The sequence below is a fragment of the Vigna unguiculata genome, chromosome 9 (assembly GCF_037176805.1).
Source record: "Vigna unguiculata cultivar grain cowpea cultivar isolate G323 ecotype 2 chromosome 9, ASM3717680v1, whole genome shotgun sequence".
In the NCBI taxonomy this organism is placed as follows: Eukaryota; Viridiplantae; Streptophyta; class Magnoliopsida; order Fabales; family Fabaceae; genus Vigna; species Vigna unguiculata.
Genome location: NC_140800.1, coordinates 12291760 through 12363848, shown reverse-complemented (window position 1 = coordinate 12363848; position 72089 = coordinate 12291760). Strand labels below are relative to the sequence as shown.

At 32.1% G+C, this 72089-nt stretch overlaps 4 protein-coding genes and 1 pseudogene across 5 annotated transcripts; 2 read left to right on the top strand and 3 right to left on the bottom strand.

Moving 5' to 3' along the window:
- The first annotated feature begins 6389 nt into the window (after positions 1 to 6389).
- On the top strand, positions 6390 to 18478 carry LOC146883539 (uncharacterized; annotated as a pseudogene).
- Positions 18479 to 41082: 22604 nt separating this feature from the next.
- On the bottom strand, positions 41083 to 41832 carry LOC114163454 (protein FAR1-RELATED SEQUENCE 5-like). Its single transcript, XM_028047764.1, has one exon. The coding sequence runs from the start codon at positions 41830 to 41832 to the stop codon at positions 41083 to 41085; it is 750 nt and encodes a 249-aa protein (XP_027903565.1).
- Positions 41833 to 45319: 3487 nt separating this feature from the next.
- Positions 45320 to 46828, bottom strand: LOC146883538 (uncharacterized). The gene is made up of 2 exons (XM_085666611.1): positions 45874 to 46828; positions 45320 to 45793 (listed from the first exon to the last, which is right to left on the bottom strand). The coding sequence occupies exons 1-2, from the start codon at positions 45919 to 45921 to the stop codon at positions 45320 to 45322; spliced, it is 522 nt and encodes a 173-aa protein (XP_085522737.1). The 5' UTR covers positions 45922 to 46828.
- A 6562-nt stretch (positions 46829 to 53390) lies between these two features.
- LOC114163251 (short-chain dehydrogenase TIC 32 B, chloroplastic-like) lies at positions 53391 to 56677 on the top strand. Its single transcript, XM_028047437.2, has 8 exons — positions 53391 to 53586; positions 54408 to 54639; positions 54758 to 54837; positions 55492 to 55645; positions 55738 to 55816; positions 55933 to 56020; positions 56102 to 56148; positions 56294 to 56677. Exons 1-8 carry the CDS (start codon positions 53457 to 53459, stop codon positions 56474 to 56476), a joined length of 993 nt encoding a protein of 330 aa, XP_027903238.1. The 5' UTR covers positions 53391 to 53456; the 3' UTR covers positions 56477 to 56677.
- Positions 56678 to 56703: 26 nt separating this feature from the next.
- LOC114163252 (kinetochore protein) lies at positions 56704 to 64062 on the bottom strand. Of its 2 annotated transcripts, none has more exons than XM_028047440.2 (8): positions 63797 to 64051; positions 63628 to 63693; positions 63397 to 63543; positions 62209 to 62322; positions 62044 to 62133; positions 61834 to 61956; positions 60759 to 60979; positions 56704 to 57108 (listed from the first exon to the last, which is right to left on the bottom strand). In XM_028047440.2, exons 1-8 carry the CDS (start codon positions 63918 to 63920, stop codon positions 57097 to 57099), a joined length of 897 nt encoding a protein of 298 aa, XP_027903241.1. In that variant the 5' UTR covers positions 63921 to 64051; the 3' UTR covers positions 56704 to 57096. The 2 variants fall into 2 exon arrangements, with proteins under 2 accessions (XP_027903241.1, XP_027903242.1); XM_028047441.2 differs by lacking the exon at positions 56704 to 57108 and adding an exon at positions 61571 to 61670 and having other exon boundaries at positions 60841 to 60979; positions 63797 to 64062.
- Between the last annotated feature and the right edge of the window lie 8027 nt (positions 64063 to 72089).

The window sequence follows — 72089 nt, the reverse complement described above, 5'->3', positions numbered from 1 at the left end:
TTATGTTGGATGGTAATAAAAAAATATTAATGACAATTACATTAAATTTTTATATTGTAGTAAATAAAAGTTATTTATATAATTATAGTGAAAAAATTACAGTATGATTGATAATGAGTTAAAAAATAAAAAATAATTAAATAAAATATATCGAAATAGTATTATACATAATGAAAATAAACAAGAAATAAAAATATTAAAAAGTTAACAAATGTTTACAAACAATTTAAGAGACTATTGAAAAAAATCGCACAAAAGAAAACAAATGTATAATTAAGGGTATGATAAGTTAAAAAATATCTTATAGATCTAAGAAAACTTTTCAAATATCAACATATATATACTCAATAGTTGAGAAATAACAAAAAATGTTTTAGTGAAATAAAAAAGTTATTCAAATGAAACAAAAACTAATAATAAGAATAATAAGTAAATGATTTTTTTTATATTACCTAGTAAACGAAATGTTTGTGCTATTAAATACTTAATTGAGAGTATTAAACATTTTCATGTGAAAGAAAAATATACATTAAATAAAAATATTAAAAAGTAATAGAAATATTCAAATGTGAGACATAACATTTTTTAATTAACATACATATTTTGAACATAATTACATAAAGATTATGATAAGATGAAAAATATAATTGAAATGCAAATGAGTTTCATGACAACCCAAATAATTAGAATAAATAAAAAATAATATATATATATATATATATGTGGTTATTTAATTAATTAGTAATATTTTAATAATTTAAACGGGGACGGGTAATATGGCGGAGATATGTACATCCCCATACCCATCCCCATACCCAATTGAAAAAGTCAGGGATTCCCCATACCCATACCCATACCCAGTCAATGCGGGGATTCCCCGTCAAAACGGAGACGGGTTCGGGCAATACCTACGGGGACGGGTTTATTTGCCATCTCTAATTTTAGCGTATATTAGTTTAAGAAATAATATCTTATAGTTAATGTGTGTGTGTATGAAAGTATAATTAAAGGAAGGAAAGTTAACATTAGACGTGAACCATTTCCACGTCTTCTGTGATTGGCTCATTTTATATGATTTTTCTATTTTGGATGACACGTGTCAACATGTTATTGGCATATGGCACGTGGGTCAAACCCAAATAAAAATTTTATTCTTTTTTTGTTTTATTTTTTTTGTGTGTGTTTGTGATCTTTAATTAGTGCTAAGGATAATGCAAATTAATTAGGGTAGATGATTGATCATAATAAATAAATTAGGGATTGTGGGCTAGATTTTAGACCCATTGAATGCATAATCAATTCAGCTACAAAGATATGAGGACTACATAAGGGAACATTGTTATGACACTAGGGCCCAAATGTCTCTTAACGGTCACTTTTATAGTTCTTCACCTCAAAAGCAAAATTGCACATTACTTGGAAACTTTATCATTCTTTAGAAAAAAGAAGAAGAAATAGCATTTATATTGGAGGTGCATTATCATACCTTTCTTACCATTGCAACAATTCATGTTAAGATAGATGTGTTTATCATTACTAGAAAAAAATGCAATTTAACAACTGATATTAGTCATTGAAATAATTTAGTCATAAATTGTGACTAAAATAGTCATTGAATCATAATAATAACAAATAGTCACCTATAGCGACCGAAATTTTTAGTCTCTAAATATTACGTTTAGCCTCCAATTTAGAGACCAAAATAAATCTTATTCTGTAAAATATATTTTATATGTTAATCAGCCACCGAATATTTTTGGTCACTAAATATTATTTAATATGTAATATTTTAGCAACCGATTTAACCAAAATAAATCTTATTCTATAAAATATATTTAATATGGTAATTTTCCACCAAATATTTTCGGTCACTAAACATTATTTAATATATAATGTTTTAATCATCGATTTAACAACCAAAATAATTCTTATTCTGTCAAATATATTTAATATGGTAATTAGCCATCGAATATTTTTGGTCGCTAAACATTATTTAATATGTAATGTTTTAGCCACTGATTTAGTGACCGAAATAAATTTTATTTTATAAAATATATTTAATATGATATTTAGCCATCAAATTTTTTGGCTTAAATACCTTTTTGGTCCTCATTTTGGTAGTGTTTGTTGCGGATGGTCCTCATTTTGACAGAATGTTTAAAATGGTCCTTATTTTGATCGAATGTTTAAAATGGTCCTCATTTTCGCAATTCGTGTTTTATTTGGTCCTTTCCTGTAACGCCGTTTAAATCATTGATGGACCATTGTACAAGTGACACATTTTATATTAGGGTGTGTTACGGGTACTGTAGAGGTGTGGTAATTAGATATTTGGGGATAAATAAGTGAGCTAGGGTTTTGGTAAGGAATGATGAATATCCCTTGCTGCCATGCTATTGCAGCAATGAATTTCATCAATATCAATGCTGAGGAATTCATACCAATCTGTTTCAAGAGATCCATCTATGAAGAAATATATCAATCCATCATCTTTCCAGTCAATGGTGAAGTCTTGTGGGAAAGAACTCCTACCCTGACGTTCATCCACCACATAAGAGGATCTTACCAGGAAGACCCAAGAAAAAAAGAAGGTTGGAAGAGTGGGAGTTGAGAAAGGATAACACACAAATCAGCAAAGGAGGTCATAGAAAAATGTAGCATATGCCGTCAGATTGGACATAACAGGAACAATTGCCCCAAATAAGTCTGTGGATGATCAGACTGCAACACCGACTGAGACTGCATCGGATGCCCAAATTGTTAAGAATGCACCAACTGCTGAAACTGCTGAGAATGCACAAACTGTTGAAACTCAAACAACTCAACCACCAAGGAATGAAATGGAGAGTCAAGCAGCACCCCTACATATACCAGAAGAACCATCTCAGTAGTTTAGGATGAAATTATAGATTAGGAGGAGGCCATGATAGCAGCTACAAACCTCTTAGTTATATTTTGGAATTTCTGATGCAGAATTTTTTATTGATGTACTGCATTTTGATTTTCCTTAAACTTCGTTCAATTTCACTTTTGTCAAACATTGATGTAGTGCATTTTGATGAGGATGAATTAACGTTATGAATTTAACTTCTTCCAGACTTAGATCAATTTAATTTCTCCCAAGCTTAGATCAATATCACTTACTTCAATGCTCAGATTAAGATGTCATTTTGAACATGTTGGGACTAATATCAACATAATCAAACTAATTCATTTCTTCATTTAACAATAGTACAAAACATATTGGACTTTAAAAGATTACACATAATAACAATTCGAATAATACAATAACAACACAAGTGAACCCTATTACTAATTGCAACCTCTTCTCAGCAACCTTCAATGACTTATCCTTTTCATCAACACCACCATTTGAAAAAGTTGCAGCCCACATTATTGGAACCACCACTCTGTAAATCAATAAACCAAAAATTAAAACCAATCTATTATTAACACAAAAATAAAAAGAAATTGTACCCAAAATTTTCTACCAATATTCTTTGGAGTTCTTGCCATCATCAAAGCTGACATCTCTCAACTACAAATTGGGTTAATCCATTTCTTGTTGAACCACCAACAGTGCACGAAGTGATACAACACGGTTGCCTCCAACGATTACAACCAGAGGTAAAGGAAGAATATTGGGATCGTAACATACCTATATAATGAGATTGCAGGAAGAAAAAGATTGCAGCAACACCAATTGAGAATGGAGAAACAAGATTGCCAAAACTCACCAACTGTTCAAACATTCCCTACCAAAACCCTAGCCCACTTATTTATCCTCAAATATCTAATTACCACACTTGTACAGTACACGTAACACACTCTAATCCGTGCCACCTGTACAATGCTACAATGCTCCGTTAATGATTTAAACGGCGTTACAGAAAATGACCAAATAAAACACGAATTGCGAAAATGAGAACCATTTTAAACATTTGGTAAACATGAGGACCATTTTAAACATTCTGTCAAAATGAGGACCATCTGCAACAAACACTACGAAAATGAGGACCAAACAGGTATTTAAGCCAATTTTTTTAGTCTGTAAATCATACACATATTTTTTTCATAAAATTATTTAATTAGATTAACTAACATGATAAAAGTTTTAAATTAATATTTAATATAAATTACAAAATAACTAAATTATTTACTTTTACAATTTGTTGCTACTCATAAGTTTTTTGCCTCCCACCTCCACCATCACCACCACCACCTTCGCCACCACAACCACCACCAACATCACCACCACCATTACCACAACCTCCACCACCACCATAACCAACATCACCACCACCACAACCACCACCAACACCACCATCACCACCACATCCACAACCACCACCATCACCACCACATGCCTCACCACCACATGCCTCACCACCACCACTACAACAACATCCACCATCACCATAACCAACATCACAACCACCACCATCAACACCACCTTCACCACCACCACAATCACCATCACCACCACCACCACCATCACCATCACCATCACCATCACCATCACCATCACCATCACCATCACCATCACCACTACCACCACCACCACTACTACCACCACTACCACCACCAACACTACTACCACCACTACCACCACCACCTTTATCACCAACATCACCACCACCAACATCACCAGTGGCAGACCTTGGTCAAAAAGTTTGAAGGGGCCAAAATAATATATTCAAATTTTATATATTTAATTATTATTACTAATATAACAAAAGTATATATAATTTAGTATTAAAATTTTTGTATGTTTTTTCCTTATAAAAATTATAGTTTTGAAATTGTATTTGATATGAAACTATTTTAAATTAGTTTTTCTAATTTCATCTCTTTCCCTTGATATTCTCATATTTAAGCACGTTTTCTTATACTAAATTCCAAATAATTAATATGAAACATTCTGCCTATAATTTAAAAGAATCAATATGAAACTTCCCACTTATAATTCTTTGAATTTTAAGAAATGGTTATCTAATTCAACAATATTGAATTCCTAATATCATGCTTGAAAATAGGTGAACAAGTAAATTTGTATTATTTTTTATCTTCAAGGGTATCTTCCCTTTTATCACCTTAAAAAAAATTAATCTATTATTTTATTTTTCATCAGTGTACCTATTTAAAAGCAAATTAAGACTAAAATATAATTTATCAAAATCTAATAAAAAAAATTGAGACATAATTACTTAAAAGAATATGATAATCAAGCCACATTTAAGAAATGGTTATGAAAAAACATATGGTACATAACTTTTCTTTTTATATTCATAAAAAAAATATACAAAACACTCATAAGATGAAAAAAAAACTAAATATCAAACTAATATTTTTCTATCAAGAGAAGGGAGAGAGTTACCTTTTTTATCTTAAAAGAGGACGGATGAGATCTAAGAACGAGAGAATGAATTTATATATAACTTTCTATTTCTTTTTTAAAACAAAAAACAAAAGAAGAGATACAAGAGTAATAAATAAATACAATACGTGAAAAACTTAAAATGGGGAAGAAGAAAAAAAATCTCAATAAATGTTATTATTCTTTATTATGTTTAATTTTTAATTTTATTATTTTCTAAAAAAATTAAAAAATATTGGGGGGGGGGGGGGCATGGCCCTCCTGCGGACCTTCTATGGTCTGCCACTAACCACCACCACCAATTAGGAAAAGTTGACAATTACGTGTAAAAATATTTTAAATCTAAGTCTTATGAAAAATATATTGAGACTCAATTTATTTGTGTTAACAAATTTAATATGAATTTAATATATTTTAGTTTCCTACATCTATGTCATTATCCTCCATCTAGGTCTAATATAAACTAATTTAGTGACCATGAAAAATATTTACTATTACAACATTCTTTCATAAATATGTATTTATTATATTATGATTTTTTTTTTCAATTTCTGACTAAAATATTTTTATTTTAAATTTTATTAGTGGACTAATGACAATAAATAAATTGGTGATTTTTTATTTAAAAAGTAAAAGTTAATATCTAATTAGATTAAATTCATAAGAAGTAAATTTTATATTAATATATTGTAGTTAAATAAATTATTTAGTTTCAAAATAATTTAACTTATTCACCATACACATATTTCAGTCTTAGTACTTTTTGACATTCAACTTTCCCCTCTTCTTCGACTTTCCCCCTTTTCTTTGACAGCGAGCTCGACTTATTTTCCCCATTTCTTTATCGACCATGAGTGAAAAGCCTTAATTATGGAAGTTTCGGGAAAGCGATTTCCACATTTGTTTTTTTCCCCATCATCACATAACACTCACATAGAGATGAGAGGGACAAAGAGACCATGAGGAGACGAAACAAGAAAGCCACAACGAAGAACGCAAGAATGAGAACAACATGAGCACTCATAGCGCCGACGACGAGCTCACTAACAACGACGACAATTACCCGCGGGCCACGGTGGTTATCGAGCCAGGTTCGTTCTCGTTGTAGAATTATTTTTTTCTTTTCTCATTGTCGTTTACCCTAATCGTTGATGTTTTGTCTCCTAACAGTTGTGAAGGTAACTATGTGGCGACAGTCACCCACGGCGGCGTCGGTCTCCCACAACAACAACATAATAAGTGCGCTTCCTTCCCTTCCCAATTAATTTTATGTTTCTTCATTTTTCTTTGCTGCTTAATTGTGTTTATAGATAATTATTGAACTCAAATGAAATGCAATTTGATTGTTATAGTTTAGGAACACCATATTTTGCTTACTCTCTTGCCTTTTTAGCTTTTCCTTATGTTCATACAGGAATTTAATATTCTTTGTTTGATAGAATTGGCATTGTTTATTTTTATGAGTATTTAATTTGGCTGAATTCCAACTCCAATTGTTGTAGTCGTGGAAGTTAATTATTTTATTTGAGGACTCCAATATTTTATTAGTGGTGTTGTTGTTATTGTTGTGAAGTGTTTGTTGTGTGATAAGCTTATTTACAGGCAGTAACATAGGGTGCTTTCTAAGTTGATAATGGAGGTGGGTTATACATAGTAGCCTGTGTGTTATTTCTTACTGCATTTTGTATCAATGTCATGTTAATTATATTAATTTACTAATGGGGAAAATAGTTTAATAGGAACAATGTTATTCTAAGTGTATCGTAAAGAAAAGAGACCTCAAATGTTCTTAAAAGTCCTCCAAACTCCAAAACTTATTTTTCCTTGTCACTGATGAACACAATAAATAAGCCCAAGTCCATTATAAGTGACCATGTTCGGTGTGTGAGTGAATGTCTTGAGCCTAATAATGTTTAAATATAAAAAGATATTGAGGATAACCACCCTTTGTAACTCTCGATTCCTTTGATGACGTTGCTAGCAAACAATGGTTTTCCTCTCTAAAAGGCAGTTGAATCAGTTGCAAACAAGTGTCTATTCACATACTTCTTTTAAAGTTGATGTTAAACTCACTAAGAAATAAGTGAAATATTTGACTAATTGAGAGGTAGATCACACAATGTACTTGTGATGAGATACGAGCCATCGTAGACCTCTTGGCGTCTTAAAGTATTAAATATACTTATTAGTTGAAAGGCAACTTGTGAGGGAAAAGAGTTGAAAAATGTTCCAAATGTTTAAGATAGCCCTTGCATAGCCATGGTGTATGTGTTAGAAAAACTCTAAGAAATTAAAAAAGAATTGTCTGTTACATATTACCATACATTAGTTTCTTTACTTACTTGTAGGTTAGTGGATGGATTGGAAATATGATTGCTTGTACCTCCCAAAGTAAGAATGCTTAATGCTACTAAATTGTTGAGGAAAGTGAAACCATAGCATCTACCAACAGTGTTGCTATTGTTCCAGCATTGATAAAAGAGTACAAGGCAATGTATATTGTAGGGGAGGAATCTAAAAATATAATAGTAGAGTTTGAGTAAAAAACATAGCGAAAAATATAAGCCCCATTTTTTTCAGTTCTAAAGCGTTTTGGGTCTGGCCTTTTCATGGGCCTAAGGCCAGCCCATTTGAGGACCCCCAATACCCCTTTCCAGCCCCCTAATCCTCACTTGTCTCATTTTTGAAAAACAGTTTCTCCCCCTCCTTTGTAGCATTTGAGAGCTCTGCTAGGGCACATGAAACCTTCCATTTTTGAGCTAGCTAAATCAGTTATGCCTCCAAGTAAATGGACCTTAGAACTTTCTTGCTCTTTCTTCTCTTTTTCCTGTTCGAGTATGTAGGTTTGGATTAGGGTTCATCCTTATGCCCATGTTCTGTGTTTATATACACGTTTCAGCTCACTGTTTGATTCCTGGAGCTACGGTGTTCCTCGGCTAAGAGTTTGCCTTTGTTTTCTAGCGTTATCGAGGTAAGGGAAGCTAGGGTTTCACGTTATTTCTATTTTATGTGATTAGTGTTTTGTTGAATATGAGACAAGATTGGGGAAAACGTTAATTTTTGGTATATTTCCATGTTAGGGGTTCAAATATTCATGAAAGTGTGATATTTGACGTTATTTTTCGTATTCTGGAAGTGTCGCGTGGTCGCTAGGCGAGTGCCCTGGGTAGCTGGGCGACTATGTCTTTTTCTCATATGCACAGTTTTAGTAAAATTGATTTTCCCGACTCATTAATCATTTGATTGAGCTCAAATTTGGACATTTGGTTCATAACATGCTATTTTGTGATTTGACTAGTTCGATCGTCGATTAGATGTCTGTACCTTGAGAAATGTGTCACGCATTATTACAGTAATTTTGGTTTTGTGATAATAAATTTTCTTAGGAATTTTGGTGTAAGAATTAGGTTGTGTGTTGTGCTTGATTGTATGGAATTGCAGGTACTTAAATGTTGGCACTCACTTATTTAGGATAAACACTATTTCATGATATATGTATGTCATGGTATGCATTTATAAAGTATGAGATTAAATGAAATCTTGTTATGTTGAGTATGAAATGGAAAACATGACTTGTTTGGTTGGTGGTGGATTGGCATGAGACTTGAATGATTGAGATGGCATGTGGAAATTGTTGGTAAAAAAGTTTCAAGGGAAACTCTTGCTGATGGTGGTTAGTGTATACCTTGATATAGGAGATGTCTAGATAAAGGAAGGTATCATGAACTTTAATAATTGTTCATGCTCACATAGAGCAGAATGATTTATGTGGTGAGAGTGGCAGGAGGTCCTAGTCTTGGGACATATTGGGTCCAAGACATTAGAGGATTAACCCTGTGTATGGTTGGGTGATAACCCCTTGCGTCTAGACTCTACAGAGTTTAGAAACCAGCACAGGTGCATACTTCCTTTAGAATTTTATATCAAGAGTATGATCCGAATATTGAGTTAGAAAGTCCTTTAATTATTTGCTTTCACATGTATTGGGTGCTTACTGTTTTGCTTGTTATAACATGTTTTATAATCTGCTTGCTCAATAACATGTTAAATATTTTACTCTAGCTTACCCTTTCTCTTTGTGTATGTTCTCTTCTTTGACTTTTTCCTTTTGCGATGATCACCAAATCCTTGGTGGGAGCAGATGTGGAGACTCTTGGTGATCGTGATGTTGGCGGGGAGGCTGTGTTAGGATTACAGAGGGGGTTTCACTGGGGAGAACAACACCAATGAGATCTGAGCCTAACCACATAAGACACTGACACCACTCTCAACCCAAAACCTTAAGGCAATGGGTTTATGGGTCTTGATTCTTATATAGTGGTCAATGTGGGACTTAGACTCACACTTGGATTCCTAACAATCTCCCCTTCAATGGTGAGTCCCTTCAACCACATTGGTACAGTCCCCCTCCAGTGGAAGCTGCCCAACCACGAGTACTCATTTTCTGCCCTTTTCTGTACCGCCGTTCTTTTTAACGGGACACGCTTTACCTGACCAACACTGTTAGGAAGACTTTCGATACTAGGACCATACTGCACTCGTCTAAGCCGGTATTAACCATCGGCTCTGATACCACTTGTTAGGATTACAGAGGGGGTTTCACTGGGGAGAACAACACCAATGAGATCTGAGCCTAACCACATAAGACACTGACACCACTCTCAACCCAAAACCTTAAGGCAATGGGTTTATGGGCCTTGATCCTTATATGGTGCTCTACTTTCTTAATTCTGGTCAATGTGGGACTTAGACTCACACTTGGATTCCTAACAGGCTGCGATGTAGTTAGGCTTCCTAGATCCTTTATTGCTTATTATTGAACATTTCTTCTTGTGTATTGTTATCTTGTAGTTTCTTGCTCTTTGGAAAATTTCAAATTTAATCTAATCTGTGTTTAGATTATTTTCATGGCATTATGTTGTGTCTTTGGGCTTCTATTCCAGTATAATTTGGGATAACTGAAAAAGGTTAATTTTAATATACTTTATGTCGGTGCTCTATTTTATACTATAAACATGAGGCGTTCTATAAATTATAATTATTCTACTAAATTGGGACGTTACAAAAAAGCATAAGTTTATGCACTATCACTAATAATATTCTAAAATTCTGCTTTATTATCACATTTTTCATGTTTAAATTTTGTCAGTGGAAAAGAAGGAAAATAGGGGGAAAGTTGAATAATATATGATCTGATTATGAGATGTGTATTAGATTCAAACAAATAGCATGTATTTTTGTTATTAACTTAGTTAAATACAAATTTTACTTAAGTTTTGAATTGATTCTCGCTGGCTTTGAATTTAGTAAATATTTTGGTTTAAATGGGCTAGACAAGTGATAGTTCACTGATTCTCAATATCATTCATTGATGCTTGGTAAACAATTCACATTCACTAATTTTTTTTCCAATGACGAAGATATAACAAAGCATATTATCCATTCATATTTACACAACAAGTAAATCAATTTTATTACACAAAATATCTAAAGGGACACCAAGGTTGGTTGGGAATAATTAAGACAAAAGCTCGTAGTAGAATTGTTGATAATATAGTAAGTCAAGTTGAGCATGAGACTCCATACCAAGATGACGAGCTTATTCAACTTCAAGTAGTGTTATATGTTGATTCAGACTTCATTCAAGATTCTCTTGCTCATGTTAGTGGTGAGGGAGAAGAAATCGATATACACTTACTAAATGATACAAACAAAGAAGAAGAAAGTGAGGAAGAATATATTTCAAGTGAGAGTGACATCAATAGTGATGACACAAATACCTCTTTGGTAATTCATGAATTAAAAGTGATTTTATAACTTGTGTTAATTATGTTTTACATTAATATGATTGTGATTTCTAATATTTGTAGTGAATGAGGGGCAAGATAACTCACACATTTGCATGTAGGAAACATGATCAGGTTTGATTCTTTTATCATAATTAGCTAATTTTTTATTGAAAATTAATGATTCCAACATGATTACTCTATTAAATGTTATATGTGCAATAAGTTTCACTTGTAGATGACACTAAGAGGGAGAGGTGGTCGCACACCACCTAATTGTGGTGGGCATATACCACCTAATTGTGTTGGTCAAGGTGTTCATGTTCTTGAGAGAGCTTCACCCAACACCGACTCTCCCATTTCTTCTACTCATCCAACAACTATGAAATCTACACGTCCTACCTGTGAAGGACCCCCACTTCCTATAGTGCAGGAGCATCATGGTGATCATTTTGTAGGAGAATCATCTCCTATTGCCTTTTCTACAGAGGCTACTATGAATCAACCTTCACCGATACAGGGGTCAGTTGCAACTGAGTATGAATCTGACAATGTTGTTGTTCAAAGGTCGTGGCTTCATGCTGAAAAAGGAGAGTAAGTAAATTTTAATTTATTTGTTATTCTTCGATGTCATTATTTACATCTACCATTTTGAAAACATGTTTGAACATAGATTTACACTAGCAAATGGTCCTTCTACTATAATCTCATACATCATCAAGCAACAATTTGATGAACCTAGTCCCAATTGGAAGAAAATTTGAATTAAACTTTGAGACAGATGGTTTGGAGAATTTAAGGTAATTTCAAATATGTTTACTTTTAAAATGAAATTTTATTATTCTACTATGTTTGTTTCCTAACTTATTTTCATGTAGAAAGAGTATAAGTGGGATCTTGAACAAGAGCGAGTCATAAGATCAATTTTTGACACAAAAGGCTCACGTATTCTGAAAAATATAATGAACAAAGTTAGGACTGGTCAGGATAAAGGGACCTGGATTCCAACAACTGTTCGAGCAGCCTTAGACCTATATTAGAGTTCTATAGAATTCCAAAATAAAATCGTCGTTGCCAAGGCAAATCGGGCTATTGAGAAGGGAGCCTCTACATATTGTGGTAGTTCCATATCTACAGCAGCTCACTTTGAGAAAATGGTAATCTTATTATCTATTTATATTTTATATTTAATTTAAATCAATATATTAGACTTACATATTCAATTTATGTTGTGCTTATAGTCTTTTCCATTGCATTTATAGTCTTTTCCATATTATAGAGTTTCAAATATCAAAGTTCACCTTCTACTATTTTATGCAATATTTACTTTCTTGCATAAAAACCCAAATTATGGATTCATTCATTAGTTTAAATTAGTTATTAATTACACAATTATTTAGTATACATGAATCTTTTGGGAAATGATATCTCGGTCTTACCGATTACTACTTGAACGACTTGGTACACTTGCCCAAGTCTTAACAACTTTACTATAGTTGGAGGTTGAAATAAAAAGGCTAATGTGTATGGACTTGGTGCATTGAATAAAAGGTTTCCTACTTCTACAAGTGCATACTCTAGTACCATCCAAACAACAATAGTTCATCAAATAGAAGAAATGTGTGAAACTATTAAAAAATTAAATGTTAAACTAATGGCAAAGGATGCCAAGGAGAGGACACTTGAAGAAAAGATGGAGCACTTGATGAAACATCACGAGCAACAAAGGGAATGCATGCGCCAACAAGATAAGTAGATGCGCCAACAAAATGAGTAAATGAAACTTATTTAACAGTACATCAAATTGAAAAGTCTTATGCCATCTCCTCCTTCTGATCCTTCTAGTAGTGATGATATAGTAGACCAATCTTGTGATGGTAAACCATAGGACCATTAGTTATAATTTTAATTGTATGATGACTTCATATTTGCTTACAACTATATCCATTTTTCTTTTTGGAAATAGCTAGATTTCTTTCTAGTATATGGTTACAGTATATTTGGTTGCATAAAGTGAGAGAAATATATGATAAAAAGGATATGGTTCTTGTGACTAGAATATGTTAGATCATGCAATATACATTATATTAGTCTTTAATACATTATATATTTGTCTTCATTATTGTTTAGCATAATGAAATGTTTAAATATTGTGTATAAGCAGGTAAAATTATGTATACAAATGTAGATGTAAAATATATTATTGTCCATTTTTTTTGCCATTGATTTAGCCATTGAAACATATTTGTACCTATATATTTCTAGTTTTTGCCACTGATTTAGTGACCAAAAAGTATTTTAATTAGAAAAAACACCGTTCATTATTAATGACCAAAAAAGAAATGGTCGTTATTTTATCACATTTGTGACCGAATTAGAAACCAAAGTAGTTTAAAATCATATATATATATATATATATATATATATATATATATATATATATATATATATATATATATATATATAATGTCGTTAGCGACAAAAAAAGTGTCGCTAAATTTTTAATACTAGCCACTGAATTAGCTACGAAATTTTTGGTGACTAAATTGGTCTCTAAGAGTTAGACGTGACCAATTAACGACTATAATTTCGGTGGCTATTTAGCGACCAATTTCAGTCGCTAAGTGGTTTACGACTATGATTTTCACCACTACTTCTATTTAGTCTCTATTTCAGTCGCTAAACGATTTGTGACCTATTTTTGGTCATTTAGCGACCAAAATAGGTGGTAACTAAAACACACTTTTTTGTGGTGTATTGATATGTGTAACTCATTAATTTAAAAGAACCAAACTAACTCAAATACATTTTATTTAATTCTATACTTTTTTTTATATAATAATTCAATTCATCTTGTACCAATTTAGGCAATGATCTTTTTCTATATAAAAAATTAGAGGGATCCAATTCATTAGTGTAAGATTTTATTTTAATAAGTTATTATCTATATATTTATCTTTTTTTCATTAAAAGGAAAAATATACATATATAGAATGTGATATTAGAAATGGGGAATATATAATACTAGATAGAGATAAAAAGAATAAGAATTAAAAAAAGATGATTATAAAGACACTCCAAACTAGATAATAAATAATATGACATCACACTTAAGGAACCCACAACGAGCTTCCAATGCTATTTGAGATAAAAGAATACTATTGATGAGATCAAGGGTTTGTTCACTTTAGAAGATGGATTTGGAGGAGAGGGAAAGGAAGAGTTGTAGTGGATTAGATGGTGAATTGTGTATTGTTTTTTTTAAGGGATTTAAAGGTGAAAGTGACTCAATTTAGAGGTAAAGTTTGTGAAAATTTGTGAATGATTTGAATGATGAGATAGATAAAAGGAAATTTTAATAAATTAAATGTAAGATTACAACTTTGCCCTTATAGTTAAAATTAATATTAATATTAATATTAATTATTATTATTAATTATTATTTATTATTATCATTATTATTTATTATTATCATTATTATTAATTATTCTTATTATTATTATTATTATTATTATTATAAACTATTATAATTTTAAAAGAATTTTTTTTGTGTGTAAGTGAGTAGCTTTTATATGAAAAATAAAATAAAATAGGTTAAATTGGTTTCCATTTTCGTTCGAAAATATCGATTTGGTCCCTCTATTTTTATAAGTCTCAATTAGGTCCCCATCTTCGAAAAATGGTATCAATTATATCTTTTTTATTAAATTGGGTTAAACGACATTAAGAACACAATGACTAGGCAAGTTTTTGTACAAATAAATAATGACTAGGAAAAATAAAAAATAATGATGTGGATTATTATTTTTAATAATTAAACTATTAAAATCAGTCTTCCAATAGGATTTTTTGTAATGAACAGAGATTGAAATTGGATTGTGCTGCCATATTAGGGTTTTCTTATTCAAGAAAAATGGGGATTGAACACAGATAGAAGATTGAGGAGTCGCAAGGAAAATTTGATAGAAGATTGGTTTTGGTTGACAGTTTTAAACGAACTTAAACCAGTGATCTTTAGAAAATAAAATTGATAACCATGGTGACGTTCCTCGTTTGTTCTTTAGAAATGAGTGTGGCTATATTTGCGTGAAGGATGTTGGTGGGCATACCTCTGAACTGCAGTAAGGCTCTGCCAAAATGGATCATTACTATGGTAAAAAACACCTTAGGCATCCCAATAAAATCACCAGCTATATACCTACATTGGATGGATCCGTTGTGCTAAAAAAGACATAATGCTTTATCCTCTTTCTCCCACTACTTTCAGAATCACCACTCTCACTCTTGTTACTCTCATCTACTGTGTTGTATCTTCTCTTCTTGCTGCTCCTATTACTTTTTTTCTTCTATTCCTCTTACTCTTCCTTCATATATGATACTCTTCTTCTGATATTGACTCTGACACTCTCGCTATATGATCTCCTCCTCGACGAACCAGTAGAACTTTCTTTCTTCTTTTCTTCCTAGAACGCGAATACATGGTAGATCGAAATCACCTTCACCGAACAACTTAATCTTCTATCAATCTTCAATTCCCATTTCCCTTCAAATACAAAACTCCAATTTCGCATACAAAACCCCAATTTTGCATAATCCCCAAGTTATTATAAATTATGTTTTAATTATTAAAAAACAAGTTTCCATGTCAGTAATTTATTTGAATTTAATTTTCCTTGTCACTGTTTAAGCAGACATCACCATGCCAAGTCACTATTCCCTTCATGCCGACCCAATTTAACAGAAAAGGCATGATTAAATATCATTTTTTCGAAAATGGAGACCTAATTGAGACTTCTAAAAATAGAGGGATCAAATCAATATTTTTGAACGAAAATAGGGACCAAAAACATAATTTAACCAATAAAATAAATTAAAATAATGTTAGAAATATAGGTTAAGTTCTTTCTTTCTCCATAACCAATTCTTATTCCATCACCTTGCTTGTACCCTCCTTCCCCATAATTTGTTTCTTTTTTTCTCCTAATCAATTCCTCCACCATGAAATATCCCAGCATAGAGGGTAATTGTGTAAAATAAATATCCACATCTTCAAATCTTCTCCTTGTAGTGTGGATAGGTGAATGGTGGATCCTGCACATCCGTCATCACCAATATTTTTCAATCAAATCGTTCCCCCATCTACTTGCACAACAAATCCATCAAAGTGAACTCAGGGCAAGATCAAGTACACATAGCCTTGTCATTTCTTGATTAGGCTCGTGCTTGCAATGAATGTCTAACTTAGTTTGATTTAAGATAAAGAAGTTGAATTAATTTAATTTTAAAATTTAAAACACAAACAACATGATACTCAAAGATACTTTACACAAAAATTTAATCCATAAAGATTATATAAGTGTAAAAACTTTATCTCAAAGTATAATAAGAACGTGAACATTAGAATAGAATAAGAACACCACAAATGAAAAGATAGAACAAGAATTCTTGAAAGTTTACTATAAGACATGAATTTGATCCACATGATTATTCAAGTATAAAAATTTGTCTCTAAGAAGACTGTATGGACATACTCTTTAAACAAGATGTAAAATGAATAAGATAATGAAGAATAAGATACAACTCCGCTACTTAAAGGAAAGAAGAAAAAAATGGGACATGGAAACTTATAAGAGAATGAAGGTTATCATGCCACTTGAAGAAACTCCAAGCAAAGTATTGATGGAGTTGTCATTCGACCCAATGATTCAAGATAAGACTCATTTAAGAAGAGAACTCTCTACTTTTAAAAGTACTTTATAAAGTCTCAAAATCATACTCCCATCCAATGTATTAAAAATTTATTTATAATGAGAGAAGACAAATATTTATAACTTAAGACCATATGAAATTGCTTGTATATGACATTCTAATATGCAAAATTGACAACTAAATGAGAGGTATAAAATCATCTCATTTTGGATGAAAATTAAAGGTACAAATAAAGGAAAAGTTTAAATTGTAAAATTCAAAATCTAGATCTAGATCAATGGCTAAGATAAAGTCAATGCTTTCCATGTTTAAGTCACACTAAATGTCATGTCTAGTCCTCTCCCTTTATTTTGACTAGCTTTGGCATAACATTAATTAAACCCTAAATAGGATTGGTCGACTTAAGAATGATCAACACTTTCTTCTCTTACATTGTCCATAACCCTTAGCTATACGATGAGTGTATAGTTATGATTTAGCTGGATTTAGGATAAAAACTTAATTTGCATGATATTTTCATGAATTTTAGCATACCACAAACATGAAAGTAAAAAATGTTTACCATTAAACGCAACTTTTATCCATACAAATTATATAAGTGTGAAATTTCAGATCTAAGAATGAAATAACGACATGATCACAAGATCAATAACACAACGAAACAATGAAGGAGATAGAATAATGACTCTTACAAGCTCTATTGGACAAAACTTTGATCCATATGATTATTTCAGTGTGAAAGTATGCTTCTAAGCATAGAATATTCACACACAATTAAAATATGAATAAAAATAAAATAAGAAGGAGAAGGAATAAGAACATCTTGAAAGAACTTCAAGATAAGTGTCGAAAGAAGTCACAACTTCACCCTAGGATACAAGTTAAGACTTAAGCAAAAACATGGCTCTCTTCTTTCAAAGAACTCGAGAAATGTTCTAGAAAACTTCTCTCGATTCTCATATATTGAAAAGTTCTTTTACAAAAATGAAGAGTTATTTATAATCATTTTCCTAAATCAGATGAAATGTAAATACATCTAAAATTACATTTACATATGGAATATTTTCTCTTCTTCCTCACACAACACCATACATTGTCTTATCCACACGCTTAACCTCACACTTCCCACACAAAACCCTGTTCTTCTTTCATCTTATTAGGCACAAAATTAATTTGTGAAACCTTAAAAGCACATTAAATCAACAAACAAAAGAAGTAAGTTTATACTAAGACCTTTGCATTGATATATTCCTATGTTATAAAGATGGATGAACTATTTGGGACATGAACTTTGAGGTTGTACCTGAGGGAAGTTTGCGACGCACGGGCAAAGGTGAGAGGCATAGCGTATGAGAAAAAGAAGAGAAAGAAGGCTAAAATGAATGATGATGTGATGAGTATGGTGGGTTCCAGTAATGCCATTTATTGTGGTTATGGTGCTACCTTCCTTCCTCAACAGGTGTTATCTGAATCAAATGGCACAACTTCTTCTTCAATCCCTGACGGGGGAGGGTTGAAGCCTTTATCGCTCAGACCTGGAGAGCTTGGCCAAGTTGAGTTTGTCGGAGGAGAGTCAGGTGTTGACGAGCAAAACGTAGATTGTTAATGTGAACGCCTTTGAGGAGCATGCAACGAACAACGTAGGCACCCTGAAAGAGGTGATTGTGGCTGAGGGATGTAGAGTGAGAAGTTAGGGATTAAATGAAAATGATGAGAATTTTATTAAAATTTAGAGGGAATTGGAAAATTGGGAAGGGGTTTGGAAATTCAAATTTATTGAAAAATGACAATTATAAACGTCATATTTTACATGTAAAATATGTCAATTTAAAAAATAATAGTTAAAATTGACATATTTTACATGTAAAATATGGCAGTTCTCCGATTGTCGTATTATGTTGTGAAAAGTGACTGTTTTAAACAATCACCAAACAAAAATTGTCGTAATTTACATGATTTTTTGTAGTGTCGATCTAATGATTGAAAATTTATCCCTGTCTTAGGGAGTGAAATTTGAAATTCAAAATTTAAAAAGGAAATGATGAAATAGAAGAGGTTGGCCAAAAATATTGAAGCATGTCCCATGCTTGAGACATGCTTCATTCGCACTTGTCTTGCATAACTTTTTCTAATTTTCCTTGCCTTTAACGTCAATGCTTAGTATGACATTCTCCTTGGACTTACATGGACATTTTTAGCTTCAAAATGTTATGCTTCTTAGTCCTCCAATATTCACACCCTTTATCTTATTTGGGGCTTAATAGGTCTAATTATAGAAATCACTACTTACACATATTTTTACAACAAATGAATTTCTAATTTTAAAATATTTGCAAACAAAATATAATATAGTCTATACAAAATAAAATATTTTTTAAAATTTCATTTTTAAATATTGTCTTGAAAGTTTTTACTCTCAAAGGCTTCACATTTTTAAAGGAATATATTAAAACTTCACAAAAATTAAAATTAGTATTTTTTTTTGCTTAATTATGTTTTGAGTCTCCGGTAAATTTGAGAATTTTCAATTGAGTCCCTAATAAATTTTTGTTGTCTATCGAGTCCTTAAAGTTTTAAAATTTTTCAATTAAGTCCCTACAGTTAAATGTGACTATTAACTTTGTGAAGTGATAATTATTTTGCACTCTCACTTCCCGTAAATGTCACCATATAATATTTTGTTACAAGATACTTGACGAGATCTTTTCCAAATATTTATTGTATTTAACATAAATTACTTTCAAATTTAATTAAATAAAATTATAAAATAAAAAATAAAAAAATTTACCAAATTACAAAAATATAAAAAATGTAATTGTAAAATTATGAAAACAAAATTATAAAATTAAAAATTACAAAAACCAGCAAATTACAAAATTATATATATATATATATATATATAATTATAAAACTACTTGCAAAATTACAAAATTAAGAAATTACAAAATTGTGAAATTATTAAAATAAAAAAATTTTAAATTATCAAATTATCAAATTGTAATTTTTTTAACTTTTTTTTAATGTTATAATTTTATATTTCACAATTTTTTATTTTATAATTTTATAATTTTATAATTTTATAATTTTATAATTTTATAATTTTATAATTTTATAATTTTATAATTTTATAAATTTATAATTTTATAATTTTATAATTTTATAATTTTATAATTTTATAATTTTATAATTTTATAATTTTATCATTTTATAATTTTATAATTTTATAATTTTATAATTTTATAATTTTATAATTTTATAATTCTGTAATTTTATAGTTTTATAATTCTATAAATTTATAATTCTATAATTTTATAATTTCATAATTTTGATTTGTTTGTATTTTTGGTAAATTTTTTATTTTATATTTTGTAATTGTAAAATTTTGAAATACAAAATTTATAATTTTATAATTTCATAATTTCATAATTTTGTATTTTCATAATTTCATTATTTTGGTAACTATTTTTATAATTATATAATTATATAATTTTATATTTGTACATTTTTATAATATTTTACTTATAAAATCAAATATTTTTATAATTTATAATTTGTTATTATTTATAATTTTTTATTATTTTTTTTTTAAGTTTTTACGTTTTAATTTTATAATTTTGTTTTTGTAATTCCACAATCACATGCTTTATATTTTTTGTAAATTTGTATTTTTTATATTTTTATTTTGTAATTTTATAATTTAATTAACTTTAAAAAAATTATTAAATACCGTAAATATTTGGAAAAATTTTATCATCACAATCTTTTATAATAAAATATTATGTTTTGACATTTATAGAGAGGAGCCGCGTAAGATAACTTCCACATCAGAAAGTTATCTGTCACTCTTAACTATAAGAACTCAATTGAAAAAATTTAAGTTTTTTGAAGACTCGATAAACCACAAAAATTTATTAAGACTTAATTGAAAGTTCTCAAATTTATCAAAAATTCAAAATATAATTAAACTTTTTTTTTCTTTTTCATCATCTCAATATTATTATATTATTTTAAAATATCATGATGCTCCTTACGTAAGATACTTTAGCTCATCTCTTATTTAGTTGTTCTTTAATACCTACCCATAGACGCAAGAAAAAAACTTATCATTATCTCCATTACACATGATTTATTTAATACTATTTTTAGATTATGTAAAAATTAATTTTTTTTATCTTTTTGATATATTTTTCTTTAATACTTATAACAGATAATTAATCTTTAGAAGAAGTAGAAAATGATGAATATAAAGAAGAAGATCGTTCATGATCTACTTGTTCTTCTTTCAAGACTACAATTCTTTTGATAGGATAATTTAAAATAATATGTTCATAATCTAAACATGTAAAACACTTAATTTAACTAGGTTTAAGAGAAGCAGAAGTAAAAGTAGAAGTAGGGATGACAATGGAATTAGGGATGGCAACGGGACGGGATAGGGACGGGTTTCGCTATCTCATACCCATCCCTATAAAAAAAATTCATCCCCATCCCCATACCCAAACCCAACGGGTATCAAACTTTTGTCACATCCCCATCCCCACCGGGTAACGAGTATAATTTAATACCCATACCCATACCCGTTGTCTTACTACTTCAATGTTAATTTTAATTAATTTGTTATAAAATAATAAAAAATTATGGTAAAAGAAACATAATATTATCAAATATTTAGGACGATGGTTGTTTCTTCAATATCAAGTACTTTGAAATAAATTATAATTTTTTACATTTTAGATTAGAATATCAAATAAAATTTCATTAGAACAAAAATATTTATTGTTCCTGCAGAGAACAAATAAGATAAGTTAGGCACAAGCGTCACCTTATCATGTAGTCCGCTATCTCTTCAGTTGGCCTCTTCCCGATCGATACATGTCAGCTTGAACCCAGGAGGGGTTACCTGCAGAAGAGTCTCCGAAGCTCAAGTAAGTCAAAGCTCTCAGAGAGTCAAATTAGTGATTAATGAATACGTACCTTTAATTGCTGGGGTCTACATATATTTATAGAGCATTAATGATGTCTGACCATCTCATGGGCTGGGCTTTGACTTAGGCTCTAACTTGGGCTGTGAGTGGGCCTGGGCCCTAACCCAAGCCCTTAAGGTTTATTGAACGCGGGGGCTTCTATCATACTGAGTTCATTGGAGTAGTCGGCCTAGGCTCTAATCTTACCGGATATGCTGGCATAGTCGGTCTAGGCCGGCTACTTGTCTTGATGGCTTATGTTGGTGGTATGAGATGCAGGTTGTTCCTTTGGATGTTTAGTTTAGGTTAAAACCGGTACAAGTTTAGGCTAACTCGGCCAAGGCTGGAAACTTGGCTGCCTTGATATACACATTGTTTACTTATTTGGTATGAGTTTGGCTGCCTTGATATACACATTGTTTTCCTCCTTCCTTGACGATGACCTTGAAGTACCCATCCTTGAAATGCTTGAAAGATTGGGAGAAACCATCCAGTCTGCTGATACTGGGGTGACTAATCAAAGAGAGCCAAGTAGCCGGCCGCCGAGGTCTGGTGTCGTAAAAATACAAGAAAGCATAGGGAGTGGGCTCCAAATATAAGGACTGGCACAGAATGCGGAAGGCCTGCAAGTAGGCCCAACTATTCGGATGTAGCTGGGTAGGTGCCACATTCAACGCCCGCAACACACCCATAGTGAAATCGTCTAAAGGCAATCGCACATAAAGCTGAGAAAAGTGGCACATATATAGGTAGAAGAACTTCTCGGTAGCCCCCTCCTGCCCATGGCATACCCGGTCAATAGCACTCACCCTTTCTAGCGAAACAATGTCCCCACTGACACCCTTGGAGATGACGGGCGTGCAGTTTAGCCAAGAGTTCAGCAGACGGGACCATCTGAATAAAGATGATTTGATGAAGGATTATCTTGTTCCTTTTCAAGATTATTGAATATGGTGTGAGTTGATTAAGAAAGCTAAGTGAAATCCCCACTGGACATTAAGATAGCAAGCTATCTAGATGTGAAGGTTCCTTTCACAAAGCTCAAAAGAAGAAGATGATGGATTGATTCAAAATGAAAAGGCAATGGAAAGCACATAAATCATAGAAAACCAAGAACAATTAAAGAAAGAAGAAAACATAAAATGGAAAGGGAAGAAATGGTAAAAATGTGAGAAGCACGCCACTACAAGGCTAGGCTAGAAGCCATGGCAACCTTGAAGATGAGTGGATGTGTGCCGCCACTTGCTATGCAAGATAAGGCTTAAAAGTATTCACTCCCAAGGGAGGAAACTCTCACAAATGGTTGAGACACAAGAGTGTTTTTACTTCAAAATGTTCAACCCTTTTACATGTCTAGGAGCACCCCTTATATAGAAGAGTTTAGGGGCCTCTAAGCAAATAAAAGATACCTAAGGATGTCTCTACAAAAACCTAACCCTAGCTTCTAGAAACTAGGTCAAATAAGGTTACAAAAATGAGAGACAAAAGAGCTAATTATGGTGTGTGCAAGGCTAATTTCGTTCTAGCACAAAAGGAGACTAAAAATGTGTCTCACATGTCTCTAAAAAGTGGCCATAGTGTGCTAAAAACAAAGGAGACCAAAGGTACATAGGTACACTTGCTTTATGCCTTTCTCTTTATGCTTTATGCCTTTGCTTTACTCTCTCCTCCACATCATTTATGCTCCCCAATCACCATGTGCCACCTAGCATTGCTTTCTTACTCCTAATTAACCTACAAAGCAAATAAACATAGATTAGCATGTTGGCTTAAGTCAAGTCAACTATAGTCAACAAGTCAAACCTAGTCAAAGTTCAACAAGTCAACTAAAGTTGAATCAACTAAGTCAACTTAGGGAATCAAAAATAACAAACATAAATGAAAGGGATGAAGGATTAGTGAACTTCCTTTCTAAACATGCTTAGTCTTCTTAAGCATGTGCCTCCATCCTTGGTTGGGGTCAATCCTTCATCATCCTCCCCTCCTTGGAGAGAATTTGACCACAAATTCTTTAAGCCTTTGTAGATGGAGCTTGACTTGATTTGGGAGAGGATTTGCGTCTCCCTTTTTTGAGCTCTTATTCCATCCTTTCTAAGGATATTACCCTTAGCTTTGGTTAGGCCATCTTTATTTTCTAGAGTACTCTTCCTCTCTTGCTTGTGCTTTGGGCCTTCCTTTTTGGCTTGGGAAGAGAAGGAAGAGTGATGCACATCTTGCTTTGGAAGAATTTTTTTGTAGGCAAGTAACACCTTAGTGAAAGCTTGCCCATTTTCTTTTTCTTCTTTATCTTTTCTTATTATATTTCTATCCTTATTAACTTCTTGAGGTGATAGAGGTTGTAAAGTGGTCTTTTTCCCATTTATGAAGAAAATGTATTGGTTGGTATGACCATCATGTAAAGATTGTTTATCAAATTGCCATGGCCTACCTAGTAAGATATGTGTGACTTCCATGGGAACAACATCATATAACACCTCATCTTTATAGCTTCCTATAGAGAAGTTAATTAGGACTTGTTTATTGACATCTATTTCTCCCTCTTTACTTATCCAAGCAAGCTTGTAGGGCGTAGCATGAGGAATGGTCTCTAAGCTAAGCTTTTCCACCAACCTTGTGCTAGCTACATTGGTACTACTTCCTCCATCAATAATTAGAGAGCAAACCCATTTGTTAATTTTGCATCTAGATTGAAAAATTTTTTCTCTTTGAGTTGGCTCAAGCTCACTTTGATCTTGACCTATCATGCGCCTTAATAACATAGGGTCTTTCTAAAAAATTTTAGTTTTATTAGAGGAAGAAGATTCTTTTGAAAGAGAATGGGGAGATGAGTGTTCACTTTCAACATCATTACTCTTCTTTAAGATCATGGTCCTTTTGGTTGGGCAATTTAAAGCAATGTGATTATAACCCAAACATTTAAAACATTTAATGGAACTTGATCTTTGAGAAGTGGAATGGTGAATGTGATCACTTGGTGACTTACTTTTACTTGGTGGTTCTTGATGAGAGTTAGAAGGGAACTTATCATGTTTCTTTTTATCCTTTCCCTTCCATGAGTGACTAAAGTAGTGGTTGGGTGAGTAACTCTTCTTTGCCCTTCTTTTTCTTTTCAATTGAATTTCAATCTCAAGGGCAAGTGTGAAAACATTTTCAAGAGTGGAGTACTCATACAACTCTACTTGGTCTTTTATGTCTCTCCTAAGACCACTCACAAATCTTTTTATTTTCTCTTTGTTAGTTTCTTTTATTTCAACCCTATGCATTTGAGACTCTAATTCTTTAAAGTATTCACTCACACTCATAGGACCTTGGTGAAGCCTTTGGAGCTTCATAATAAGTTCCTTCCTATAGGAGGGAGGAACAAATCTAGCGCGCATAAGAGTTTTAATGTCCATCCAAGAAGCCGCGGGTGGCCCTTGGTCATAATTCTTACAAACTTTATGCCACCAAGTATTGGCATACTCCAAAAATCCTAAAACTACTAGATCAACTTGTGTTTGATCCTTTGCATGATTTTCATTGAAAATTTGATCAACTTTAGCTTCCCAATCAAGGAAGACTTTGGGATCACTTCCTCCATAGAACTTAGGAATCTTTGGAGTTTGCTTCTCTTGTGATGGGTTGCGCCTAGAATGCCCTCTTTTCCTAGCCTCTCTTTCTTGCTCTTTAGCTTCAAGCCTTTGAATGTGCTCTTGGATTCTTAGGTCACTTTGCTCCTTGTCTTTTCTTAATTGTTCAAAGGCCTCCTTCCTAGACAACTCCAAATCCCGAAGCAATCTCATCAATGTATTGTTTTTGTTTGGTGTAGGTGCATTTGATGAACTTGCCATGATTCCTACAATAAAAACACTCAAATCCGAGACAAAATAAATGGATTAGAGGTTAGACAACATGAAAACCGAGACCATATCCAACCCAAAATGTAACCCAAGTGTTTAGATCACTCTCCCAAAGTAACAAGGCAAGGCTAGCACTCAAAATCCACCAAAGGAGTGAAGCAAACACTTTTAAAAACTTGTTCAAAACCTTTCAAATGCAAGACAAGTGATTCGGCCACAACATCCCAAGAGTTTCAAGAAAAGAAAACTACTAAGACAAAACAAAGAACACCTAGTGACAAGCAAGAAAAGCACAAAAACAAGGAAAGCTAAACTCTAAAGAAGAAAAGTTTGAGACAAAACTTTTAACAAGACTAAAACAAGAAAAGCACATTTTAAAGACTCTATGGAAAGCACTTGACAAGCATCTTCAAGTCTTAAATCATGCATACACCAAGAAAGATCATAACCAAGTTAACACATGGAACTAATTAGCCAATATCACCCAATTCTCAAGTATGAAAACTAGTAGCATAACACCTAGTGAAAAGTACACTTTTAGTTCAGCAAGGAGCAAGGTTGCTCTCGGTTTTTAGGCAAAAATTGGTGCAAAATTTTCTTCTTTCACAACTAGTTTCATAAAATGGTGAGAAAGAGTTTTAGGTGGCTTGGACACTTAGTTCCTCAAGTTTTAGGCCAAAATCAATTTCATGGAGCTTACATCAAGCAAGACATAAAGTGAAAGCAATATTCAAATACTTGGAAAAACAAGAATAAGAAAACTTCAAGTTAACACATGACATATGACTCAAGAAAAAGTTAGGCACATTTAAACACTCAACATGACATACACAAACACACAAACATGTAGCTATCATTCATTTAAACTCATGGATTTGAGGCTCAAAGACTAAGCATCCAAAGACATGTTATCCAACCACATTTAGGAGCTTAAAGAGGTGCAAAAACCGTAGCCAAACTGCCACAACAAAACCTGAAAACGCTGATTCACGTATTCTTGGCAGATCTGACCTTTGCTCACTAATTTGATCATAACTTTCTCCATAGAACTCCAAATGCGTTGGTTCTTTTTTTTCTGGAAACTAGACGCAAAGAGCTTTCTTTTGACACCAAAAACGGAATTTTTGGATCACTGAGCAGGTGCAGTTTAATCTTTTAAAATCGTAACAGTTTTTGCCAGCATTCTTTTTGTGTGCAATGGAAGTGGATAGCTACACCAGACAAGGTTAGAACATGAAAACACCATATTCAAGGACAACCAAAGCTCTAGATACCAAATGATGAAGGATTATCTTGTTCCTTTTCAAGATTATTGAATATGGTGTGAGTTGATTAAGAAAGCTAAGTGAAATCCCCACTGGACATTAAGATAGCAAGCTATCTAGATGTGAAGGTTCCTTTCACAAAGCTCAAAAGAAGAAGATGATGGATTGATTCAAAATGAAAAGGCAATGGAAAGCACATAAATCATAGAAAACCAAGAACAATTAAAGGAAGAAGAAAACATAAAATGGAAAGGGAAGAAATGGTAAAAATGTGAGAAGCACGCCACTACAAGGCTAGGCTAGAAGCCATGGCAACCTTGAAGATGAGTGGATGTGTGCCGCCACTTGCTATGCAAGATAAGGCTTAAAAGTATTCACTCCCAAGGGAGGAAACTCTCACAAATGGTTGAGACACAAGAGTGTTTTTACTTCAAAATGTTCAACCCTTTTACATGTCTAGGATCACCCCTTATATAGAAGAGTTTAGGGGCCTCTAAGCAAATAAAAGATACCTAAGGATGTCTCTACAAAAACCTAACCCTAGCTTCTAGAAACTAGGTCAAATAAGGTTACAAAAATGAGAGACAAAAGAGCTAACTATGGTGTGTGCAAGGCTAATTTCGTTCTAGCACAAAAGGAGACCAAAAATGTGTCTCATATGTCTCTAAAAAGTGGCCATAGTGTGCTAAAAACAAAGGAGACCAAAGGTACATAGGTACACTTGCTTTATGCCTTTTTCTTTATGCTTTATGCCTTTGCTTTACTCTCTCCTCCACATCATTTATGCTCCCCAATCACCATGTGCCACCTAGCATTGCTTTCTTACTCCTAATTAACCTACAAAGCAAATAAACATAGATTAGCATGTTGGCTTAAGTCAAGTCAACTATAGTCAACAAGTCAAACCTAGTCAAAGTTCAACAAGTCAACTAAAGTTGAATCAACTAAGTCAACTTAGGGAATCAAAAATAACAAACATAAATGAAAGGGATGAAGGATTAGTGAACTTCCTTTCTAAACATGCTTAGTCTTCTTAAGCATGTGCCTCCATCCTTGGTTGGGGTCAATCCTTCATCATGATTGGTCACGAACGTCAGCAGCAGCCCACCCATAGCCTCCTTTCGCCGGCCAGTTGCTCTCCTCCAACTCTTCGGGGGGATCCTCTCGAACCTCCCTCACAACCTCCATTGGCATCCTGCTCGTAACAACTCCAGAAATCGTACCCTCTCCGCGAAGTTGCCTATCCTTACTTCTATCTGACTCCGTACTTTCACTACTTCTAGACGTAGACACGCTACCACTACTAGATATACCTGGTTTTGTTTTTTACGAGAAGATGTCGGTCGAAATTGAAGACTAGTCGGATAGTATTATGCGCACAAGATCTCTGAATTCAGAACTCTCGCAAATGAAACAAGTAACCCCTCTTCTGTTTTCAAACCCATATTTATAGTCCACGATCCCATACGACGAAACTCTTCCCGCCAAAATAATACCCCAGACCAATCGACACCATCATTGCGAAGGATATGACACTTCAAAACGACGGCGCCAAAACTTTTTCGATTTGACTACTGACGCCCCTTCACCTACTGACGGTTACCACTTTTTAGCCTTAACACTGTTCACCACACTTAAAGGCTGGGGGACTGGTGTACCACACCTAGCCGGTTCCGCTAGCATACCAATACATATCACCCTTGACCGACAACTCATATCGGACAAGGCTGGGGGACTGGTGTACCACACCTAGCCAAACTCGACCAAATAAGTAAACAATGTGTATATCAAGGCAGCCAAGTTTCCAGCCTCGGCCGAGTTAGCCTAAACTTGTACCGGTTTTAACCTAAACTAAACATTTAAAGGAACAACCTGCATCTCATACCACCAACATAAGCCATCAAGACAAGTAGCCGGCCTAGACCGACTACGCCAGCATATCCGGTAAGATTAGAGCCTAGGCCGACCACTCCAATGAACTCAGTATGATAGAAGCCCCCGCGTTCAATAAACCTTAAGGGCCTGGGTTAGGGCCCAGGCCCACTCACAGCCCAAGCTAGAGCCCAAGTCAAAGCCCAGCCTATGAGATGGTCAGACATCATTAATGCTCTATAAATATACGTGGACCCCAACAATTAAAGGTACGCATTCATTAATCACTGATTTGACTCTCTGAGAGCTTTGACTTACTTGAGCTTCGGAGACTCTTCTGCAGGTAACCCCTCCTGGGTTCAAGCTGACATGTATCGACCGGGAAGAGGACAACTAAAGTGATAGCGGACTATATGGTAAGGTGACGCTTGTGCCTAACTTATCTTATTTGTTCTCTGCAGGAACATTTATTAAATTTGCAAACATTAATGAAACCTAGTTGATAAAATTTAAAAATATTTTTTAAAAATATAAAAGAAAAACAAATATTCATATTAAAATATATTTTAAATGTCTGTTTACTTCAATTTCTTAAATCCTAATCAATATTTTTTTTATACACTAATAAAAGTTAGGTTAAATTATTCTTTTGGCCTCATTTTGGTAGCAAAATATCAATTTGGTTCCTCAATTTTTTATCTTAATTTGGTCCTTATTTTGGAAAATATTATGTAATCAAGTCCTTTCCGTTAGTGGTGTAGTAACGGTGTTAAATGGGATGTCATGTGTCAGTTTCTAGAGTTTTTGAATATTTTATTATTTTTTTAATTTTTTTTTAAAATTAAAAATTTGCCACGTGTCAAGCTAACATCGTGCCACGTGGCTGTGATAGTGCCACATGTCACAATTATGCCAGATGTCATTTTCTCATTCTCAATTTGGTCTCTATATTTTAATTTTTGTCTCAATTTAGTCTTAATTTTTGTAAAAATTGTGCAATTTCGCATCTCTCCAAATTGAAACAAAAATTAACTTTTATATAAATGTTATACAAATATTTTTATTAAATTTGATTTTTTTATTCAAATTGATATTTTTATTACTTATTTTCAACAAAACTAAGTTTATTTAAATTTGTTTCACATTCAATTTTACTTAAAATTATTTTTAAATTTTAAATTTATTTGTTTTTTATTGTTACATAAACTAGTTAATTTTTCTTAAATTTATATAATTATTCTTTTTACACCTACTAAAACATTTGTATAGAAATTATTGAATTTTACACATTTTAAAATATGCAATTATTTAAAATATAAATTCAAATAAAAAACAATATTAAAGTATGATGTAATAAAATATCAATATAATTTATGATTTTTTTTTTGTTATTAGCATTATTTTCTATTAACAACTTTAAAATAATTTTAAATAATGTTTAATGTAAAATATAAATTAAAATAAACTTAATCTTGGTAAAAATATTAACTTGAAATATCAATTTTGATAGAAATATTTGTGCACATTTATATATAAATTTAATTTGGTTTAAATTTGAAGAGGGACAAAATTACACCATTTTTACAAAAATTGGGAATAAATTGAGACAAAAATTAAAATACTAGGACCAAATTGAGAATAGGAAAATGACACCTGGCATAATTGTGATATGTGACATTATCACTGCCATGTGTCACGATATCAGCTTGACACGTGACAAATTTTTATTTTTTTAAAAAAAATTCAAAAAAAAATAAATTCAAAAAAAATTAATAAAAATTCAAAAAATTCAGAAACTGACACATGACACCCCATTTAACACCGTTACTACACCACTAACGGAAAGAACTTGATTGCATCAAATTTCCCAAAATAGGGACCAAATTGAGATAAAAAAAATTGAGGGACCAAATTGATATTTTACTACGAAAATAGGGACCAAAAGAATAATTTAACCTAAAAGTTATAATACATCACTTGATCAAAATGCCGCAAAAGATCTTTTGAACTCCAATATATGTTGCATGGTGATAAAAAAATATTTATGCGAATTACATTAAATGTTTATATTGTAGTAAATATTTATACAATTATAGTGAAAATATTACAGTATGATTGATAATGAGTTAGAACATAAAAAATAATTAGATAAATATATCAAAAGAGTATTCTACATGATTAAAATAAACAACAATAAAAGTATTAAAAAATAACAAATGTGTGTCTTAGAAACAATTTGAGAGTCTATTGAAAGAAATCGCACAAAGGAAAATAAATGTATAATTAAGGATATGATAAGATGAAAAATACCTTAGAGATCTACTTTTTTTTTCAAATATCAACATATATACTCAATGGTCAATAAATAACAAAAATTGTTTTAGAGAAGCAAAAAAATTGTTTAAATGAAACAAAAATTATTAATAATAAGTAAAGATTTTTTTTTTATATTACCTTGTAAATGAAAGGTTTATGCTATTAAACACTTAAATTGAGAGTATTAAACATTCTCATGTGAAAGGAAAATATACAATAAATAAAAATATTAAAAAATAATATAAATATTCAAATGTGAGATATAAAAAGTTTTAATTACATACATCATTTTAACATAATTACATAAAGATTTATGATAAGATGAAAAATATATTGGATACGAATGAGTTTCATACAAACCAAATAATTAGAAGAAATAAAAAATATAAAGTGTGTATATATATATATATATATATATATATATATATATATATATATATATATATATATATAGTTACTTAATTAATTATGAAGATTTTAATAATTTAAACGGGAATGGAGATATGGCGGGGACGGGTATTATGACGGGGATATGTACATCCCCATACCCATCCCCATACCCAATTGAAAAAGTCAGGGATTCCCCATACCCATACCCATACCCAGTCAATGCAGGGATTCCTCGTCAAACCGGGGACGGGTTCGGGCAATACCCACGGGGACGGGTTTATTTGCCATCTCTAAATGGAGCGGGGCGGGGCGAAGACGGGTTTCGCTATCCCATACTTATTCTTTTTGAAAAGATTAATCCACATCTTCATACCTGAACCCAATGAATATCAAATTTTTTGTCTCATCTTCATCCCCACCGAGTAACGGGTATATACTTGTACCCATACTCGTACTCGCTTTCTTACTTTTCAATATTAATTAATTAATTTTTATAAAATAAAAAAATTATGGTAAAGGACATAATATAATCAAATATTCAATATTAAAAGATAGTTGTTTCTTCATTATCAAATATATTTAGAAATAAGTTATAATTGTATACATTTCACATTAGAATACCAAATAAAATTTAATGAGAATTAAAACATTTATTAAATTTGCAAACATTAATGAAACTTAGTTGATAAAATTTAAAAATATTTTTTATAAAAATACAAAAGGAAAACAAATATTTAATTTAAAATATATTTTAAAAGTTTGTTTACTTCAATTTTTTAAATTTTAATAAATCTCTTATTTATACACTAATAAAAGTTATAATACATCAGTTAATCAAAATCACTCAAAGAACAAAGATTAAACTAATAATAACACAATTTTAACATAGATCTTGTATCTTTTGAACATCAATATATGTTGGATGGTGATAAAAAGAAATTCATAGCAATTACATTAACTTTTTTATATTGTAGTAAATAAAATATATTTATACAATTATAATGACAAAATTACAGTATGATAATGAGTTAGAAAATAAAAAAATAACTATATAAAATATATAAAAATAGTATTCTACATATAATCAAGAAATAAAAATATTAAAAAATTATCAAATGTGTGTCTCAAAAACAATTTGAGAGACTATTGAATGAAATCGCACAAAGAAAAAATAAATGTATAATTAAAGGTATGATAAAATGAATAATACTTTAGAAATCTAAGAAAACTTTTCAATTATAAACATAATCAATGGTTGAGAAATAACGAAATATGTTTTAGCAAAACAAAATAGTTCTTCAAATGAAATAAAAATTAATAATAATAAAGGAAGAAGATAAATTATTTATATTACCTAGTAAATGAAAGAATTATGTTATTGAATACTTAGATTGAGAGGGTTAAACATTCTCATATGAAAGGAAAATATGCAGTAAATAAAAATATTAAAAAAAATAGAAATATTCAAATGTGAGACAAAAAATATTTAATTGACATACACCAGTTGAACATAATTACATAAAGGTTAAGATAAGATGAAAAATATATTGGAGATGTGAATGAATTTTATGACAAACCAAACAATTAAAAGAAATAAAAAATAGTAAGTGTAATAGTATATATATATATATATATATATATATATATATATATATATATATAAAAGTTTACTTAATTGACTATGAATATTGGGGACAAGTATTATGGCGGGTATGGGGACGAGGACAGGACGGATATGTACATCCTCATACCCAATTGAAAAAGTTAAGATTCCTCATACCCATACCCAATCAATGCGGGGTTTTTCGTCAAAACAAAGACGGGTTTGAACAATACCCATAGGGACGGGTTTGTTTACCATCCCTAAGTAGAAGTACCAGATGAAATAGAAGGTGTGGAATGCTTATGATCCTTGAAACTACTATGATGCTCTTTACAAATTTTAGGAGTTTGATTTTGCTTCTTTTTATACTTATCCTTTTCACACAAGTTACAATATATATCATCATTAATACTTTTTTTTTTTTAAAAGTTCTCCTCTTTTAAATTGGGATTCCACTTTGTAAATAAAATTTCCAAAAACTAATACTTATACGACACTATTATCTCTTTGATATCTTCATTAAGATCACTCTTAAACTTAGTTATTTTAGCTTCATTCACTCAAGAAAATCATCCATTAATAACTAATTTTAGTAACAAAAAATTGTTCGTCACTATAGTGACAAATTTAAATACAAATTTATAAAATAAAAATTATTGGTTATTAATATAGTCATTATTATGAATTAAAAGTTATAATTTGTCTTTAAAATGGTTTCTAAAACTTATTGGAGAGCTAAACGTTGGTTCTTTTCACTTTGTGAAGTTACCTAGTGATGTTAACTGTCCTCTCTTTGAAAGCTTCTTTGTTACAATATTTTGATTTCTAATAAGGAGATATTTAGATGAAGTAATTAGAAGTTGTTAGTGTAATTGTAATAACAAGGAGTTATTTGTATACTTACGATGGGTTTTTTTTACCCTATTGGTGCAATTTTATTTCAATATTACAAAAGTAGTGCAGAATTTGAAAAAATTTCAATCAAAGTTAAGTATGGAAAGATGGAACGACTTTATTATAAAAAAGTTGTACCAATAAAAGACGACTTCACCTTAATTAAATTAAAGTCATGCTAAAACAAAGAGATTTAACTATAAAAGATGAGGTCTTTACATAATCAGACAATTTTAATTAAATTTCTTATACAAAATCGTGTTGGAAAACACAATTATTCTCGATTCATCTTAATAATAGTTGGTCCAAAGCGATTTAAAGTCTCGGATTAACATAAACTTACATTTATTCATCATTAAAGGAGAATATATTAATGTATTAATCTATAACTTTTATATTAGAAAAAGAAAAAGAAAGTAAAAACAAAAATAGCAACATAAAAACTGATTAAAGATCTACGGTACACAATATGCACAAAATGATCCTTGTTAAATTGGGTTTAATAATATCTTTCAATTCATTTATGTATGAGTCACTCAAATTAAAATTTTAATATTAATTTTTTTTCTATGGTAATAAAAAGTAAAATATATCAATAATTATTATACTGAATTAATTATTTATCCTATTAATTTTATTTTTACATTATTATTTTTGACTATTTATCAAACTAATTTTATTTATACATTATTATTCTTGAAATGGACTTGGTATTGTTAACCTCATTATCATTACAATGTTTTTTTCTTATCATTTACTTCTTATCTTATCTGGATTTCTATTCTTCATTACTCTGCTCTCTGCTGGATATTGCTAGCATTTTACTAATAAATAAATTAGTTAACTAATAGGTTTGAATGAATGAAATAGTTAACTAATACAATTTTTTTTAAATAATAAAATATCAGTAATTAATAGTGATAAAATATTTATATTATAAAATAAATAAAATTTGGGATAAATATACTTCTATAATTAAAATTATTTTTATCAATAAAATTTAAATGAATTAATTAATTAATTAATTAACATAAAAAATAGAGGAATAAAAATATATTAATAATTAAGAGTAATAAAATATTTATATTATAAAAGAAAGAAAATTTTAAATAAATATTTTTTTTTATAATTAAGATTACTTTTATCATTAATGGATTTAAATGAATCAAATAACTAATTAACACCAAAATTAGAAGATTAATAAGATATCAATAATTAATAATGATAAAAATCTTATATAATAAAGGAATTTTTTTAAACAAATGTTTTTTATATAATTAAAATTATTTTTATAAATAATAGATTTGAATAAACGAATTTATTAACACAAAAAATTAGAAGAATAATAAACTATCAAAATGAATAGTGATAAAATTCTTATATTATAAAAGAAAAAAAAATTAGAATAAATATTATTATATAACATAAAAATTGTAAGACTAATAAGATATCAATAATTAATAGTTACAAAAATCTTATATTATAATAATAAGATATCATTAATTAATAGTGATAAAAACCTTATATTATAAAGAAAAAAATTAGAATAAATATTTTCCTATAATCGAAATTAATTTTATTGAATGAATGAATGAATTAATTAACTAATATATGTAAGTAAATATATGTATATGTACCCTTCAATCAAAATGAATTAATTAAGTTGACAAAAACATTATTTGAAATTACAAGGAAATGTACTCTATTACTAAAAACCAGTTTCATGTTTAATAAACGTAAGTGTCTATTATTCCGAGACTTTAAATTATTTTCGGCCAACTATTAGAATGAATTAAGAACAGTTTTATATCTTCCAATTAATTCCGTGATATTAATGTACGAGTGGAGAGAAATGAGTCAATCAATAATAATTGCCATTAGATGAAAACTTCTAACAATAAATATATAATATGTTTAATAATTCTCCACGTTGAAGCGGTTAAATAATGCAAGACTTTTATTTTTAGGATAATACTAAAGTCGTACTATAATCATACGATTTTGCTTAGATAATTTAATTAAAATCATCTTATTATGTGACCCAATTATGCGACGACTTTTATTTTACTTAATTAAGGTGAAGTCGTCTTTCACTGTACGACTTCTTTATAATTAAGTTGTCTCATCTTTTCACGATTTGTTGTTGGTTGAAATTTTTTTAAATTTTGCATCACTTTTGTAATATTAAAATGAAATTAAGGTAAACAAACTTTTAATATGTGACTACTAGTAAAACATTTTAATAAATTTCTTTGAGGGAGTACTAAATATATTTCATGAGTTTGGGTGAAACACTATAAATGTGTTACGTTGTTTTGTTTAACTAGTAAACAATTTATCACTTATGAAAAAGAGTTTAGGACTTTATTCAACTTCCCTTATACAGCCAACTACTTTTATGAAAGGTTCACAAAATTCACAAGCTATCCAAAATTATACCAATTGGAAGAATGATGCATACTAATGTCACATATTTTTGTACACATATTTATAGATTTATTATTCATTGATAACACTTTTCATTTGTCTCATTTTATGTTTTAATTTTACATACGAAAAACATGTGATTTGACATTAAGACTTTGTTCATTAAGATTACTCAAAAATTGCATATCTTGGTCCTCTTATTTTATTTGAGTTACAATTGAAAGAACACTACACATAGAAACAAACACAAATAGAAACAAGTCTAAAGTTATCAAATTCATCTCACATAATTATAAGTTTAGTAAAGGTTAAATTACTCTTTTAATCCTCTTATTTGTTATGTAATTTTAAAATGATCCTTTAATTTTTTGTTGTCTCAATTTAGTCCTCATATTTTTAAAATTGACTCAATTTAGTCCTCAAACTTAACAACATTAAAATCAGTAACGAAATAGTGACATGAATTCAAAACACCAATGAAAGAGATGGGAAGAATGAATTTAGGAACCTTGCCAACAATTAGGGTTTCATGATTCACACTTCTACACAAAAATACCCCTTTTCTACTTATGTCACGTCAAATTGCTCCTTCTTAAAAACCCTGACACGTATCAGTAGAATTTTGTCACCTTAGTATTATTTGAACGACATTTGTTTAAATTAAACAGAAATGAATAAATTGAGTCACTTTTGAAAACATGAGAACTAAATTGAGACAACAAATAATTGAAGGACCATTTTGAAATTACTTAACAAATAAGATGATTAAAACAATAATTTAACCTTTAGTAAAACATTCAATGATAGAAAGATCTCTTGTTTGAGCGTTGAAGAGTTCATCAATTCTAATATATGTCAAACCCTGAAATATCGAGACTTTAAATCATTCAAAATATATTTTTCTTTGTCCACCCACAAGATACTTTGCTGAATCGATGCTGAAACAAAGTGAATTATTCAAGACACAACCCTGTTATTGAATCAACACCAAGCATAATACAAGCATTCCATTTTATTTGGTTCAATCTTGTTTCCATCAACAATTTCAACTTTACTTTTTGCACTAAAAGCAGTGACCATTGATCTGATCCAATAATTGTAATTGTTACCATCAACAATAGGAGAAACTATGTAGTAGAATTTTTACTATGATGTATATATAGACAACTATGCTCAAAAGATGTTTTTTGAAAGGAAAATGATAAACTGACTCCATATTCTGACCCCTTTTTTGACTCCATGAGATGGCATGCGTAGGTGGCTTTTATTTTTTAAATTAAAATTAATTTTATAAAACCATTTTAGATGCAGACGTGGCTTTTACTCGAAAATTTGAACAGTTTCTCTTTTCTCTCGCGCACTCACTCGTAGTTTCTCTTCTCACCCCCTTCTCTCCGCGCACTCGTAGTTTGACTTCTCACTGGCAATGAGTGGTTCGTCTGGCGAAGGGTTTTTTACTCGAAAATTTGAACAGTTTCTCTTTTCTTCCGCGCACTCACTCGTAGTTTCTCTTTTGACCCCCTTCTCTCCGTGCACTTGTAGTTTCTCTTCTCACCGGCAACGACAATGGTTTTTGGAGTGGTTCGTCTGACGAAGGAAGATAGCAAAAGGCGTTGAGCACAGAAGATAGCACAGTGTGGCGGAATCTCTCTCGCGGCTAAACCTTGAAAGGGTTAGGGTTTGCGAACGATGGGGGTTTGTTGACGACGGGGGTTTGTTCACGATGGGGTTTTGTTAACGACAGGCGTTTGCTGTGAAAGGGAGTTATGACGAAGCATCTCCTCCATTGGGTTATGGTTGTTCAACAATTGTTTTCAAAGGTTGCAGGTCTACGAACGACGGTGGTTGTACGAGATTAGAGGTATGACGATTTTTTTTTCTATTTATTGTGTTAGGGTTTGTTTTAGTGTTTAACCGACCCAAAGTTTTGATTTTTTGCATTTGAAGTAGATGATTGTTCATTGTTGGGTTTACTTTGGATGTGAAATTAGTCGAAGTAGAAGTAGAAGTAGCTTTTTAATCAACCAAGTACTTTGATAGGTGCATGAACATTAGTTTTCTGAATAGGTTGATTAAAAATGTCTTTTTTTTTATGATGACCTGTGTGCACAAAAGTGATGACCTGTGTTACATTATTTGCAAGCATGTGGTATGACTTAATTTTTTGAACTCTCATACTATAGCAGTCAGTACGTGTTTTTAGGGTGATTCACTTTGGTTAATCTGTGTTGATTTGTAATTATTTCCTTCATGTGGTTCCATCCACAAGTGGATTAAAAATGTCTGATTTGTTGGTGATGACTTGTGTGCACACAAGTGATGATCTGTGTTGCATTTTTTACAATCATATGGTACCACTCAATTTTTTGAACTTCCATATTATACCAGTCAATAATTATTTATGGGGTGATTCACTTTGGATAATCTGAGTTGATTTGTAATTATCTCTTTGATGTGGTTTCACAGCCAAGTTGATTACACTTGTATGATTTATTGGTGATGACCTGTTTGCTCACAAGTGATGACCTGTGTTGAATTTTTTTGAAAGCATGTGGTATGACTCAATTTTTTTATCTTTCATGTCACACCAGTCAATAGTTGATTATGGGGTGATTAAGTATGGGTAATATGTGTTGATTTGTAATTATTTCTTTCATGTGGTTTCATACCTAAGTGGGTTAAACATGTCTGATTTGTTGGTGATGACTTGTGTGCACACAGGTGATGACCTCTGCTGCATTTTTTCAAAGCATGTGCTATCACTCAATTTTTTGAACTATCATACTATACTAGTCAATACTTGTTTATAAGGTAATTCACTTTGGATAATCTTTGTTGATTTGTAATCGTCTCTTTGATGTGGTTTCATACCCAAGTTGATTACACTTGTATGATTTATTGGTGATGACCTATTTGCTCACAAGTGATGACTTGTGTTGAATTTTTTGAAAGCATGTGGTATGACTCAATACTTGTTTATGGGATGATTAGCTTTGAGTAAACTGTGTTGATTTGTAATAATGTCTGTCATGTGGTTTCATACTCAGGTTGATTAAACTTGTCTGATTTTTTTGTGAAGACTTGTTTGATTTGTTGGTGATGACTTGTTTCCACACAAGTGATGACCTTTGTTGCATTTTTTACAAGCATGTTATCAATCAATTTTTTTTATCTTTCTTGTTATACCCGTCAATACTTGTTTATGAGGTGATTAACTTTGGTGCATCTGATCAAGTTATAGTTATATGTGTTCCTTTGTAGATATATGTTTGATGAATTTCAATGAACTTGGTATGTTATTTAGGAATTTTAAGTAAGATGTCTAGTAAACGTCAACGCAAATGTAGTCCGGAAGCAGGCAATAAAGGGAAGAAGACGAAGGTGGTGAAAAATGTTGATCAGGTATATTTGGAATCATTATGTGATATAATTTTTTTTATTATTTATAATAAATAATATTTTTTATGGTACTATAGGTGCGAATTGTGCATAGGTGCGAAAGCAAGTACATTGTTGAAGTAAACAATGTACTCAAAGACACCCACCGTAAGTGGACTCAGGCAACACCATTTAGATGGTGTTTGGAGGTGGACAACGCGTTGGAAATAAATTGTCCTTTGTTGAGGGAAGTTTTGCATAGATGGGTTCCACAAGGGGAATACATTCGTGTAGGTCAGCATTTGGTAGGGTTATCAGTTTATGATGTTTGTATATGCCTAGGTCTTAGTATGGTTGGTAAATGTGTTGAATTTGATGTTGATGTAAGTGGGGTAGTATGTTCATTGTTTGAGAAGAAACCAATCACCTTGTGATACATAATTAACAAGATTAAGAACTTAGTGGTTAGTGATGATGATGATGTAGACAATGCTTGTAGGTTGTACTTGTTACTTTTTTTTAGTGTCTTTTATTTTCCTAGGACCTCTAGGACAGTGAGCAATATGCCTTTCAAAGACTTAGACAACCTTGACAACTTAAGCGACTATAACTGGGTAGAGTCATTTCATAGTTTTTTTATCTCTGCTCTGAATCGTGGATGTAAGGTTGTACGAGAAAAGATAAATACTCGTAGCCTTAACTTAGCTGGATCTGTTGTAGTTGTTCAGGTAATTATTCTTTTCATAAGCTTTATTTTCGTTATGCATTATTATAATTTTTTGATTTGTTCATCATTGTTATAGGTTTGGGTTGCTCGTCGTCTTGGCTTAGAAAATGTAGAGGGTGAGGTTCAATTTCCAAGATTTCTGTGGTGGCCCTCGGTGAAGGTTAGGACACCTAATATTGAGTCTGCTTTTGAAAAGAATAAGGTTTTATTTGAGTTGTCTTGTTTGTATATGTTTGGTTAAATTTGGTTTTATTAAGAAATGTGTTTAAAAACAATTTTTTTTATTTGTAGATTGTGTTGGGTTAGGCCTTAAGTGTAGAGGAGAAGAACAACCCAATAGTTCAAAATGTAGTTCATATTGAGGACCAATACAGTGTTAAAAATGATGGCATTGAGGGTGTTTGTCATTCCAAAGAGCAAGTGGATTTGGAAGAAAAATTTAAAAAACATTAAAGGATAATTCTGGACATGAAAGAACAAATAAAGAAGATGCGTAATGAATTCTTTGATGCTCCTGAACCTGACTCCTGTGCAGCTAAAGGAAATGATGTTTATGAAGAAGAGGGTTGGGGAAGATAATTTCAATGGCATTTTGCATGGCCTTGCATTGATCAGTGACAATTCCTTGTGGGGCTTTATTTTCCCTGCATCGCAACCAACTTTGAAATAGCCACACAAATGTACAAGTGTCTTCAGCACATAGATGCCCACACCCTAATAAGATTGATTGACCATGGTGCTTAACACCTACAAATGGTGCAAAAGGCATATCATACTTATTAGTTAAGTATGTGGTGTCGAAGGACACAATGTCACCAAAATTTGCACATGCAGCCCGACTCCTTCCATCTGCCCAAAATATATTGATAATGCGATTATCTGCATCAACATCAATTTCAAAAAAGAAGTCTTTGTTCAACTCCCTCATACTGGAAAAGTGGTTTAATAAAGCTTGTATGTCACCTTCCTTCCCTAAAGGGCGTCGTTGTTGACCAATATAGTTTCTTGTGTCTCTTTCGACAAAATGTAAGTTCTCAAACCCCCCTGCATCACACACCAAAGAACGAAAGCTCTTGTGAATACGCACACCCGTTTCGTCTTTTATGTCAAGGGTTCTTTTGGCTTGCATATTCAACTTCCTATTCCCACGAATTAGTCTTGACTTGGAAGGACTTACGTCATGATTGTGTTCATGGACCACACTGCTAATCATCCATTTATCTTCTCTTCTAACCACAGTAATGCGCGCAGGACATTGTTTTCTTTGTGTGGGTAGTGTCTTCATTTCAGGTGGTATGGAGGACACACACTTTCCCTCCCGCGAACACACTAATTTGAAGTAACATAATTGATTGTCATCGTCTTTTCTTGAAGTTCTGATTCTTGTCCCGAAACCACTTCTAATAGTGTATTCTTTGTAAAATTTCTTGACGTCGTCAACACTATCAAAATATATTTCAACACAGTGAGAAACGACATCCTCATAGTGCTTTTCGTTGTCTTCCTTATGAATGCCTTCCTCGTCCAAGATAGTTCCACTATCCTAATCTTCTTCTAATAAATTGATGTCCACCAAACCTATTGCGTTGTTTTCTTGTAAGTAATCCATCTACGAGTAATCCATACAACTCCCTTAGGTTGGAAAACATTTAACACATACTCATCTCATTTCTAATGTCGCAACGTATATAGTAGGACAAAGTTACATTTTATGGTCATTTTAGTAAGTTTCCTTTGAAAACCATACCACATGACCTTACTATAGAAAGTATTAAAAACATTCATTTTTTAACAACGAAAAAAAATATATTAGGTTTTAGGTTTTCTAGTTATGTATTCACCTTCAAACAACGTCTACCACAACAGTACTTACCTCGACTCGTTGGACGGGTTTATACGCAACTTCTTTGTGCAGGTGCGAAATGTTAGGTTCAACATTTATTGTGTTTTGCTATGGTTGGTTTCTCCTGTATTCAAAGCAAATTTATTTTGAAGAAGGAGGTTGGACGAAGTAAAAGCCATTTAATGATCTCTCTGTGTGATGGGTGAGAAGCAATGTAACAGGGCACACTCTTTCAAAGAAAGCAAAATGAGAAAGCTTTAAATTTACCGTGTTCAAAAAGCAATTGAAGGGCATATTGGTCATTTGGGGTTATGTTTTATAGTCTATAAAAGTTTCCTGATGTTACCAATCCTTCTACTTGAACTACACATATGTAGGGGCATTCTTCAATTATCGCACACCACCTTGGTCATTATCTACGTTAAAATATCATTGCCTCACCATTTTTTTTTTGTCTTTCGTTTTAGGTATTAAGTGCAAAAGTTGAAACCACTGTTGGTTAACAAAATGGATCATTGGGAGGCTCTTGCTATTGATGATTCTGTTTTGAAAGAATTTTTGGAACAGTGCAACACCAACACCACTTTCATTCCTAGCCTTGCTGGACATGCCTAGGCTATTTTGCTTAACAAAGAGTTAAATGAAACACATAATACACAAGAGTTTTTGAACAACATGGTTGTTGCCAGTCATGCACGAGATTTCTATACCAATGGATGGACATGGGCAGAAAAGTTCATCAAACACCATGGTTAGCATTTTTTTTCCTTACTGTAAAACCACTACTATTGAAGTTTTTATGATAGAATTTTAATTAATTAAAATCACTTAATTTCCAGGTTTAGTTGACGACGGAGACATTAAAAATATAACTCCACTATCAAAGAGAAAATCAATGAATAGATTGCCTTTAGTGGCTTGTGTTGTCAAAGAGTGCAAACCAAACGGCCTTGGGGACATGCTCATCAATATTAAGGTTATTTTTTATTTAGTGATTTTGGTGCAGTTCATTATTTACTTATCGCTTATGTGAAAAATGACTATGTCAAGACCCAACTGATACAGCCAAGGGAAGCCTACACAATAAAGTTCTATCGGATCGTGAGTTTGGTAGTGACATTGGTGTTGGCTCTGTATTATTGTTGAAAGAAGTAATTAAACTATGAAATTATGTCTCTTTATTGTTTTTTCTCTTCATCTACAATTACTCATAAAACTTTATGAATTTTGATTGAATAGGTTGTTATATTCAGACCTTTTGGGTACCTCAACATCACACTTAGGAACATTGTTAAGGCAAATAACTAATCTTGAAACAAATATATGTTTTCTTTATTTCATAGCATGCCTTCAAGACACACAATATAATAATTTATGACATTAATAGGTTTTCAAGTATGACATAAGTCATCCAACTGAAGAAGAAGTTAAAACTTGTATGCCTGTGGTACGACTTAACTATGTTGTCAAACAAAATGTGGAAGCCAATGTCCAGACCAGTATAAATTTCAATCCGAACGCAAATGACAACACAAATATGGAACCCAATTTGCAGCCCAACGTGCAGCATACTGACACTGCTAATGTGGAGGATATACTATAGAGGATGGTTCCTCCATCCAACAATATTCCATGTTTTGAGGTTGGAGAGAGCTCCAAAGTTCAAACTTCTGTTCTGGATAATATATCACTAACGTAACTCATGACTGTTTAATGTCTTTAATTTTTATGCTATTTATTTTTAACTTTTGTGTTTCTGTTGTTAATTTTAATTTTCATGACACTACGTGTTTGGAAGGATCTACTACATGTATGATATTAAACTTATTTTATGCACTTTGGTATCCATGTAATTCACTGTCACTTCAACAACAAACAATGATGATCTTAGTCCACACCTCCTACAGGGCATTGATTTCAACTCAAGAAATATTATATGGTTATCTATGTACTATTAACTGTTGACCACCGATACAGATTTTGCACACCCTCAAAAATTTTAATGTATGAAAAGGGTTTTAGTATGAACCTCACTTACAGTCAATCACATAAATTGAATAAAATATAATGTAGGATATTGCCCATGATGAAGCTGTGGGAAAATTGTGTTACAAGTGGAACATAACATACATGCCAACACTTACAATAATAAATGTTTATCAATCAAGTATTAAGTGTTGACCTACACTAAACATTTTTCACACCTTCCAAATTCGTGGTCTCTGCTAACTTATATTCTACAAATAAAAATCTTACCAAACTAGATGTGTGATAATTGATAAAAGAGAAAAAACATCATAACTCTGATAATTTTAAATAGTGACCATTTCACTATTAAGTGTTGATCTACGCATCACATTTTGTACACACTCATAATCTAAGGTATTTAGGTAAAGGTGTCAATAAGTAGTCCATATTTAATGAAATATAACACCTTAATTGCGTATATGAAACATATTGAACATCAACAAACTTCGCGTGGGATATCTAATAATGTTTCAGTATTTGGTTCAGAAGTCCTACATCACATATTATATATTAACCAGGTGTGTTATAATTGGTAAAACATGAAAGACACGATAACTCTCAGATTTTTAAATGTAGATCAATCATATATTAAGTGTTGACCTATGAACAACATCTTGTACATAATTACTTATTTGTGATCTGTGTGGTAACCAATATTACTAAATTTCTGACCACATACATATTAACTGTTTACCTGCTATAAACTTTATTTGCACTCAAAAAATTAGGATGAACAACATTCAGTTATATCTTCACATAAACCACTCAGAATTTCATAAATCAATCAGTAAGCCAAACAAAAAAAATTGTCATAAATCACTTCCACAAAGTCTAAACATAAAAAATACCAAAGTTAGCAATATAAATCCTAACTACAACAAACATAAATTTTCTAAATCAACTACTTATGGCGCTTCCTCCTACTATATGTTGCAAAAGGAGTTCTTATTGCAAAACTCTTGACATGTATCTGAGGACCATCCCTTCGTCGCACATACATGTTGCTCTGTTCGGATTCTTGTGCTTCCTGATTTGGAAAATGTACTTCTTCGACATGACCCCTCTCACCAGAATCGCCAAATTCAATAAAGCCCTTGAGGTGGTTGGAATTAGGTGTATGCAAATCACCAACACTTGGTTCACCCAACTCAGAAAACTTTAGTTTGCCCTCGTGCTGCTGGCGTTGGTTCTTCCTCTCAATCATCATTGCATTCAAGCCTAAAAGTTCTTTTTCCAATTCCCCTAGCACACTTTCTTGATGTTCAACAGCTTTAATTACGTCAACTATTTTACTACCCTTATTTCGACGTCCATATACCTCAAAACCTTCTTTAACGAAGGAATTGGTTAGCTCTTCTGCAGAGGCAGCAACAACCTGCAACAATTCACAACAACCATCAATAAGTATAGATGACACATTTCAAAAAAAAACGTACCAAAAAAAATCCAACTTACAATGTTATTTGTCAAACTCCTTTTAATTAGATTGTCCCCTGCTTTCATTTTTATCCAATGAAAGATTCTAGGAAACTTGGTCGTGCGCTAACAATCCTTTAAATTCAGAATCAAAAAATGGTCAAAAGACCATAACTGCCACAATTGTAATCAAAATTAGTCAAAACTCATAACCAAATATTTTAAAGTCATCAAACGAGTTTGAAATTAATTTAACATACACTACCTGTAACAAATAAACACATCCAGCTACATGGAAGTGTTTGGTACTTTGTTTCTCCTTCAAGAATAATTTAGCTTCACAAATACTGCCAACCAAATACTCATACACTACTCGACCCCAATTAAATTTCCTAATACTACCAAGGTCATCAACAATGTTGAACAAAATAGAAAAAATGGTTCCACTACAATTGGGCAACAAAAACTCAGAAATTGCTAACAAAACGTAAAGCTTACCAAAATCCTCTAAACAAAGCTCTTTAATATGTTTGAAAATGTAATCATATACCATTTCGATATGAACAACTTTGGCAGCTCCAAATAAATTCTTTGAATCACTATTTAACCCTTCTTGGTTTAAATCAATGTTTTCACCAACCACCCTCAAACCTAGACCAAGACATAAATCTAAATAGGTAAATCCAACAACTTATGTACTCATGTGAAACCCCCCCAACCTTTCCACCCACCTACTAATTAACGAACTCAAAAGATTCCAAGATATTTTCACAGACTCTTTCAACTCAACCATCCATCCAAATGGTGTTCCTCGAATAAATGACTTTTGTTCCTCTGTTAACTTATTCAAACTACCAATCAATTTTGTCTGGCATGAATGCCTAAAACAAATCTGGAACAATAAAAAAAATACAGTTATGTCATTTTTATCATAACAAATTTCAAAATAAATTGAATTCCAAAATATATCATACCTTGTGGTCAACACTGAAATCACTTCCCCCACTAACTGCACTCATATTTATCACCTGAATACATAACCCAGGTAAGCACAATGTCAGCACTTAGACTTACTTCAACATAATTCTTCTCACTTTGAACAACTATCACTCGTGCACAAAACACTTATCACATAATCACTTAATGCAGCAAAGGTCATCACTTGTGTGCACACAAGTCATCACCAACAAATCAGACATGTTTAACCCACTTGGGTATGAAACCACATGAAAGAAATAACTACAAATCAACACATATTACTCATACTTAATCACCCCATAATCAACTATTGACTGGTGTTACATGAAAGATCAAAAAATTGAGTCATACCACATGCTTTCAAACAATTCAACACAGGTCATCACTTGTGAGCAAACAGGTCATCACCAATAAATCATACAAGTGTAATCAACTTGGCTATGAAACCACATCAAAGAGATAATTACAAATCAACTTAGATTATCCAAAGTGAATCACCCCATAAACAATTATTGACTGCTATAATATGGAAGTTCAAAAAATTGAGTGATACCACTTGATTGCAAAAAATGCAGCACAGGTCATCACTTGTGTGCACACAAGTCATCACCAACAAATCAGACATGTTTAATCCGCTTGTGGATGGAACCACATGAAGGAAATAATTACAAATCAATACAGATTATCCAAAGTGAATCACCCAAAAAACACGTATTTACTGTTATAGTATGAGAGTTCAAAAAATTAAGTCATACCACATTATTGCAAAAAATGAAGCACAAGTCATCACTTATGTGCACACAGGTCATCACCAAAAAAATAAGACAGTTTTAATCAACCTATTCAGAAAACTAGTATTCATGCACCTATCAAAGCACCAAAATCAAAGAAACGAAAAAATAACCCAAACTTACCAACCACCGGCTGAATCGAACAATGGAAAACACTAAAAACCCTAACTTCGCAAGGTTTGTCTTTTCCCTTTTTCTTCTTCGATTACAGTGTTGTGGTAATTCACCTGTACAAGATAGATGTTAATTTTGCCTTTAAAGAATGACTTAGTCGACTATGCCACAAAAAACAAAACAAAATCTCAGTTCCTTAACCAAAAAACCCACAATGGCGATTTCAAAAAAAAAAACCATAAAACTGTTGGCGTATTACAGAAACAACAAAAAAAAAAACCAGACCTACCAACCACGACGCTGAATCGAACAATGGAAAACACCAAAAACCCTAACTCCGCGAGGTTCGTCTTCTCCCTTATTCTTCTTTGATTTCACTACAACACACGTCTTCTCCCTTTTTCTCCTTTCTTCCTTTCTCCTTTTTTCCTTTTCCCTTTCTTTCTTTCTTTCCCCTTTCTTCGTTTTTGTTGGCTTTGTGCAAAGAAAACCTATTTCTCACCCTTTCAATTTTCACGCCCACACCGACTGTTCCTAACGTCTTTCTACAAAAGAAGTTTTAATAAAAAATAAATAAAAGCCACGTCTGCATCTAAAATGGTTTTATAAACTTAATTTTAATTTAAAAAATAAAAGCCACTTATGCATGCCACCTCATGGAGTCAAAAAAGGGATCAAAATATGAGTCAGTTTATCATTTTCCTTTTTGAAATTCTTCTACTATGTGAGGGAAAGAAGATAGCAAAAACGAACAAGTAAAATGAAAGAATAACAACATAAAACGTGTGAAAAAAAAACTATTTTTAAGAAGAGCTTTGATATCAAATGAAAACCAAAGAAGATAGCAAATGAAAGAATAAAAAGATAAACCGTGTGTAAAAGAGTTATTTTTAAGAAGAGTTTTGATATCAAATCAAAGTAAAAGTGTGATTTATGAAGAAAATAAAAAACAAAAGAGAGAAGAGAAAAGAGAGGAGAAGAGCATATACATGAAAAAAACTAAAACTAAAACTATATTATTATGATTGATTTACAAGGAGAAGAATATATACAAAACAAAAGTTACTAAAGATTGATGCTAATGACTGATTATCGTATCAGTTTTATTTTATTTTCCTAGATCATATATATAAGTAAATAATATAAGTTAACAGGTTATCATTAAAAACATAAAATCGAACATTTATAATTGATAACGTGTTTGAAAGTTGAGTAGATTGATTAACAAAATTACTACAAGCAATTATTCAATAAATAACAAGCACTTTTTTTTAAGCAATCAGTGTATATACTTTTGAAAAAAATAAACGTATAATTTGAAAAGTCATAAATTAAGTGGAAAAAATATTAGACAGTGAGACATTACCGGTGTTCTTCTGCGTCCTGCATGGGAATTCATTAACATTTTGACAATTCTGGGTTTCAACTAATGAGAAAGTTGCGTGGTTGTGAATCAATTTCCAAGCTAATTATGTTGCAAATCTACCAACAAGGTTTTAATATTGCTTTGAGATTAAGCCTCAGTTTGTCAAATCAAAGACATATATAGGAACTGAATTATAAAATGAATTTATCATTTTACTAATTAAAATTATTAATTTATTTTTTATTATACGATTCTAACATCAAAGCAGATGATTTCTAAATTATCATATATGGGTCGGAAAGTCCTTTCAAAGCCTGTTAAATAATTTTTATGAATTTTATCATTTCACTAATTCGAACTAAATAACGAGTTAATGAATCTCGTTCTTTTTACCATTAAACTTCTTGACTGAATTCAGTGGCAATAATTTGAACCTTCAGAACACCGACTCCGACTCTCATTTATTTATTTTTCACATACGTAGTCATTAAAATATTATTAATGAAGATACTACTTTTAATTTGTGTGTGTTTTAAATCTCACATTCAAGTTTTGTAAAATAAAATTAAAAAAAGAAAAAAGTCAAGAAATATTTTTTTTTCTTGAAGTTAATATATAGTTCTACCCAATTGATTAACCTGAGTTAATCAAGGTTTAAAGTGGCTTTTAAATATTTAAAAACTTTAAACATTTTTGTACTTTTTTTACATGAAAAATTGGATTACTTTAATATTTTCCACTTACACACAAGACATAATCAATTAATCAATCTATATGATTAACGTCCCTACTATATATAATATGCATTGTAATACGCTAACAAGGAGATCATTCCACAAGATAATGGTTTAATTTATATTTCAATTTTTTTTTCATTTTTTTGGTTATATAAAATTCAACCTTTACTTGTTGAAATTTACATGGCCAAATCAGAACTAGAAGTCATGATTATCACCTCATTAGCTTCGAGGGGACAAGGGTGAGATCAAATGTTTATTTTTATTTTTTTAAAGAAGTAAAATGTGTTGAGTGAAAAATGTGAACTCTAGATCCTACTAGACAGTGCTATTTACACATTATTATCCACTAATAAAAGTCTTGATATTAATTAATAATAAAAGTCAAGATTGTTATTAATTGTGAAATTCAATTTACATGAATAATATGTTTGATTGTTATAGGTCCACTTGAATTAGGTTTTGAATGATGGTGAATGATCTAGTTCCGGATATGCATGTAGTATATGATCATGGCATTGCCATATGATGAAGACACAGAGAGACACAAAGTTTGAAACTTTAACGAAAAACACAAAGACTTTTTCTTTGGGGACTTGGCATGATGATGATGATGCATATGAAGAAGAAGAATGGAGAGAAGATGGCACATGTGAAAGAAGAAGAGTGTTGTGAGAGATTGATGAGATGGTGTTGGTGAGTTGGGAAACACAATGGGACCCTAATTCACCACTCCCTTGTTGAAGGGTCAACCTCAATGCCTCAACTCTCCAACACCATTCATCATTTCTCACAACACACACAAATTTTGACAAAAGAGATGTGAATGCACGCACCAAAAGCATGTTTACTTGTCTGCAACTCCTTTCTGTCTCTCTCTCTCTCTCTCATCTCTGCTCTGCAAATTTCATTAACCCTTTTCTCATCTCTCTGCAAATTCTAATTATCAAAACTTACATTGCATGCTAGCTATACATATGCTATCATTTCGTTTTCTATATGCACACGTGTCTGCATATATATATATATATATCAGTGTGCATGCATGCATCATCACCAAAACAAAAGGGCACAGTTTTCACATTCAACACATAACTGTGGCTTAATGGCAGCTAAAGAAACTTAAGGATTTTAGTACAATTTTGAAGTAGTTTTGAAACAAAGACAATAAAAGTTATCACTAGAATTTTATATATTTCATAAGATTTTTATTGCAAATATGTTAAAATAATATTATGAGAAAAAATTTGTAGAAAAATGATTTTTACAAAATATTTTAAAAAAAAAAAACAAAAGAAGTTGGTAATAATTTCTTACAAATTATTTTTCATAACAAAATTTATAAATATTTTTTTCAAAATATTTCAAAACAAAATTGACAAAAAATATACTTTTTTTTAGTAATGACTCTACATCAAACAAATTTACAATGGATACAAACTTCATTTTATAAGTTATTTTTTAAACTTGAGTTAGGTTTTAAAGTCTATTTGTTAGAATCATTCAAAATTTATCATAACGAGATTTATTGTTTATTAAATTTGTTATATCATTATTTTTAGATCATTCATTCATCTCTAGTTTCACGTTTAATATGTATATATTTAGACGTGAAAGATATGTATTAAAGATTGAATAGTAAATAAAAATGAGATCAATGAATATGTAAAACAGATAAAAGAAATTGTAAAATTGAATCAATTTTAAACTACTGCTTAATGTTTTTCAATTAAAAAAACATGAATTGTATGTAATTAGTTAAAATTATAATAACCTGAAAGAAGTTATAATTAAAGAGAAAGGAGAATTTGTGTATAACAGTAGCATACATTATTAAAACTTGAAATGAGTGTTCCTTGGTGAAATTTTGAAATAAGTATTGTAGCCCACTATTTTGGAAAAGATGTGTGAGTGGATGTGACAGTGAAATTGCATTTTAAGTTTGTTGAATCTGACACTACTTTTTGTTAAAGAATGAAAACGTCAAAACCCCTTTCAACAAGAAGTTAGGCAAAGCAGATCACGTATCTTAATTAGGGAGGAGTAGTATAGCAGTCTCTTTATTATCCTTGCCCATTCACTCATGTTAAAAAACATCTTTTAAGCTATTTCTTCACACAGCTGCTGACTCTAATCTCTGTCACTGAGGTAACAACCCATTTTCTGGTACTGATATGATGCCTCAACCACATTTATTAGTGGGTTTAAAACCTTATAACTTCCACCCCTTTTGGAAAATTTTTAGTTTTTCTTTTCAAACTTTGTTTCAATCTTTCTTGTGTTTTTTTTTTTCTTTTCGGAGTGAGTATATTTTTGGACCACAAAGCTGAAACAAACATGTCTTTTACAGCAATTATCTTAACAGTAGCAGCAACAATTATGAAGAACATTTATCTAGGTTTTTCTCACTGTGATGAGGTATTGTTTGGGTGGGTCTTTCTCACTAAGTTTAATTCCTTTCAGGTCTTGAACAAATCAAGGGGTCCATCTAAGGTTTAAAGAGTGGTAGAATAAGTGATCCACTTTTTGTGGAATTGCGTTTGAGACTTGTTACTTTGTCCCCAAATCTAAGACAATTTCAACTTTTGCACTCAAAAGCTTTATTTCTCCATACACTTCTTGTTCAACTAATGAGAGAGATTTTGCTCTCTCCAAAAAAAGAAGACCTTATAGCTTCAAATGCATGGAAAGATGACAAAGGGATAAGGCCATAAACTCAACTTCACTTCTATGGAAAGATGACAAAGGTGATAAGATGATATTTTAAAAAGGAATCGATTACCACACAAAAAAAAAAAAAAAAAAGTGACAAGACCACTTAGTCTTACTTAGTGCTAATCTTCACATAATCATTTGTTGTTACCTTAATTAAGTATTATGAAACACTTTATGCTTAGTACATAAGCATAATTATGCTCTCTGGGAGATTTTACCAGAATATATCATCAATCAGTGACCGCAGACTTTTGAAAAATGCAAGCCACTAAATGAGGACAAAACATTAATTATTATTATTACAAAGAAAAAAAGAACTGAAAACAAAGGTGAATTAATAAAATGGATATGTTAAACCATTTTATTAGTAGGTTCTAATCACGTAGTTTGTGGACCATTGTGTCTGAACCAATGATTTCGCTAAATATTGTCGCAATAGGTTCCAATTCTTCTGAGAGACAACTTATTAGGTAGATCAGCTAGGTTGGTCCAAGGAATAATCGAGAGGAGAAGTATAAAATCATAAACAAATCATTTATTTATTGTTAATTTTTTTCAAAGATCATACGTACATATATCTTTTAAGCAAAATTACAGACATAAGTTTATAATCTAAAATGATCTCCAAATCATGGAAAACAACTCCTTAATATTCAGTTGACGTGTTTAGTATAGTTACTTAACATATACTTGAATTTGAAATATGTTTTATAAAGTTAATTTATGATAAAAGAATAGCAAAATAAAATCTTCTATTTTTTCACCTGACACATTTTCTGATTTAAATCAATAATGATTACTCCTTGGCATACCGTATCTGTTACAAAATATATATATATAGCTATGTATAAAAGTAGCTGCATGTGTTGGCAGTGTGAGATTGAAGTGTTATTTGTTTCTGCAACACTCTAAAACAAAGACATGAAGGGAACTCTAAGATACTTAGCAGGAATGGCAGGCCCTAGTGGTTTTGGCTCAAACTCAACCGCTGAACAAGTCACTGAAGATTCTTCTTGCTTCCTTCCCTCATCTCTAACAGCTCTCATCACTGGTAAGTCTCAAAAACAGCTTCCAGAGACTACCATGGTGGTAAAAATAACCATGAAAATTAACCTCAATTATCATCTTCAACTTCCTCTGATATTTATATATATATATATATATATATATATACACCCTTTTGTATTTTCTTTCCTTACCTTGTGTTTGTTGGACTTTGTTGATTTGAAAGAGTCTGTTTCTCTAAAAGCTGAGGGATTCATAAGTATAAATGCATGGCTATATATGGTACTTGGGTTTGGTTATTCTTAAATAATCATGTGTGTGTTGCTTATACTTTTCCATTTTACTTGCATTTCTTCTGTACTTAATTCTCAGTTTTTCATTTTCCTTTTGATTTGTCAGAGAAAAATTTGAGAATTTAGTATGTCAAATTTGATAGTAACTATATCTGGTGCTTTCTTTTGTGATTGATTTTGCTGCATTGGAAAGGTGATGAGAGATTAAGTTTGAAGCCTGCAAATTCTCTCACATGACATGAGTGTGTGCCAATTTAGATATGCATGGTCTGGTTCTTTTTAGCTGCAGAAAGATGAGGTTGTGTGATTTTTGTCTCTTTTGTGCACCCTTCTCTCATCAAATCCAGACATATATTCATCACTTGTCTACACTACGTACACCACAAACTCATCATCATGATCATATATATCTCCTTTTTCCCACTCAAATGAATAAAAAAATACCCTCCCACCCTCGTCTAACAATGACAAAATCTAAGTACTTTATAATCAATATTATATTTTTGCTAACTAAAGCACGTGTTTTATAGTTTAACTAACGAAGTTGTTACTGATTTTGAACTTCTCATTGAAGGGGCAAGTTCTGGTATTGGAGCTGAAACAGCTAGAGTGTTAGCAAAGAGAGGAGTGAGAGTTGTGATTGGTGCAAGGGACTTGAAGAAGGCCATGGAAGTGAAAAAGAACATTCAGAAGGAGAGTCCAAAGGCTGAGGTGGTTCTGTTGGAGATTGATCTTAGCTCTTTTGGTTCTGTACAGAGATTTTGTTCCGAGTTCTTAGCTTTAGAACTTCCCCTTAATATTCTCATGTAAGTTTTGTCTACCATCATGTTGTTCCACCTTTTCATTTCATAGTAATCATGGTTATCATTGTGAAACAACAAGGAGAAGTCATTCACATTTTAGCTGGTTTAAACAATTTTACAGAAACAATGCCGGGATATTTTCTCAAAACTTGGAGTTCTCTGAGGATAAAATTGAGACCACATTTGCTACAAATTACTTAGGTACTTTTCTGATTCTTGACCTTTTCTTAGGGCTTACATCAATATTGATATCACTGTTAAATCCTTGGTGAAAAAATAAATCATTCCAAAACAACTATAAATTGTTGTCACTCTTTATTTTTAGCATATCATGTTACTATGTAATTAGTATCCACAATCTTAAACCTGTAGAGGTTGCTTTTATTTTAGTTTTTAACAACAAAAAAGAGGCAATTTAAACTTGGTTAAACTTAAAGAAAGTGGTTGTCACTGTGATCTGCACCAGAGACAATTCTTTTCATTTTTTTTTTCTATAATATTCCTTTTTACTTCCAGCTAAAAAAGTTTACATCATCACATTTCTAAAGGTAGTAGCTTGGTTGGGTTAAGGTCCCCCACCAAAAACATATAATACACAATCGTCCATATTTTAGGCTCTTTCAGGGTCCACGACCATAACATGGACAAAGCTATAAGCACTTTCAGGGTTCATTTTGGTCCACAAACACTGAGCACTGAGCAAACGTTTTTTCTTTATGGGCTCAAAGTCCAAAGCCCGTGTGACCCGTTTCTAAAGTGCTGAGCTTTTGTTTTTCGGATTCAAATTTACCGTTTCATTTTTTAATGGCAAAAATTATCATCGACATTTATTGAAGTTTCATATTTTTTGTCCAGGTCATTTTTTGTTAACAGAAATTTTATTAGAGAAAATGATAGAGACAGCAGAGAAGACAGGTATTGAAGGAAGAATAATAAACGTTTCTTCTGTCATACATAGCTGGGTGAAGAAAGATGGTTTTGGTTTCAACGACATACTGAGTGGAAAAAAGTACAACTACCTTGTTCTCTGCAAAATTACAACAGTTCTGATTGCCTTACATTTTAGATACTTATTGCATTTCTCTCTTGTAACTATTGTAGATATAATGGCACACGCGCTTATGCTGAGTCAAAATTGGCAAATATTTTGCATGCCAAAGAAATAGCCAAGCAACTCAAGGTTGGAATGACAAATAACTCCAAACTTTATAGTACTTGTTCTCTCTTTGAATGGTGATTATCATGCTTTTTGTTTGGCCCACTACATTATTCATGAGAATTGGAATATAATTACAGGCAAGGAATGCAAGAGTAACTATCAATGCAGTACATCCAGGCATTGTGAAGACAGGAATTATTAGAGCTCACAAGGGCTTATTAACGGGTAGGTAAAAGTTTCATTAATTATTAAGAGACACTTTATCAAACGTTGAAACTACTAAGAATTGGTAACATTTCCACGCAGATTCCCTGTTTTTTATCGCATCAAAGTTACTCAAAACAACATCACAGGTGTGTAAATGAAGGACAAGCATACATAGTCAAAGCTACTTTATTGTGGAAGTCAGATAGTGTGCTTTGTAGAATTGTAGTTAAACTAGCAATGCAATATTTTGGCATTACGAGGGATGATAATTATGTCAATACGTGTGTGCAGGGTGCAGCAACTACGTGTTATGTTGCTCTGAGCTCAAAAACAGAAGGGATAAGTGGAAAATACTTTGCAGATTGTAACGAGAGTAAATGCTCGAGCCTAGCAAATGACGAGATGGAAGCACAAAAGCTATGGAACAACACCCATGCCTTGCTTCACAAACGACTACGTCAAGCAACAATTTAAAGCAATTCTCTTTTTGAAGACATCATGTATATTAGGTTATTCATTTACCTTAACCAGCAGGCACAGCTCAAGATTTGATCTTTAAAGGCACCCTAAAACATCATAATCATGAGGCACTACTGTTAGTAGCCTTTCCTGTGTAGCTCCATTTTTATTATTTGTACAAATAAGGGAGCAATAAAACATAAATTTCTCTGCAAATTTAGAACATACAAGGGAAGATAAAATACCTAAAAGGATCATACAGATCAATTTCCCAGATCCCATACAATATTTCCAGTGCCAAACAAGATATCATCAAAAGAATGGCTGATGTTATATTAAACTATAGCAGTATATCAACAACGGAAAAACAAATTAAGATACTCACATAAACATCACATGGACCATACATGAAAAATGTACGGATCCTCTGGTCTATTATATACAGGTTCGGACATCCAGAACCTGGGTATGCCTTGACTTACATGTCAATCTGTTAGTAGAAAAAGATTTAAACTCCAGAACCAAGGTATGTCTTACTCTAAATGTCAATTTGATAGCAATCAGGATCATTGATAACATCCCTACATGAATCAGCATGTCTTATCAAGTGAGGTAATGAGCATCCCCTCACTGCATCATTTCCTGGCCTGTAATATATTAAACGTTAGCATAACTGATCTTACATACACATTCCATGTATATGCAATAATCACAAACAATTTTACTTGATTTCACCATCCAGAAACTCTGCCACACAAAGTTTTATATGATTAAATTATTCCAGGAAAAATATTAATCATGGTGATCGTCCTGCATCTGTAGAACTGTCCACAGTAAATGAGAATTGCATGGACCAAATCTCAAACAAACTGGTAAACGGGTCAACTTGTCCAGTCATGCAATATAACATTACCAATATCTAAATTACTTACGGTGTTTTCCTTCTGATGTATGTTCTATTTTTTTGGTAATCAGAATGCTTTAAATCAAGATTCCATAAAGCATAAATTAAAAAAAAAAAATGAATGATATTAAGGAGACAATGAACATAAAGTTTACCAAGTCTAGTAGAGAAGAAAAACTTCAACACCTTATGATTTTGATTAAGTACTAAACGTAGCAAAGTGTAAAATATGATCATGCTTTGTCTAATAATAGACGATGAATCAAACTAACAACAGATAATGTAAGAAGCAAGTGATTTGTCTGACAGATGATAAGACACCAAGTCTTGGTTTAGGTCTGCTGAAGCGAGAAAGCTCTCAAACAATAAAAACGCATAGAAGTAGTTAACCTTGTATCACACACAAATATATGACTGTAGGGAATGTCTACTACCTTCGTCTCACAGAGATATGTTGGTCAAATGATAAGACACTTCAAAAGATCTCTTGAAGCAAGAGTTAAAACTGTTTTTCTTCACCAAATCCCTAAACCAAGTTTTCTCAACTCTAAAAAGACTGTGACCTCGGTACAACGTTGGAACGTAAGTTGATTTAAGGAAATGCATACTGCCCAAGAAAGAGATAAGCACACCCTACTACTGGGATTTTGAAAAAATGAATAAAGAGCATTTATTGTTGCACGAGAGCATTAAACGTATCCATCACTATCAAACCCATCAAACGAAAGGGAAAGATGCTAAAAAGAGCTGAAGCTGCTCAACGGCAAAAAACTGTCCCACAACGACTACTTTCTTCTAAAGATTATATAGAGATATTCAAGTTAGAGAGACTGCACACGGTGCAAAAACATTGTTAATATTTGAGCCATTAAAAATCTTAGAAAGAACACTACTAGTGTTCTAATCAAGCAAGCAAGAAAGAAGAGTGTCTCAATCTCTCATATAGTCGGCAATCGATGATGAAGGATCATCTCGGATTTGGAAGTGGAAATGCGTATTGGACAGAACGAAATGAGGGAAATGGAGGACGTCAATTTGGGAATTGCAAAACGGGAGGAAATCATGTCACTTGGAGGAGATTCCAAGATAGGTGAAAAAGAACCACCACTTTGAATCGAAAATTCAAAAATAAGGATCGGTAGTTCGAAGGAAAACCTTGAGACTTGAGAGAAAAACTCAAATTTTCATATTTTCAAAGTGGTGGATCTTTCTCATTTATCTTGGAATCTCCTCCAAGTGGCGTGATTTCCTTCCGTTCCGCATCTCCATCGATTCGACGTCACCCACCTTCCCCTTCGTTGATTTTCATTCAAAGGTTTTTACCCCCTTTCGTCCAAAACACATTTTCCACTCCCAAATTCGAGACGATCCTCTATCAATCGATCATCTTCATCTAACAAGTGTAATCAGAGATTACAAACCACACTATCTCTATATCTTAGCCAAAAGTGGCTATTTGGCAAAATATACTTGGTAAAGCTATAAGTGGCTTGTTGAAAGAATATAAGAATATTTGGTTGTAATAAGTGGTTTTTAGAAAAAATTATTGAACGGGATTAGCTAGGTTTGGTTAGGAGTTGAAAGAATACTCATGTCGAATCAGTAGTGGTCATGGAAGAATCCTTGGTTGAGTCAAGAGTGACTTAGGAAATAATACTTGATTAAGCAAGAAGTGGCTTGTAGCAATGCTCAAAGAGTTAGCCAAAAGTGGCTACAAGCCCAAAAGAATAATCGTATTGTACTTTGAAATGCTTAGTGAAACTCAATATGTTGATTTAGAACTACATGTAGTCTATGTAATCAAACGGACCGGTATAAAATATTGTGCTTATCTTTTTCTCTCTTAATCTCTTTACATTGCATGTTATTTTGTTTATACTAACATAGAAGGAGGGAGATTGCACAAAATGAAAATCTCTTTAAAATAGCAAATCAGAAAAGTTAACTAAAGTTGTGTCTGATATTTTTCATCATCAAGAAAACATCATAGACCGATCTTCTAGTAAATTGTAAAATCATCGTCTGAATATTGTTTGTTAGACAATACTTGGGAAAAGACGTTGAAAATTCTTAAAACACAATTCAACACTCTTTTTTATATTTTTCCCTGCTTTCACAAAGTCTTTTCCAAGAAGTGATCTGCCTCCAAATCATATTCCTGTAATGCTTATTGAATCAAAGATATGGAACAAATACTTAAAGGAACATACATATAGGTGTCACTACAGATCAAGGACCTAGAGTAGGAAAGCATAGCTAAAGGGGTTAAAATTTTCCTTGTCCAATACAACACAAACCAAGTCATTAGAATCACGTTAGTGCTTTTAGCAACAAAATACATGTTCAAACATATGAAGAGAAAATTCTTCTCTTGTTTGAAGTGACACAATATCAAACATCTTTCCAATACTAGTTTGTTCTCATCGTCAAGCCAACAAGTATCAAACATGAGGTCTCATATTTGGACACTTGAGCTGACACCTCCTTACAGCTTGTGCATTTGACACAACACCTACTAAATATGGATAGTCATGCACTAACATCTTTTTTTTACATTCAGAGAAGTTCAAATGAAAATACAATTGTTAAAATGTGGATTTTAAGCCTAATTCAAATTTTATAAAATCAGCTTATAAGGTGAGATTTGCACCCACATAGTCAATGTAAATTGACTTTATCTTTGGTTGATGTAGGACTTTCAACGGTCTTTAAATAAATCACATTAAAACATTTTTTACAATTTTTCAGAGATTAACAAACAAACAAAATTTTAATACCAGCCATATTGTACTGAGTTATCCAGTTTCTTGAGGTTTGCAAATACCCTCAGTTTTTTTTTTCATATATCTGTCAAACCAGAACAGAAAACAAGAGGCAATCACGTTCATCAGAATGCCTCTTTGCACAATGTTACAAGTCATAGGAAAAAAATCATTCTTCGCATAATCTCGTGAGATCAAAGCACAACACCTAATTAAAACTATAATGTTTCCATTAATGATGTAACTATTCATGTTCTAGACTTCAAACATCAAATCAACTTTCCAAGAAGGAGATGAAGTTAGATATTACAGGTGTCTATATTGTTTGTCACTCCTTGAACCCCAATTCAAGCCCACTTTAATGGAAACAAAAGCCCAAGTCAAGCAATAAGCCTAACCAAACATCTTTCTCTAAGCTTACATAGCCAACTTAAGTCATATAAAGAAGATTAAAAAAATGCTACCAAGTGATGGAGGAACTTCACTATAATAATTCATGTTTAAAGCATAATAGACAACACAGTAACTAAAAAAAAATATCTCATAAGGAGCACTCAGATATTGTGATATTACACCTTGTGCTGAAACATGAAATCCAATTCAACAAATAAAAGGCCAATTTGATCCTTACCTTCAAACGAGGAGATTGACAAACAGATGATGCAGATCCAGGGGATAGAATTGCTGATTTTACCATTCTTTGATGGACTTGTTTCTGGAGATGCGTATTACCTTTGGTGGGTTCACCTTGATGTTCATATCCTTCTGTAATGGTTAATGTCGACAAAACTGGAGCAGATGCAGAGATAAAGGTGGACTCTTGGTGTTCATTTGTTGTCATAGATAGACTGCCTGATTCGTTGTAATTTAGAATTGACATTAGTCATAAGCCCCACTTTAAATGTTTCAAAAGTAGAGGATAAAAAGAACCAGATAAGTGATACAAGCTCAGTCAAGGTTCAGGTTTTAATATATATATATATATATATATATATATATATATATATATATATATATATATATATATATATATATATATATATATATATATATATATATATATATATTAAATAGAATGCATGAAAAATAACCAATGATGAGGAAATATGGAAGTTACTCAAAAAATTACTAAAAGGGCTCAAATAATTCCATGGTACATATATTAAGCATTCAATACACTAATTGTCCCAAATAATGGAAAAAACTCATTACATCATTTTATTTGGAATTTTATGTTAAACTTATAATGAATTGTATAAAACAAAATGTTAAATCAATTCGATATAAATTCAAGAAATGTGGTCATGATACTAACTTAGAAGTAAATATTTTTTCTAGTAAGTTTTTTGTTTTTGTAAAAAAAAAAAAAAAAGCAGTTTACAAATTTCAAAAGCTGAAGATAAAGTAATTAGCTTTTTTAAAATTATCATACTATGGCACTACCATAGGTGTCATTAGACTTAGTAGTGATAGCCACAACTTAGAGCCATGAATAAGAGCCAGGGACTACTCTGCAACATCGCCAATTTCAACCTGGATGAACCTGTTGAATTGGAAATAGTTTACAAGTTTGACCAAAACCAGGTCATTTAGCACTGATTTCCAGCAGTCACAGCTTCAAATAATAATCTGACTGAACAAAGGGCCAGAGCTACCCGTTCCCCCCATCCCATGAATGGAATCAATTGGAAGGGTTTAAATTGTACCTTGTGTCACTGCTTCTTGAAATTTTCTCCTCATTGTTCTGACAAATTTAAATAGCCCATTTGTTTTGTTTAATTCGTGAATCAACTTGTCAATATCTTTGAGAGATGGTTCACAATTTAGCACTGAAATATGAAAGACTAAATTCAGATTTCATGAAGCAAAATAGTCTACTTTGAAAGATTACAAACCAAACCATATGTGATGCTCACATGTATACATGTCATCTTCATGACGGATGGTAAAACAGAACTCTTCATTTGGGTTGTTTTCATTAATATTCTTGAAAGTGAATTTAACCCCTAAACAAGAGATCTTGTGAGGATATCAAATTTGTAAAGGACAACCCTGGGACAAAAAGAATTAACTTCAATTACCATGTCCTCCTTCAACATGAAAACCAAGGATCCTATTGTACCAAGATATGGCCTCCTGGGCTTCATCTTTAAGTTCATTGCTTTCATTTGATTGCTGTTCAGATGCTGTCAAAACTTTTTATGGAACAAAAAAGTAGAGTGGAAAGGAGCGAGGTGGTTAGGATAGTTCATATATAGTAATATTTCTCAAAGGAAAAAATTCAAATTTAGTAAGCACAAACAGATAAAAAATATGCCCTCACAAAAACAAGTGCAAAAAACAATATACATATTAAATGTTCATGCCACATCAATCACTCCTCCTGGAACCGCTTTCATTAATTGATAAAGAAAGGAACTCAACATGACTAATTTTATGTTTTGGTACAATAAGTAGTTATGCAAATTATCCAAATGTTCCTGACCACTAGGTCGACCCTAATAGGTATAGAAATCCAATGAATTATGATAATGCTGGAACTGCACCAATTGTTGTAGCCTGGAGTAAATGCAATACTTACAGATTCTAGTTATCCGAACTAAGTTGTAGTATTTCAATCTTCAGAAAAAACACGACTACAGACAACTCCGTACCCTATATATTGTGTGCATATAAAAGTATCTATACAAGTAAGAAGGCAAGCATAACAATGACTTGCTCTTTTTTTTTTAGAACAAACGTGGTAGAGTGGGGAGAAATGGATGGCTAGTTCAGGAGTTGTTAACGTTTGGCTAGTTCAGTTAGAGATTAATCAGACTAGTTTTGCAATTAATGAACGTTACAGAAATGGATATCTAGCAATATATATATATATATATATATATATATATATATATATATATATATATATATATATATATATATATATATGTGTGTGTGTGTGTGTGTGTGTGTGTGTGTGTGTGTGTATGTATATAGGTTCTGTTTTTGGATGAGTTTCTCCATAAAATCCTTCTAAGAGAGTAAAATATGAGAAAAAAAAAATTAAATTGATTTCTCCACAAGTTAAAAATAACTTAATCATGAAATTATTTATAGAAACTCTCTCCCATAGGCTTTTTTTTTTAATTTATGCATAAATTAATTTCAACTTGTCAATAAGTAAATTTCATTTTCTAATTTTCTCTCAAAGAAGAACTTATGGAGAAGATCAACCAAGAATACCTATAGATAATAACTGCAATTGTAGCGAAACACGTGATTACTACCAAGCCGGTGTTGCGATACAACAGTGGCACATTCTTCGCACTTGGTTCTCCGCCTCTGAATCCTTGTCTTCATAACTTCAACTCGTTCCTTCACAGAAGCAATAGCATCCTTTAGAGCCATTCTCTTCGCCTCTCTCCGAGTCTTAACTGCACGAAAAGTAAAACCCAAAAAAAAAAGCTGAAAAAAAAACGAATTAACAGAAAAAGAGAGAGAGAAATATAAAAGCCTACCTGCCAGCGCCTTTACCAATTCCTTCTCAGACTCCCTCAGTTTAGCTTTAACCTCTGTCAGTTGAGCTGCAAAAGAAAGAAAAGGGGAGAGAAAGGTTAAGAACTGGCCACAGAGTGTAAACCCTAAATTAGTTGTTATTAAATGAACTACAAAAGTAGAAAATGTGACATTGAGATCGCGCGGTTTTGATTGCGGTGGCAGTGATTGATTGAAGAGAGTTTCTGTAAGAAGCGACGAAAGCGTCGATGTTCTTCAGTTGGAGCGGGATATCGGTGTCGCAAATTGACGCCATCTTTGTTCGCACTTCGCGTTTTGCTTACTTTGCCTTGGAAAGTGCTGCAGAGAGAGAAGGGAACGTTTGTGTTTAGCTTTGAAGGAGTGAATGATTGTTTTGCTATTAATTTGATTTTGTTTGGAGCGGGAGAAAACTGATTTCATATTTTCACAACTATCTAAGGGCATGTTTGTTTTAAATTAAAGTTATAAAAAGTGATTTTACGAATTTCAACCTCAGATTGTGTTTTCCAAATGAAAGTTATAATATGTATGACATAATAAATGTATAAATCTATCTACATGTAATATTTCGGCTTACATATTTAGTATTCCAAATTTAAAAATTCTTACCTTTTTCACGTACAAACTTTACTTCCCGTTCACAAATTTATTATTCAAGAATCATCATATTCTATATGTTTTTTTATTCTATTGCATCCATCTCTAGAAAATCAATCTTCGCTTTCTTTTCTTTGTTTTGGTAATTGGTTCAGTGTTTTTCATTTCCATTTCTCTCTTCTATTTATCTTTTGTCATTTACTCAAATTTTTACCATTACACAAGTTTAATGTAGTTTCTTGAAGTACAACATCATCGATGTTTTGTTCGGTCAATTTTTTCATTATGTGGTTTGCCTTAATGAAGTTGATTTTTTATAAGGGTTGTTTTGGATTATATACACAGATGGCATGCATGTTTTACACTCGATATTTGTGTTAATGGAAAAATTAAGCTAAAAACGTTATCTTTTTCTAATATCTCATCTCTTTTATCGTAAAACCCTTATAAAATATGAAAATGTTTTAAAAAAAAAAAACCAAACAGCCTGTCAGCTTTAAAAACGTAGAACCTTTCTCTCTCAAACAACTTCTTCTCCAAAAACCTTCATCTCCTTCCCCTTTGTGAACACATCCAAATCCTTTTCTTCTCTTGAACAAAGGACGTTAACTCAATTGTCGCAAAGACCTTTTCAAGTATAACCAAACAAAATCTCCTTTTGGGTAAGTTGAAATCTCAACCTCCTTCAATATCTAAAGTCTTGTATTTCACCATTTGCTAATCAATAGATCTTTTGGCTCGATCCAATCGTCTTTCCAATGTCTCTAAGTTGAGGTAGATGGTTCGTGAGTTCGAGTACAGTTTGAGACTTTTTCGAGTGGTTGAGTTGTCTTCTAAGGTGAAGGAAGCTAAAAATTAAGTCAAATTCGAGTTAGTTATGGTTTTAAATCATTTGATGGTGAATTTTTCATGTTGTGGCTGTGAATTTGAGTTGTTTGATATTTTGTTATGAATGATTTTGCTTAATTTGAAGATGAACTTAAATTATATGTTGTTTTAGGGTTGTTCGTAAGTTTACTTTCATTTTATTTGCTTCGTTTTGTAGTAATGTTGGTTTGATAGTTTTGGTGCTGCAATATGTTGTTGAGTTAGTGTTGATGTAATGTAGAAATTGTGAGTCATGGGATATATTTGTATTGATATGTGGTGTTGGGGATTTGATGGATTGTTGTTTGATAATAAAATTGAATGAGAAGACTTTAAATTGAGAAATTGGTTGCATTGGTGCCTTATAGGAACTATTTTGAATCCATATGAACTAAGGAAGAAGTGAAAAGGTATCAATTAGACTCAATAAATTAAGTTAAAATCTCACTAGTCAGCTATGGTTGTTGAGATGACGTTGAGCGGCAGCAGGTGGCATTGAGCGCCAAGTTCATTTTCCAAGTTAGGGAGTATTTTCGTTGTAGGTTGCTGAGCTCCAAAAATTTACGTTGAGCGCCACTTTGATAGGGAGTCACTGACTTTATGGCGTTGAGTGCCAATTCTTGTCGTTAGGAGTTAAGCCCCTTGGAAGCAAAACGATGAACGCCCTCCTTGCCCCCAAGCGCTAGCTCTGTTGTGTGTCCTGATACATTGTTTATGATTTTTATTTAATTGGTTTTAGTGATTCAAATCTTTGATATTATTATTGTTCTGGAATTGTTGGTGGATTTATGGATAAATATGAATGTGTATAGTGATGTATGAACTATATAATTATTCATGTACCTTGTGATTAAAGGTGTGTTTTGAACTTGTAAAGTATGTTATTTGTGTCGAGAATCATGAATGATTGAGGATAAAAGAATAGTGTAATTTTATGTTAAAGGTGATGAGTTGAACTATATGAGAAATGTGATCGAATTGTTTGGGTGGTTGTGTTATTGTCAACACCCAATTTCGTACGGGTAAAAAATAATTTTGTTTTCAAAAAATAATTAGGAAGAGGAGGAAATAAAAAAAAAAGCAGTGAACATTGATTTGAGTATGGATATATTCCTACTTTATTTTCATCTCATTTTAAATTTAGTTTAACCTTGTTTTATTTTATTTAATCTTGGTTTCTTTATCTTGTTTATGTTATTTTATTTATTTTTTTTTTATTTTTAATTTTTGTTTTTATTTTAATTTTTAATTTTAATTTTAATCTTTTTTTTTGTTTACTTTTTTATTTTTTGTTTTATTCCTTTTTCAAAAACTATGTATATAAAAATATGAAATGAAAAAAATAATAGAAGAACAAAAGGTTAACGTAAGGTCTCTAATATTAGAATCTAATGTCTCTAATAGGTAGGGGTGGTAGCTAGCTGGCCATGGTCATGATGGCTGAAGAAGGAAGAAGCAAGAAGCAACATCTGCTTTCAGCCTTATCCCACGTCTCGAGGCAAAAAAGGAACAGAGCATAGGCACAACAAATATCATCAAGGTCCCTTCATTCAAAGAGGCCTTCACCTTCTTCACTCATGGGGGCTTTTTCTCATTTTGTTCTCTGCAAGACGAAAAACAACACCTTCATCCTCTTGATTCCAACTAAAACACCATAACCCATTGTTGCCCCTTGATTCACTCAACAGATTCACCTCCTCCTAATCCCTCCATTATCACTTTCATCTTGAACCTGCACAAAACCAACATAACATATTCATATTGTCATCCTTCATCCTCCATTCCTTTTACCATCATCATCACTATCATCTGCCATTTCTAACCGCTGCCACAATCACACGCGTTCAACACATAACAGTAAAGCATAGGAGAACAAAAAAATTGTCAGCAGCAATCCTGCCAGTGAGTCAGAATTCGAACAGGCTGGGTGATAGGGGCGCGACATAGTTGAGGACACAACAGTAAAGCACAGCGGTGCGGGTTCAGACCTTGTGTGGCTCACGAAAGAAAGAAGTGGGACGTTTGGGGTGCCATGGGGGCCGGCGACGCTTCCGGTAGCGTTTGGCGCCGTCGCCGGTGGATTTGGCAGGCCAGGAAGCTGGCGATGTCGTCACCTTGGGGCTGGAGATGGTGGCTCGTGTATGTAGTGGCGGAACTTGGACAAAAAATATAGGGGTGCCAGATTAGATTTGTTATATATAATTTGTTTTTACTTGGAAAAAAGATGCTCTTCATCGTTTCTCTTCATTTCCTCTGCTTAAAACAAGCACACATAATAGTAGAATTCAAAAAAAATATTACTATCATTCACTATTATATTGTGATACCAAACCATGAATACCATTTTAGATAAGAATTTTTTTTCATCTTTATCACATACCTTCCTCTTTAAAAAAAAGAATCATTTTTTTTATTTTTTTATCATAATCTTTCTAATATAAATTTATCACCCCTCGTCTATCTAGAAAAAATAAAATTTATATTGACAAATCACAATTATCATAGTGCAAAACATAACAAAACTCATACCACTTTAATTAAATAAGCAACATGATATAAATTCAAAACTTAAAAAAATTACCATAGGCAGCGAAAAACACAAAATCCCTCAAATTTGGGAAAAATTATAATTAGGGTTCATACCAATCTCATAAAAGAATCCCAAAAATCATAATTAGGATTTATATTAATTTGAGATAAACTTAATTTGGGAGAAACATCCTAAAAAGAATAATAAATTTAATATACATAAATCATAATAAGATACTAACCTTGATATATGAGAGATCATGCAAGAATGTATACTTCAATCTCAATCTATGTGTCTCTCAACCTCTATTTTTCAATCTATCTCTTTGTATTTATTTCTTTTCATACACTTTCATGATAATTTATATGGTGGAAAGATCTTATAGCCAGAAATAAAAACCCTAATATTTTTTATAAAACAATGTCTCCATTAAATTTTTTTATTTTATCTCTTATTATAATTTTTCGTAATATAAACTTAATATAAATAATATATAAATATAATTTTAAAAAATATATAAATATATATAAAAAAATTCAAAAAAAAAAAGAATTGGGGGAGCCGTGGCTCCCCTATGTCACAATGTAGTTTCGTCCCTGCGTGTATGGAAGTGAAGTTGCGATTGAAGAAGCATGCATACATAGAAGAAAGAATGAGAAACGACAATGGGAACACTGCGGCTTCGATGGTGGTCGACGACTTCGACGGTGGCTGGCGTCATCAACATTGGCCTTGGCCGGCCATGAGTGAGTGAGGTTTGGTGTGCTCACGTAGAAGAGGAAGAAACCCTCTGTAGGGTTTTCATATTATGAGAGTTGTTTTGGGGTTGTGTTTAAATCTGGTCCCATTAACTTCCTGCACTACCACTTTTAATATTCTCACCCTTCTGTGTATTGGGTCTGCCTCCTTCGTGCACCCCATCTTTAATCTCTACACACCCCTTTTTTTATCTCTTCACACCCCGCCTTTAAACTCTGCACACCCCCATTTTTTTATCCCTGTGCACCCCCTTTTTCTTAATCTTTGCACCCCTATTTTCACTTCATACACCCCTGATATTTACTAACCTCACACCCCTGCCACACTTGTTTCATGTTTACCTGATGCACCCTCACATTTACTTCACGCACCTCGCCTGCTTACTGCATGCACCTCCCATATCTGATAACTCGCACCCCCTATGTCTTTGTTTCTCATTTTTGGGCATGTGTTTATGCATTACTCGTTGCACCTCCCACATTACTCATGCACCCTACTATTTTTTTTTTACTTTTATCTTTTTTTTTATTAATTTTTTTTCTCTTCCTAAAAAAAAGAAAATGAAAATATTTTAAATTATGAAAAATTACAAAAAAATAGAAAAAATCTAAAAAATGAAAAATGTTCTTTTTTGCTTTATTATGTCTGTCCGGTCGTCCTCACCACGTGACACTCATTTTCAAAAATACCAAAAATAGTTTCCTTTCTCTTTTAGTGTATGTATAACTGTTCATGTCGTATGACACATATTTTTAAATAATTCAAAAAAACATACAAAGTTTTCAAAATATAAAAATATCAATATTTCCAAACAAAAAAGGTCATTTTTTAAGAACTACATGATCCTTGATTCTCCATTGTGAGATACGTAGGAGCAAGGCTAGTCTTTATCAAGTTCACCTCCAAAAAATTTAAATCTTTTTTTTTCAAATGGTTTTCCAAATCTTTTTTCTTGAAGAACTACGTAACCCTGATTTCTTACTCTAAATGAGAATATGTAGGACTAAGGTCAATCCTTGTCGGGCCCAAAAATAAAATAAAAAAAATCTTTTTAGTATTATTTGTCTCATTATTTTTGGGGAAAATTAATATTTTGAAAACCACATCAACTTTGCATTTTTAATTAAAGGTACCGACTTCGAGTGGGCGTTGTAGGGTGCTAACACCTTCCCTACGCGTAACCGACTCCCGGATCCAAAAATCTGGTTTTTCGCAGAGTTGCTTTATTTTTATGGTTTTCCATAGTTTTCCAGAAATAACTATGGTGGCGACTCTAAATATCTTTTTAAACCTGTTTTCTTTTTTTGGTTCGTCGTCCCGTCGCGATTCTGGTTGCGACAGCTGGCGGCTCTGCTGGGGACTTTAGAAAGTCAAGCCATTTAATTAGATATGCGAACTAGATGTGGTTTTTCCTTATTTTTTTTTTCTTTCCCCTTTCTTTTATTTGTATATTCTTGTCTCTATTTGCATGTGTATACATTTGTCTCTTGGAATAATTGTTTGTGAATTATTTTTCTTATTTTGTTAGATATCTACCTGGGAAATTTTTTGGTTGTTTTGCAGGTGGGGGTTATGGTATGCATCATTCTCCCTCCACACACACACACATTGTGCATATCATGAGTGAGGCCCTATACCTGGGTCTGTGTAACTTAGAATTAGAGGGGATGGTGTAGCAATGCCACAATGGATGAACTTCCCAAGTGGTCATTGTGAGAACCCCAACTAGAGTTTGCTTGTTTCCTTGGTACTCTCACTCCTTGTTGTATACCAATTATTGTGGGAAATATCATGAAGTGGGCCATAGCTCTAGTGACCATTGTTCCTTAAGTTTAGGAAACCACCCTAGTGAGCGCATGTACTTCACCTTAGACCTTAAGTGCCAAACCTCTCCTAAGGCATAGAGGGAGATTGCTTGCTTTAATCCTCATCTTTTTGTGTGCATAACGTACATGTGAATAAGTGCCTATTGAGGCACAATCATGCATATCATTTATATCATGCATCACATCTCATGAAAATAAGCGCCTCTTAAGGCGTGAACATTCATTTCATTATGTCACTCTGCATATCATGCATGGCGTTTTCAAATAAGTGTATCACATTTCATCATCATATCATGTGAATAAATGCCTCTTGAGGCACATGCATTACATCTCATGTAGGTTTTTTTCAATTAGTTGCATATCATGCATGGTGCTCTTTAATCACATAGGCATACAAAGTGAATAAGTGCCTCTTGGGGTACAAACTCGCATTGCATTCAATTGTTGTCTTTATTCAGAGTTTCGTACATAGTTTTTTAATCTGTATCATGCATCTCATCTCATATGAATAAAGGGTGTCTCCAAGAATGAATAGAAAGAAATAAAACAACATTGTCACATTTTGAGTCACTTGTTTTTCTCGCAAATCGTCAAGTTCACTTCTTCTTTTTTTTTAAAAGAATAAGGGGTGTTGCACTTTTCTGTGGTCAAATGTTTAATCAAGAACAATGATTTTTTTTTCTTTTGAGACATTTGTGTGCGCATGGTTTGAAAACATCCATCCTTCGGCTTTTCCAAAATGAAAGATTTGCCCGGTCAACATTAACATTACCCAAATTGTTACGTTGGGTAGATTTGACAATTTTATCATTGCCTACACCTGTTGGGTGGTCCTTGAATCTGTCTTGGAAAAAAAAAAGAAAAAGAAAGGAAAGGAAAAACGAAGTAGAAATAAAGTTCGCTAGACTGAAAACCTGAGAAGGTAGTTTAGGCAAAAAAAAAGAAGACAAAACATTCTTTGGTCAAATCAGTAGGTTGAATGAATATATAATGTTTGATATCATATCTTTTGAAGTATTTGTCTAATCTGCATAACATGATATTTTCATACTCATCTTTTTTTTCTTCATTACCTTTCCACCATAAAGCCTACTTCTTTTATTCCATGGAGGACTAACATGAAAGGAGCATCCTATCCTAGGCAAACTGTGAGCAAATCTCTTAACATGAAAATAAAAATAAAAAAAATGCATCCTACACTGAAAACCTAAAATGGTGGTTAAAAAAAAGGAAAAATAAAAATTGAAAAACATGTTGTGAGATTTGCTTTCAATGACTAAGACAGTTTTTTTGATTCACATGTGCCAAAAGCTCCTTAAAATAAGCATGATTAATCAATTAGATAAGGGGCATCCTTCTTCGTTTTTTCATTCCCACCCTCTTCATGGATTTCATCTTCATTTTCTGTCATATCCTCTACTCACAACCTAAACCTTGTCCAACCTTTGCATACAATTGTCGAATCTTTTTCTCCAAAATCCAAACTGGGGCAGTTGCGTCATTTCACCATTCATGTGACTGGTCATTTATCCCAAGATAGGGCAATTTCACCTTAACCATCATGGTCACGCTAGGAAAGCTTTTGAAGTCTTCATCATTTTTTCAACCTCTTCATAAATGGGGCAGTATGTCAATCCAAATCCTCAAATAAGGGAAAATTTTTAAGTCACCATCATTTTTCAACCTCTTCGTTCCTTCTCGACCGGGGCAGTGTGTCAATCCAGATCCTCAAATCAGAGAAACCTCTGAAGTCCCTTCCTTTTTCTAATCCTTTCTTCAATAACTAGGGCAAGTTAAACACATTTTGTGCCCTTATGCCAACCCATACTCTCACACTGGACAAACTTTTGAAGTCCCTATCATT

Coding starts and splice junctions, on each gene's coding strand:
- LOC114163454 (XM_028047764.1), bottom strand. CDS start 41,832: ATGAAGACACTACCCACACAAAGAAAACAATGTCCTGCGCGCATTACT.
- LOC146883538 (XM_085666611.1), bottom strand. CDS start 45,921: ATGAAAGCAGGGGACAATCTAATTAAAAGGAGTTTGACAAATAACATT. Junction 45,794..45,873: donor GGAGTTTGACAAATAACATT/GTAAGTTGGATT, acceptor GAATTGTTGCAG/GTTGTTGCTGCCTCTGCAGA.
- LOC114163251 (XM_028047437.2), top strand. CDS start 53,457: ATGAAGGGAACTCTAAGATACTTAGCAGGAATGGCAGGCCCTAGTGGT. Junction 54,640..54,757: donor CTTCCCCTTAATATTCTCAT/GTAAGTTTTGTC, acceptor ACAATTTTACAG/AAACAATGCCGGGATATTTT. Junction 56,149..56,293: donor TACTCAAAACAACATCACAG/GTGTGTAAATGA, acceptor ACGTGTGTGCAG/GGTGCAGCAACTACGTGTTA.
- LOC114163252 (XM_028047440.2), bottom strand. CDS start 63,920: ATGGCGTCAATTTGCGACACCGATATCCCGCTCCAACTGAAGAACATC. Junction 63,544..63,627: donor ATTGGTAAAGGCGCTGGCAG/GTAGGCTTTTAT, acceptor CTTTTCGTGCAG/TTAAGACTCGGAGAGAGGCG. Junction 61,957..62,043: donor TGAAGATGACATGTATACAT/GTGAGCATCACA, acceptor TTCATATTTCAG/TGCTAAATTGTGAACCATCT.